This window comes from Dunckerocampus dactyliophorus, chromosome 11 (assembly GCF_027744805.1).
Source record: "Dunckerocampus dactyliophorus isolate RoL2022-P2 chromosome 11, RoL_Ddac_1.1, whole genome shotgun sequence".
In the NCBI taxonomy this organism is placed as follows: domain Eukaryota; kingdom Metazoa; phylum Chordata; class Actinopteri; order Syngnathiformes; family Syngnathidae; genus Dunckerocampus; species Dunckerocampus dactyliophorus.
The window spans coordinates 30,792,967-30,865,055 of record NC_072829.1 but is presented as its reverse complement, the minus strand read 5'-3'; the positions used below and the strand labels follow the sequence as shown (position 1 = coordinate 30,865,055).

At 45.0% G+C, this 72,089-nt stretch overlaps 1 long non-coding RNA gene across 1 annotated transcript; it reads left to right on the top strand.

Moving 5' to 3' along the window:
- Window positions 1–15,355: 15,355 nt before the first annotated feature.
- LOC129189942 (uncharacterized) lies at window positions 15,356–62,216 on the top strand. The gene is made up of 3 exons (XR_008572904.1): window positions 15,356–15,508; window positions 56,493–56,613; window positions 62,109–62,216. It is a non-coding gene; the product is annotated as an uncharacterized LOC129189942 (long non-coding RNA).
- The last annotated feature ends 9,873 nt before the right edge of the window (window positions 62,217–72,089 follow it).

Below are 72,089 nucleotides of genomic sequence, written 5' to 3'. Positions count from 1 at the left end.
CTTCTCAGCGTTTCGAGAACTTTTTTACCGTTATGATGGGCTATTGTAGTCATAGTGTTTTCCCAAATACATATTTGAACAATTTCCACATGCGAAAACAACAAATGTATGAAGTATTTTTGCTGTGATTTTACATGACTTCTCTTTGAAGCAGGGCCAACAACAACATGATCTGACGTCACGTGAAACCTAGCAAAACCATGCCAATATCCGAAACCATAATCAGCGTGCATAAAGCCCGCTCCCTGCCCGCCATGGTCTCCGTATAACCACTTGCTGCCGCTCTTCATCAATCTCTGTGCCTTCTACATGGTCGCAGCTGCTGAGTTTTGACACCCGGGGGAGGGCACTGATTAGGCGGCCCCGCAACCTCCCCCTTTTCATTTTTCAGGTCAGAGCCAATCCGAGGAAGAGTAGGGCGGGTCATTCAGAGACCACATAGTGCGCAGAGAGTGGTCTTTATGCGTGTTGATGGTTATGTGTGCGGACATTGGCACTGTATTGACGCATACATATACCACCATTGATTGACAAGACGCAAGTTTTAAAAATGCTTTAATGATGTTTTTTGCCGGCCTCTTCGTCAGTGCCGCCCTGTGCGCTCGTACGTAATGCACATGCTGGGAACCGCCACTGTTTCCTGAATTTTGAGATTGCACAAATTCTCGCAAATTCTACCAACCTCAGGTACGTCCTCTCACATTTTGGCCAATCCAATTTGTCCTTGACCGCGCACGTCAACTGTCTAACCAATCAAATGTGCCCCTGCATTGTACACTCACTTCCTCGTTTACGTTGACAGCGATGTTGGTTTCCGATGATAATCTCTCATGCTGTCTCATTGGTCTTGTTTTGCTTGGAAAACACGGTCTTTCCAACATGCTGCATGGGAGGTCCCGGAAGGATAGCTGATTGGGGACTTTCTTAATAGAAATGCATAGAAAGACTGAAAATAATCCATAACGTCAAAAACATCAATCAACCTGCAATCAAATGAATGATCGATGCCACGGGCAAGGCTCGCTGGTGGAGGAGAAGCGCAAGGAGGCATTGGCCGTCAGCGTGTAGAACCAGGGCGTCGGAGTCAACTCGCCCTGGCTGGCAAGACTCACTGGGGGATGGGGAGAGCGAGAATGAAATGTTGGCCTTCATGCCAACGGCACTGCAGTGTCATAGCAGCGTTTGTTTGTGATGCAGCTAGTTATGATACTAGTTAGAGATGCACAATATATTCTTTTTCAAACCGATACAAAGAACTTTCAGAGAACCAATCATTTTGGATGTCCACTTTTTTAAATTTAGATTTAAGTGTAGTAGGTGCACACCTGAGGTAAGGAAGACTGGAACAAATTAGCAATTATCAGATATCATGACATTACTACCACCACATCACTACTATCAGCAGAACCACAGTATAGAGCGGAGGGAGCCACCTGCTACGGCCCAGCAAGGTGCACTGTATTCAGGCACGTGCTCCGAGCAGCTGGTGTGACGCCACGGAGGTCTCTGGCAATCGTTTTGCACTTTTCAAATGCTGCGGCGCTGGCGTTTCAGGTGGCTGATAAGGTTTTTTGTGCTGTTTTTTTCCCCCCTCATCACAGAGCATTTGGTACAACTAGCACGCAAAATGTCTTCCTCGGAAAGTGAAGGTTTGTTTCCCAGTGAGCTCAGGGGACGTTATGACAGGCCGTTAACGTCACAGGCAGGAGATAAAAGGAGCGCGTGATTTGCTCACCCGAACAGTACGGGTAATCTCACCTCATTGGAGTGTTTTTTTTCTTAATTATTGGTTATCAAAGCTATTTTTAATGTTATTGGATTTATTGGTATGACGTCATAATTGCCCCATATCAGTGCGATAATTATCATACATTCCTCATCCTAATATTCCGATAACCAAACATTCTTAAGCTTTAACATCCTAAAATAATGTTCCAATGTCCCGACATTCTTACACATTGCCAGCAAAACATTCCAACATCACAATATCCAAACATCCCGACATTTATTTATGGTGAATCGTAAAAATCCTCTAATTCAAGTATCATGGCGTCTTAACATGCATTAACATGCCTTGAGCGTGAAAGACGTTTAGCTGGGATTGTGTTTAAACGTGCGATGAATGAGAGCGATAAAAGCGTGTTTGTAAAATCAGGATAAGACAAAAGCAAAGGTTGAACTTTGGTGTCCTGTCAGGAAAGCCCACAGTTGACAGAAGGTCCAACCAGGAGCATCCAGCTGTTAGCGTGAACGGAAAACAAGAACACCTGAGCTCATCTGGCAGGTTTCCATGACAGCGAGCTGTTGGGGATTTGCCTTTGGTTGGCATCCTGCTGTCTTTTGTTTTAGTGACTTCCTGTTCTCCCTTCCGTCAAGAACGTGCAGCAGGTGGAACGCCATCTCCAAATCTGGACATTTGTTATCTTTGGAGCACAGCGGCTGACAAAAGCTCAGCAGGTCAGCCTTGGCTGTGTGTGTGTGTGTGTGTGTGTGTGTGTGTGTCCTGCCTGCATGCTCATAAATGATAAGTCGGCGCTGGAGCAAAATAAAAACATCAAACGTGGAGTCAAAGCAGCCCAGAGGAGGATTGTTCTGGAAATAACCTCAAAGCGGCTCCGGAGCGCCGTCGCACTGCCCCGCCCACCCTGACCACCCAGTCTAAGTGGGTCAGCGAGGTTGGCGCAAACTAATAGCGCATCATTTTTAATTGCCCCTGCATGCAACTCCCTGACTGATGCCATCAGCGCTAATTAGTCAGCGACAGCATTATCAAGTTGTGGTCGTGTTGGCCAGCCGCGCCTTAACTCTGCTGCCAAATTGAACTTCTGTCAACTAACGAGCACGTGGAGGCGCCAATTAAAGAAGCGAGGGCCGCTCGTGCTCCTTCAACAAGGATCCATGTGAACGCGCGCCTCTGCTCTCCTCCCACGTCCTCCTGGTGACATTTGGAAACTTCTTTGGGCTCATTTTGTTGGAAATATCTCGGAAACAGGGTAGCATGTTGGCCTCACAGTCAGGAGGCTTCCAATCTGTTGGGCATCTCTGTGTGGAGTTTGCATGTTTTCTCCGTGCTTGCGTGGTTTTTGTTCAGGTACTCTGGATTCCCCATTCCAAAAACTGGAAACTTTATATAATTGGAGACTCTAAATTGCCCATAGGTAATAATAATAATAGGGAAGAATGTAATTCAGTTATTCAGAATGGCTTTACTCGTTAGAGAGTACAAGTGAAATTGTGCCTGTACATATACACACTGTACAATATTTACAGGGGGGGTAGACAGAACAGGATGACTGGGTGATAAAAGGGGGGGAAGAAAGAAGAGAACAAGAGGAGAGGGGAGGAGGAAAAAAAGCAACTCCAAACTATGCTCCTGTGGGGGAGTACAGTGTGGGACTGGAAAAAACCTTGTCAACAAAGACACAAATAAGCATATTTTACAACATAAGAACTCCAAGACTTGCACCAGGGGAGGAGCCAATGCGTGCCACGGACCCCACCTGTCAGCACTGAGGGGATGAAGCGGTGAAGGCGTGGCATGGGGGAGGGGTGTGTGTAGCACACGTGCATGAGTGTCCTTAGATGCGTGTGGGTGTATGGGCCTAGAGAGTCGCTCTGTCTAGAGAAGGGGTCCCCAACGTTTTTTCTTGTGAGAGCTACTTTTGCAAAATGAAAATGGCGCAAAGAGCTCCTCATTTTTGTAACATTTATTGTCATACTTCATTTCAACCCATATATACCAACTCCCTGGTGCCAGCGGGCACCGTGTTGGTGACCCCTGGTCTAGAGCACAATCTTGGTGCCTCAGTCCGCAGGAGGTCTTCGTGATAACACAGCAGTTGCCATGGAGACATGTTGTTGGCTGGTACCGCGCCTCTCGCCCAATCCAGCTGGGATACCCGTGACCCTAATGAGGGCCAGCGCTATAGAAGATGGATGGATGGATGCTGTATCTTGTCAACAATATAGTGTGCACACTTCCAGCCAGGATTCTTTGTTGGAACATGTCTGCACGGGGTTTGCATCTTCTCAAACTTGGTGCGGATGTGAGTGAATGGTCCAGGGTGTACCCCGCCTCCCGCCCAAAGCCAGCTGGGATACCCATGACCCGAATGAGGACGAGCGCTATGGAAAATGGATGAAAGCTGTTCTCCTCACTGACACCCGGGTCATTAATGAGGTCACTTCCTGAAGCGCTCGCCCGCTCCGGTATGCTTTCTCTTTTTCTCTGGTAGCGCTTTTCCTCACAGCGCTGCGTTATTGTGACGGAGTGCAGCACAGTGACCCAGTGACTGTGGTGGGGTTTTAAATCTGCAGAAAAACACATGACTTCATCCATAAAATCATCCCCGACTCGTCTCGGCCGCAGCCATTAGCTGTAATTCAGCTCTCAGCTTCCCATCAAGCCACTCACTAACTGCACTTCCTGCCTGGTGGCTCGCGGCTAAAACAAACACTCCAGAAAAGAATGTTCTGATAGAGAGTGCGGCTGTCAGTGGGAAGCATGGTGCATGATGCATGTGGCTGGGAGATGTCTGCACGTAGCGCACGGGGACCATAAATAATGAAGGGAAGGCTTCAAATGTTGTGTTTTCCGAGGTAGCGTTTAATCAGTGCTAACAGGAAGTGTCAAGGGACCACATTTTCCTGATGGAGAAGGACGAGCATCCAGCAGTCAGCTTCAATCTTCTTCATGCACACCACAAGCTTGAACTTCCTCTTTGGATGCCACGACCACCTGTGGGAGAAGAAGAACATCTTACAACTTGCGTTATTCACCTTTAACTTCCTCTATATGTGGAAAATGTCATTGAAAAGCAAGAAAGAGAGTTTTTATAGGCGTTTTTAGAATCTATAATCTCATTAGAAGATTATTTGGAAAAAAGGAAGCTATACATCCAGGCATCTTGTCGTGGAAGGGTGCTGATGTGTCTCCATATTTCTGACCTTCAGCCACAGCCACCATGGCCACACTATTTCGTAGTGTTCTTTCTGAAAAAGATGAGAGTTGAACACCTTCCAATTCTGTGTTGTTGTTTTTAGCCAAAATGCAGACAAAAGTCACATCTCACGTAAACATGAACCTGTCATTGAACCATCTGAAGTAGATGCACGGCTTTGGGCTCCTTTGAACGCTAAAAAGCTCATTTGTTGTCAGAATGTGTGTAAGTGTTACTGACACTGACACATTTTTATATTTAACAAATATTTTTTTTAGAAACGTGCCTTTGAAATAACTAGTTTGGACATATAGGGTTTGTTACATTCCACATTCCCGCCTGCCATCTCATCTGCAGCCTGGCATCTGCTTTTCTCTGTTTTATATGCCAGGTTTTCATGGTACATTTTGCCAACTCAAGACAAAGCTTAGTCGGTGCGTGCTGAACCCTCCTTTGTTGGCTTTGTTGTACTTTGTTGTTGACAGTAACAGGACACACACTGAGTATTTTTACACAGGGTTGTCTAAAGTTAGGCTCAGGCGTTCCAAAACTCTTTCATTTGGAAAACCTTGGTCACACCTGGTCAGTCTTCACAAACCCCGTGGCTTCCAGACACTCCATCTTATCTTGGAAGGCAGTTTTGTCATGATTGTTTGGAAAATAAAGACAAAATTTGAAAAAAATATTATTGACGCACCATTGACACATCGGCCATGTTTTTTGTTGCTCCGTTATGCAGGAGTTCCTTGCTTTTATCACAACCCCAACCCCCCACCACCACCTCCTCCATCAACCACAATCTCATAGGCTATTCAATGCATCAGTTGTCATCAAGATTGGATGAAACTGGGCTGAGCTACGCACGTTAAACACTACGCACTTCTGTTAAACACAGAATTTGATTTCCTGAGAATCAGCACCTCCTAGTCCCAAGTCCGTGGTTCTCACACGGAAAAGGGTGGGGTTGCCATCTTCGGGTCAGACTCACAAGTGAGGGAAGGATGGTACGCGAGATCGACAGGCAGATCGGTGCTGCATCTGCAGTGATGCGGACTCTGCATCGGTCTGTTGTGGTGAAGAGGGCGATGAGTCAAACGGCAAAGCTCTCAATTTACCCATCAATCTACGTTCCTACCATCACCTATGGTCATGAGCTTTGTAGAGTGACTGAAAGGCCAAATGGCAGGTACAAGGGGCCAAAATGAGTTTTCTCCATAGGGTGGCAGGGCACTCCGTTAGAGATAAGGTGAGAAGCACTGTCATCCGGGAGAAACTCGGAGTACAAGAGTAGTAGAACCGGATGAGGTGGCTCAGGCATCTGGTCGCCCGAATTCCTCCCTGGGGAAGTGTTCTGGGCATGTCCAACTGGTAGGAGGCCTCTGGGAAGACCCAGGACACGTCGGAGAGACTATGTCTTTCAACAGGCCTGGCAACACCTTGGGATCCGCCGGGAGGAGCTGGACAAAGTAGCTGAGGAGAGGGAATTCAAAGTTTTCTTGCTTAGGCTGGTGCCCCCACGACCCGACCTTGGCCAAGCAGAAGAAGATGGATAAATGGACGGATGACAGTTCAAGGAAGATGAATGAATGGATGGATGACAGTTCAAAGTTCAGATTTGTTTTGGTTGCACGGTGTGGCTAAAGCCTGCATGCAAACCAAATTTATGATCAGTAATGTTTGCAAAATATGTACACCCGTCAGAACAGCAAGGGGCTAAAAGCTGGTTGAAAACCTCATAGCCTGGTGTCGTGATAACAATCTCCTTCTCAATACAGATAAGACTAAAGAGATGATCATCGACCCAAGAACAAGGGAAAAGGAGCCGCATAGACCCCTGTTTATTGATGAGACTGAGGTGGAGAGGGTGAAAACCTTCAAGTTCCTTGGCACACACATCAGCGAGGACCTCACCTGGTCTCACAACACCCAACAAATTCTGAAGAAGTCCCAAAGGAGACTGTACTTCCTGAGAAGACTGAGGAAATTTGGCATGTCCACCACAATCCTGAGTTGCTTCTACAGATGCACTATGGAAAGTGTCCTTACCGCCTCCATCACTGTTTGGTACGGTAACTGTACAACACGTGATAGGAAGGCACTCCAGCGGGTGATCAAGACCTCACAGAACATTGTTGGGGCAGCCCTCCCCTCACTGCAAGACATTTATAAAACTAGAGTCCTACGAAGAACACACAACCTCATCAAGGACAGCACACATCCACAACACTCATTATTCACACTCCTACCGTCAGGCAGACGCTACAGGAGTTTGAAGTCCAGGACCACAAGGCTGGCAAACAGCTTTTACCCACAGGCCATCAGGCTCCTCAACGAAGCACTCGCACACGCCGCACGCAACACACACTCATAGCACTTTATTTATTTATTTATTTATCAGTATTAATGTCTCTCCTGTTGTTGTTTAATTTATTGGTATTTATGTTTCTTATGTTCTTATTAATTTTCTTGTGTTTTCTTTCTTTTTTGGGAGAATGAACAGAACAAGAATTTCATTGCATAGCAGAATTACCTGTTTTACTGTGCATATGACAATAAAACTCTTGAATGAATGAATGAAAACGGTCACCATCAGAGTGCAGCCAAAAAGCATTTTTGTGCTTTAGCGATTCCATTATCTGCCCCCATCTTGGCATGCGCCATGCAACCTCAGTGGCTCTGGTCTCACACGCCGGCCCACGGTAGAATGGTGTTCCTAGTGGATCTAAAAGCCACCGACAGCAGGCAGGTTCAACCATCATCCGGCGTCTGAGCGGAATTGCATCTGAGAGTTGAACATGACGGCGGCGTGCATGAGAGGAGAGGGAGTGGGAGGCGTGTTTGACAGGTACATGTCTCTATAGGCCAGTGCCTTTCCAATTTAAGAGGCCCTTAAGCCGGGAGCAGCAGCTTAACATTATTCTCTGTGATGAGGAAAAAAACCTTTTCTCTTCTTCCCGAGCCCCGCCGACCCTTCAAGGACACTTTGCTGCAAGTCTTTCATCATTTGCTTGAATTTTAATTATTTGGCGTGCTTGTTAAGTCCCACCGTGGCGTTGGTGAGCGTTTGCCGTGAAGGAGCAGGAAGTGAGGTGACAAAGCCATGGAAGGCAGGGCCAGCGGGAGGACAAAATATTTGATTAGCCTTCCAAACGCCGGCGCGGCAGCCTTGTGGGAAGTTTGACACAGGTTACGGAGCTCATCTCCTTTCTGTCGGAACAAATGCGGATTTCATTTCAAAGAGCAGAAAAGAAAAGGAACCTGCTTCTTTTTTGCACGTGCGTGATATTGGAGACTTCCAGGAAACATCCATGCCTTGAAAAGAACACAGGAATCGTTGGAATCTATTTTTGGTATTTTCTGTATTTGTTTGGAGGCAGTCTTGTGTTATTTAATTGAATTTCATCTTGTGTTCATGTTCATACATAATTTTATGTCACTCGGGTTCCTGAGTTCAATCTCAGTTCCTTCCAGAGCTGACCAAACCTTTTCCAGTGGGGGCCGCTTACATAAAAATGAGCTTTGATACATTTTGTACACACAGTTTGTACTAAAAGCGATCCAGTGTAGGTCAATACATGCTAAACTATTTCAACTTACCTTGGTGATATAAGCAGTGTTACACATACATTTAAAAAGAAATGTGTTGTAGATCATTCTTACTTTCTTTAATGAATGTAATTTGTGACAAGGGAAGGTAATTATTGCAAAAAAACCTTCTACTATGTCAGAGAATTGTTTTTTATCTTTGTGGTGGCATGTGCTTCTAAGAGATGTTTCATGAGAGTAGGTTTACGGCTGAGTGTGTGACTTGCAATTCTCTATCAAAACGCCAGAGGGCAGTGTGTTCCAGAGAGTGTGCAACCCCAACTCTTTTTGACCTATTTAGGTCCCCTCGTAGTGAACAATGGCGACTGATGCCACATCCCGATGGTTGATGTAGATATCAGTGCATAGTAAGGTGACACATTTCATAATCGGAACTATTAGAAATTGAATATTTTCCCTGTGCTTTGAACAACACATGTTGAAGGCCTGTTGATAGCGGTGGGAAAATATTCCATTCCTAATAGTACCGACTATGAACAACACATGTTAAAGACTTGTCAATAGCAGAGGGAAAATATCCCATTCCTTATTCATAATTTCTATCAACAAGCGTTCAACATGTCTTGTTCAAAGCACAGGAAAAATATTCCATTCCTAACAAACATGACTCACGAGCTCGAGGCCAACAAACACTCCGTTCTCATAGGTATCTTGCACACACACACACACACACACACAGACAATTTCTAGATACGTCACCATTTTAATTGCTGTCTGAGGAGCAATTAGCTGTCCAACTGGGACAGGCTGGTGCCTAATGTCCTAACAACAACAAAAGGAAGTTTACCATCAATGTACCGCCTTTCTGACAGATATCATAAAAGAAAGCAGGACCGGGTGTCTCTTTAGATATCAGTCGGACTTTGCTAAATCTTCATTGGCCGCTAACCGGTCTCTCCGGTGCTGGCATTGCAATTGTTTCTATCTATGCATGGCGAGGCCCAATGAAAAGCAAACTGCAGGTTGAAAATGGCCCCCAGGCCACATTTTGGAAAAAAATACACAAAATACACTCATCAGTCACAATATGAGGTACAGCTATGCTGTCCAAAGACATGGCAGAACCTCCACCAATAAGCTCATCTTGCATTGGATGTCATTAGAGTGTACAGGTGTGCCTGATGTGACGTCTGACTGCAAGTCATCTGCAAGGCGTATTCAGTTGCGGATGTGTTCGGTTCTTTTAGAACATGAGGTTACATTTCTGACTCCACCCAGTGACTGACCTCTTCTCAAACACCAAAAAAAATCTCACTTTTATCCTGAAGAGGAGCGCTGTGGACCCCCTGCTGAGGTCTCGCATGTCTCCAGCTGTTCAGAGTCGTCAGGCGACATCAACATCAGCGAGTTTTGAGGTAGAGAAGTACGATGTTTCCTGCTCATTATCACGCGAGAGCCGTGCCGGACCGAATGATGACTGCTTAGCACGTAAGGACGAGGAGGCTTTGTGACATCAGCCACTGTCTGCTCCGTGAGAGGCCAGCTCAGCGGCCAATCAGCATTCGGAGCACAAACGCTTATTTCATTTCTTCTTCTTAAGAGGCGAGGTCCACCATGATGGGACATCTCACCATCTCAAAGTCAATTTGGCATCATCTCCATCACAGGCGAGCCCTTAAATCTGCATCAGTGGAATGGCTTTGGCAAGCAATTACCCCCATGCAGGACAGCGGTAATTTGATGAGAATCTGCTCTGACAAGTCTGGACCAAGAGGAGGGGGAGGAGGCGTGGGGTGGGGGTGTATTATCTAGTGGTGGGCTGGGGGCCTACACGAGAAGGCATGAGGATGATTGCAGGAGGAGCCCCCAACCCCCACCCAGGTCACGGATACACGTGAACATATGAGCCTCATGTGAAAACAGACGCTCACACGCCAGCTGAGCCGCCATCCTACAAACACGTATTGCCTTTTATGGCAGCAAAGATTCAAAGTGATATATTTTCATATTTATTCTCTACATGCTCATAAAGTCAAGCTTTTGACGACGAGCCAGCTCTGATGAAGGTCGTTCCAAAGTCAAAGATAATGACATTTTTTGTGGTTTCAATTTATCCCTTAATGAATTTAGCTTCATTGTGACTGTCGTCAACACGCTGAAGCCGTCACAACCGCAAGGACACTTTGTTGACGCGTTCTCATCTTTTCCACTTTCAGTTGATTGGCTGTTGCTTTGTTACTTCTTGTCTTTATCTGATTTGAACAAAAACACGGGGCAGTCAAAGAGAAGTTCATTTCTGCTGTTGTCAGCTACATCAGCGGTGTCCAAAGTGCGGCTTGGGGGCCATTTGCGAGCTAACGTTCTTTATTGTGCCCCAGGGAATAGTCTATCCATAAAATGTATATAATTTTATGAAGCAGGATTAGGGCCACACTGAAAAAAGAAATAACAATATATATATATCTGTATATATGTCACTTTTAGAGCAGCTTTAAGCCATAAAAACGGCCACAAGGTGGCAGAAGTTTATTTGATAAGAGCTCAGCATGTGAATTTGAATGGAAAAAACACACAGGACAGACAGCAAGGAGGAAGTGGCAGAACGTGGAGGGGCGTATCGTGCAGAAGGTTACGCATTGTAGGGAAATTTTAATACATGCATGCGCACGCACAAGTCCGGAACTCATATTTTTCTGAAATGTACTTATGTTCTACTGCTGATTACTAAAAAACGCAAAAAGGTAGAAACAAACTTGTTTTTCTGATGAAAGATGTTTCTTTTGGTAGAGTCCATTCTTTTAGAGCCATACAACACAATATTCTGTGCCTTGTAAGATCAGTCAAAATGGTCTAAAATGGCTGCTACTGAAGTGGTTGTATTTAGTCATATTTATTATTGATTTTAATATATAAATTGTATTGATTTTTTTATCAATTTATTTACAAAAGGCCGCATAATTAGGCTGCACGGTGACCGAGTGGTTAGCATGTTGGCCACACAGTCAGGAGATGTGGAAGATCTAGGTTTAAATCTCCGTTGGGCATTTCTGTGTGGAGTTTGCATGTTCTCCGCGTGTGTGGGGGGGTTTTCTGGGTACTCCGGTTTCCTCCCACATTCCAAAAACATGCATGTTAGCTTCATTGGAGACTCTAAATTGTCCATAGGTATGAATGTGAGTATTTGTCTATATGTGCCCTGCCACAGGCTGGCAATCAGCCCAGGGTGTACCCCACCTCCCGCCCAAATACAGCTAGGATAGTCTCCAGCACACACCAACGATCCTAATGATGATTAAGTGGCATAGAAAATGAATAAATGGTTGTATATAAATGATGATATGTTTACAGCTTAGCATATGCATACTCTTTCATATCACAGAAGACTGTGGTCACGCTCCTTCAAAAAATAAAAGTAAAGGGCAAGGGCATAAAAGCAGCATACAAATGTGGCCGACTGTATTGCAATCATAATAGAAAACAGAAGAAAGATGTTAGGAATGGAATATTTTCATCTGCTTTGCAGAAGACATGCTGACAGCAGAAAGATGACACGTGATCACGAGGCCTTGGCTGATGCAGACACTCATGTTCACATCGTTTCTAGAACGCCATTTTAATGTCGTGTCTGAGGAGCAACAAGCTGTGCAGCTGTGACACCCTAACAAGACAAACGTTACACTCATTGTACCCCCTCCCTGACAGAAATCATAAAAGCAAGCGGAACAGGGTTCCTCTTTGGAGATGAATCGGACTTTGCAATTGCTTGCATCTACTCCTGTTTGAATTCAATTGTAAACTGTCCTTGAGACTCACTGCTGTTATAATAAAAGAACCCGGGGGAACTTTTTAAAAGGGCTGATCCCAACAAAGACAAAGTCAAAATAAAGACGTTAAATTATTTCCTTCATGATGTGACGCTGTATACTATAGGAAATAGTTTACCTAAAGTTCATCTTCTTAGGGGGAGGGCTGATATCATGGTACGGGTCGTTGAGGTGGAGGAGAGGAGGGGGGGCCAGTTAGGGTCATTAGACGATAAGTGCAAATTGAGCCTTTTAAATGTAAATGCAATCACACAGAAAGTGTCCTTTGAGGGCGCCGCAGCATCCTTACCTTCATACCGGACGCCGTCCATCACAGCTCAATGGCTCTGAGAGCGGCCGCTGAGATGTTTATGGCTCAGCGAAGACCGCCCCACCCCCTCACCTGCCAGAGGACGAGACATCGGGACCGGAATCAAACTTGAGAAGGAAAGACCTTGATTGGCTTTTTAAAGGATTTAAAGGAAAAGTGCACTTTTTTAGGAATTTTGCCCATCATCCACAATTCTTATGTGAGACATAAACACATGTCTTTCTCTTTTTTTGTGTGTTCTAAAGACATAAAAACTGCTAAAAAGAGGCGGCTAAGAATGCACGTAATGGCATGCACCTATTCCACCTACAAAGTCTTCTGAAAAAACCTCCAAAAAGCTCCAACAAGGCTCCATATATATGAACCACATTGTTATTATTATTGTTATTAACATTGCTACGCCCAAGAAATACGTACCTGGCATAGTGACACCTCACCACACCATGCCGGCTAGCAGCTAGCCGGCTAGCGACTAGCTTCACCACACACTCGCTCACAAGGCCTCAGGCTGCTAGCCAAAGGTAACGCTCAATATTGGAGCTGCCGCCAATGCTGCTGTGTTTTTGTTTTGGACGCTAGGTTTAGCGTTCCTTTCTATGTTGCTATGTGAAATCAATGCACCCAGGAAGGAAGTTCCCAAAATACTGGAAGTACTCCAAGTTAGCATGAATGTACCTGCTACTACATGCTCACAGCATGGATAGAAAACCACTAAACCTTTTCGGAGCTTTTTGGAGGTGTTCCAATAGACAGACTAGGTGTATCCCATTATGTGCATTTATTAGCTGCCTCTTTTTAGCTATTTTTATATCTTTACAGCGCACAGAAAAGAGAAAGATGTGTGTGTTTGGATTGAGGATGATGGACAAAATTCCAAAAAAAGTGCACTTTTTTTTTAAAAACAACACAACACAAAAATATCAATCTGAACCGATGCTGATACTACCCTCGGTATCGTTACTATCGATATTTGGATCGATGGCCCACGGCTAGTACTGAGGACATCTCCAAGGTGACGAGCACCAGGAGTTGTTTTTCTGAGCATCTGCTGGTTTGTCAGCACTGTCACTATTCCTCGGGACTTCATGAAGGGGGCGGAGCTTTCCTGGCCCACAGCGTGTGGACACAGTCCCGCGACGCCGTCCCTCCTGGTCTGTAAAACAAAGTTGCGGCGACAGGATTGCGGGTTGCTACACTGGAGCAGGTGGCGCTGTCCTCGTCTCTCGGCTAAGTGGCGCTTCCCCGCGCTTCCATTTTCATTTTTCCACGCTTGGGCGCCTTGACATTTAGTCGGGAGAAGTGGAGTCTTTTCAGGGCCTCTCTGGGGAGGGCTGCATTACTCTGTCCTGCAAAAAAAAAAAAAAAGTGTCATGGAAGGAAGGTGATGTCAGGTCCGCCAGGTTGTTTATTGAATTTACGGCGCCATTATTTCACCACTCAGCATGATTGTATTCATATTATACCCCATCCTGCCAAGGTCGCCGCCCAAACGCCACCCGCCTGGCGACCTTGCGCTCCGGGGCCCTTGTAGGCAGGGAGTGGGGGCAGAGTTAACCAGAGGCAGGGACCTTTCAGCTTTCAGCTTTGATGGACAGTGGCATAAAGCGTCAGCTCAATGACACACCAATCTGGCCGTGTCAGCGGCGGCTGCAAAGTGAAAAGAGTTGCCTCCTCTGCAAAGACGTGCTGACTGACTTACACCCTGACAAGCCGGCCCCTGTCGAGGTCAGGGGCATTGATCAGACGCGAGGACGCCGCCGCTGTGTTGCCTTTGGCCGTCCACCAATCACAGATGAGAGCTTTCGTCCTGGAGACACACGCCATTTTTTCAGACTGGGCTCACGGCTCGTGTTTGACACGGCAGCCATGACACAGGAAGGGGCGGGTTCTCTTTCCATTACACGGAAGACACATGTGATGTTTACATGGAGCATTCTACACGTGTATCTTTCTTTACAGGAGACTTACCTTCTCACAAATACATGATATACAGTGGATCCATGCACATTTCAGATTCTGCATTTATTATTAAAATAAAGAAATTCTCTGAAAATAGGCTGTTTTGTTTTGTTTTGTTTTTTTTTACAGAAAACACATCAATGACCATAGTTGTGTAATAATTATGAATACATAATGATATACGTAAAATGTACAGGATACACTCTTAAAAAAGCTCACAATTTGTACATGTCTTTTATGCTTCACGGATAATGTTTTTTCCTTAAGCCTTGAAATTTCACACTGTTTGGTGGTCCATGAAAGCACCGCAGTTGCTGTGAGACGCAAACGTTTGTTTGGCTACCAAAGCGCCTGCTTCCACCGTCAATCTGGCCTCAAAACACTCACTTTTGTTGCAAATTTGTTCAGAAATCGGAGGGGAACGTCAATGTCAAGCTAGCAACTCTAAAAAGTGTACTAGAGCACACAGGTTACTTTCACATAGTTTCACTTATTCAAGTGAGTGATTTTATCCAATCAGAATCCAGCTCTCTGTGTTGCCAGGTAAGATCATTGTCTTGCCTGCTTTTGGCGTTAGTGCAGTCCGTTTGAAGTTTCAAACAACTCACAGCCAATTGTTGACAGACAGCTGCATCACCCAATCAGGGTAGCCGTTGAGAGACCGGGAACGAAACAGTTTGATGACGTCTTGGCCATCGTATCATCCGATTGGACGGTGAGGGAGGTGACGCTTCTGCGCTAGTTGACATCATCTAGCTAGCTAACGGCAAAGCAGCACGACGTGAAACGCATCGAAATGTTAATAATGATATCTTTCTCACCAGAATTACAACAAGTCAGCACAAAAAACCCAAAACAACCACTTTGGAAGTGACAGACTTTTAAGCTGTATTGAGTCACCAGACGCCTTTAAAAGGAGGATGGCTTCAGTGAGTACAATGAACTTCTTTTCCTATTTTGTTGCACAGTATGTTTGTTCTACATTTAATTGTGTTGTTTTTGCTGCAGATGATGAGTTTGGTGCAGATGTGGTGTGCATACTTGTTTCTTTCCATGCGATTGTTTTAATAATGCCATTTATTGTGGTTCCATTAGGTGTCAGTGTGTAACATAGAACACCTTGTCATGCTGCCTTCCTGTGTTTTGTAAAGCTGCCGAAGAATGTTAATTAAGACGGGACATGGAGGAATGTATGAAACGCTAGGTTGAAAATAATGCAGGTGATATAAATTATGGATAAGAAGATCCGCTTTTATTAAAGGTTTAAGAAGTCTTCTGTGCAAAACAAAATAGCACATGTAAGAGTGTAATCTTCATCTATTATGTGTGCAGACACATTATCAAATGGCACCTATATAAAAGCAGCAGTTATTTAAAGCTTCTCATGTAATTACGGCCCTCAGCCGAGACCCTCCACGCTCTCAGAGCCGTGAGGGGTCAATGTGGCGCAGCGGCGGATTCTTTTAGCAGGCACTCCCGCTTTGTAATGGTGCGGGAAGCTAATGGATTTTATGGAAGAGACACACAACAGGCTGGAAGCTTCAAAGTGTTCTCCACAATGCATGCCCCCTCCCCCACTCCCGCTACCCCCTGTAAAAGGCAATTATCAGTGGCAAAATGTCATCTCCATCTGCGTCCATTAGTGGTTCACGTCACACGCTGGATAACATCTATGTTTGGTAATTAGCAGAATTAGCATTTCCCCTCGCGGGGTCTCACCGTGATGCGTTCAAAGCCCGGCTGATGCGTTGGGATTGATAACGCTGACGAAGCTCTCCCTCTTGATGTTTGACACATCACACGGCGATCGGGTTTACGGCGCCACTGCCTGAATTTTACAACACGCCTGCTAGAAGATTATGAAATATGTATTTTGTGTATTTTGGATTTTACCCTTTTAAAGCAGGGGTGTCCAAACTTTTACCACTGAGGGCCGCATACTATTCATCAAAGCATCGGGGGGCAATTTGGTATATTTTTTTAAACCAGCCCATGTACCTGTAGCTACGCTCAGATGTTTGTTTTTTTTTTATATTTAAAGAAAATAAGAGCCTGCATCTCAGCCTTTGTAATCTTTACATTACACTGTTTTGCTGTGTTTTTATTTGTACAAATAGTTTAACTTTCCTCTACATTTTTTTCATAATATTGTGACTTTATTCTCATAATATTTGTACTTTCTTGTCATACTATAACAACTTTTCCCCTACTTAAGTTTCCAAAAAGTACAAATTTTCTTTTTGTTTGTTTGTCGTACTACATTTTATACTATTTTTTCTTCTTAATATTAGATTTTCCAAATTTTTTATTTTTTTAAATTAGAAAGTGCAATAAAAAGTGCCAATAAATACACAGATGTGGGCCGTAAATGGCCCCCAGGACACACTTTGGACACCTGATTGAACTGTTATGCCTCTCACTATACGTCCTATAGCAGGGGTGTCCAAACTTTTTCCAGCGATGGCTGCAAATGCAAAAGTCAAAGGATGTGGGGGCCAATTTGGTAGTTTTTATTTTGTAGAAAGACTAAAAAAAAACAAAAGATAATTTATATGTATTTAAAGTCAGCTTTGCGTTATAGGTGACAAAGCGTGTTATTATTAACTCATTCAATACCAAAGATGTATTTATGAACCTGAATGCCCGATTAAAAAAAAAAAAGATTTATGCATCTTTTACGTATTTTTGCTTGAGAGGCAAGAAGAAGTGATGACGCAATTGCACGCTAAAAGATGTCACTGTAAGAGCAGTTTTAAGCCATGAAAACGGCCGTAAGGTGGGAGAAGTGCATTTGATAAGAGCTCGGCATGGATCTTTTGCACGTAAAAACACACTCCACAGCAAGGAGGAGGTGGAAGAGCGTGGAGGAGTGCAGCATGCAGAGGGTTGCGCAAATGGTAGGGAAATTTTAAGGCATGCGCACACGTGCACACACTGTTTAGTTACAAATGTGGAAACTGTAAATAGTTCATGGTGTTATATTTGTAAAAAAAAATGTTATTTTGATGTCCAAAATCCCTTGTTGTGGTATAGTTGTTTAGATATTTGAGCTGTCACAAAAGTAAACAAAAATTGTGTCAAAGTGGAAGTTATGCTTGAAATATATATTTTCACAAAAAGCTGTTTTTCTCCCTTTTGTAGTCGGGAAGTGATATTTTCCTGAAACGTACTCATGTTCTACTGCTGATTACTAAAGAACACAAAAAGGTAGAAACAAACTGGCGGCGTGCGACACACATGACGGGCAACGTCGTCAGACGTCTTTGTCGGCGCAGAGGGGTCCCAGTGGGGTCACGGCGATGTCAGACGTCCTGACGGCCACCAGACACGGTGAGTCGGTCGCCCCAAAGAGTCACCTTCCGTCTTGCCACCAACTCTTGCCATAACTTCCTGCCAGCGCGGATGTCGCCGTGGCGATGTGAAGACAGCGACTGTCAGCCGAGGCGAAGCTAGGGCGACACATGAAGGGAGAGAGAGTCAATTAAAAGTAATAGGAAACAAGAGGGCGCCTGGGGTTGCATGCGTGCATCTGTGTGTGTGTGTGTGTGTGTGTGTGTGCGTGCCTGTGGGGGTGTGTGTGGATGTTTTGTGTGAGTTTCACTTTCACCCTTTATTGGACCTTGTTTGGTCATATAGTAGGTGTGTTAAATGAAGCTTGTGCACCTGAGGCAGTACTACAAAGTAAAACATTGGCTTTAAAGAATAAAAATGTAAACTAAATATTATGACATCACTGTCAATTATGAAAAAAGTGCATAAAATATACTGGAAGGCATTATAATATTGTACCTCAGTGATTGTATTGAATTAGCATGTGACCACAAACACACGCATAATCACGGTTCGGTATATAGCTCGGTTTTTAGGTCCCGGTTCGGTTCATTTCTCCTATCCAGGGACTGGTTGAAACCAGGTCAGACAAATACACCAACAAACAGTTAATGGGAAGTTTCCTGATCATTGGGACCTCCTCCACAGCAGGCTTATGAGGAAGAGGAACTGAGTTCCAGATCCCTTGGCCGGTGAACTGACCATTCTCTCCAGCTCTGGCATTACAATTTCTTGTATCTCCTCCTTTTAATATGAAATTGTAAACCTTACTTGAGACGCTTAGCATTATTTCACAGCTGGTAGAACAAAAGAATCTGGGTGGACTTAGCCCTCTTAAAGGGCAGGTCCGAGCAAGACCGGACAGCACTGGATTTGTTTACCAAGAAGGTGCATGACACCATAAATACTTCCTGCCCCTCAACGCGTACCGTGAATTCGGTTTAATTCTGTACCGTACTGGAAAATCTGATTACTAAACATGTACTGTTGTATCCCTCACTACTAACATTGGGTTTATTTTTGATGTGCAGCAGATATGAAGTAAAAAAAAAATAAATATCTAACTGGTGCGAGCCAGTGTGGCTGAGTGTACGTTGGTAAACTCCATGAACCTCAAGGGAAATGCTGGGTGTCGAGTTGACAGTCTGGGTTTTTAGCTCGACGCTTAGCACTCTCGACTCCCCTTCTGAAAGACTTGCTTCAAGCCCACGGTGATGCGCAGGGCTGGCTGCAATCACTTAGTGGCTCAAGAAGATCACAACATGAATAATAAAATCAATAACAAAATCGGAATGTTACATTATTTCACGTAGCGTGGTGAATGTGCACGTCACAACTTGTCCATAAGAGTGTTTAGGAGTTGTTGGACTGTTTTTGCTGGGTTTTGATTAATTGACTTGCATGGTGATTAGGGGTGTAACTATTCATTCACTACATCGATGCATCGATTTATATTCCTACAATTCAACTACATCGATTTTGGGTTCTCAGTTTCTCTCATACCGCAGGAACGGTATCATGGAAAATTTTAGTGGTTTTGAAACTGACTTTTTCATACCTTGAAGCGCGTGCCCATGTGGCACTAAGCCCTGCGCTCATCCCAGACTTGGCTTAACACAGAGGTGTACAAAGTGCGGCCTGCACTTTTATTTGCCCTCGTGGCGTATTCTACAGTAAATAAAATCAATTCATCTTCCCATTTTCCAAGGAGCCTAACCACTTCGGGCCTGTTGCCTTGACCTCTTACCTGATGAAGACCATGGAGAGGATTATCCTGCAGCACCTGCGACCCCTGGTGGGCACTCAGCTGGACCCCCTGCAGTTTGCTTATCGGCCTCGGATCGGAGTGGACGACGCAGTGATCTACCTGCTGCACAGATCACTGCTACACCTGGAGGACAGCGGGAGCGCTGTGAGGGTCATGTTTTTTGACTTCTCCAGTGCCTTCAACACCATCCAGCCGGCACTACTCAGAGTGAAGATGGAGAGTGTGGGAGTAGACCAACACCTGACTGCATGGGTTATAGACTACCTCACCAACAGACCACAGTATGTGAGGCTCCGTCACTGTGTGTCTGACATGGTACTCTGCAGCACAGGTGCCCCTCAGGGTACGGTGCTCTCCCCTTTCCTCTTCACCCTCTACACCTCGGACTTCACACACAACTCCACACAGTGTCACATCCAGTAGTTCTCCGATGACACAGCCATTGTGGGTTGTGTTTCAGAGGGGAATGATCTGGAATACAGGACGGTCATCAGGGACTTTGTCAGCTGGAGTGAGCTTAACCAGCTGCAACTCAACACCAGCAAGACAAAGGAGATGATCATTAACTTCCAGAGGAAAACATCTCACTTTACACCGGTGAACATCCAGGGAGCGGACATAGAGTTGGTAGACAGCTACAAATTCCTGGGTGTTCACCTTACCAACAAACTGGACTGGTCCGTCAACACCCACGCCCTCTACAAGAAGGGCCAGAGTCGCCTTCACCTGCTGAGGAGACTGAGGTCCTTTGGTGTGTGCAGGACTCTTTTACGGACCTTTTATGACTCTGTGGTGGCCTCAGCCATCTTCTATGCTGTGGGCTGCTGGAGAGGGGGCAGCACGGACAGGGACAGGAGCAGGATCAATAGGCTGATCAGGAGAGCGAGCTCTGTCCTGGACGGTCCTCTGGACTCCGTGGAGGAAGTGGGGGAGAGAAGGATGTTGGCTAAGCTGACATCCATTATGGACAACACCTCTCACCCGCTACATGACACTGTGGGTTCCCTTAGCAGCTCCTTCAGCAGCAGACTGTTACACCCACGGTGTAAGAAGGAGAGGTTCCGCAGGTCCTTCATACCGACCGCTGTCAGGCTCTACAACACCTGCACCACCTGAACCATGTTGTAGTCACGATGCTTTACTTTACTTTACTTTACTGTTCTCTTTACTTGTCTTGCTTGCTTGCTGCTGTAACAAGTAAATTTCCCCGCTGTGGGATAAATAAAGTACATACATACATACATACATACATACATTTTCCAATTTTTCTGTATGCAGCAATCCACCCATTCATTTTTGTCCCGGCTCCGGGTGCTGGGGGCAGCTGACTGAGTAGTATGTATCCAGCCATAGCTGGAAAAAGTTTAGCAGGTTTGAAAATGATGTTTGTTCATTTGTCTCAAGCTTCTGCACCACCCTTGAAGTCTTATGGCACCCCCACTGTGAAAAGTAAGGTTTCAGTGGTTAAAAGTCTTGAAGGTTTGTTTTCCGAGTTTTTCTGATTCAGATGTCAGTGCCAAGTACCAGTACGCAACTCTGCAGGTCCTTGCAGCTTTACTGAGGCAGAACAGTGACTCACAGATGACCTCTGACCTGATGGATGACTCTGTCCAGTTTGCGAGAACAACCCTCAGCTTTTCACAAAGAACTTTTGCAACTTCCTGCTCTTAATCATCGTAATTGCACCATCTTCCTTGCTCATCGTCCTGAAATCTGAAGAGTCGATGTGTTATGTGATTATCAGCGGCATTTTTATTTGTTTTCTTAAATATTTGTTTTTGTTGTGGCTTCCATCCGGCCCTCCCCAAAGTGTTGTGTATGTGTGTACCTGAGGAAGCGGCAGTTTTGTTTTTATTGAACCCGCAGGGGGAGAAGGTTTGTTAACAGCAGCAGTGAGGAGGAGCGCTTATTAGCCAGCACACGGCGAATAACAAAAGGTATGAATACAAATATTAGAGTGTGTCTGTGTGACGGCAGTAAAATATTCATGAAAGGTGCTGAGAACGTGGGAGGAAAGGATAAATTATTGATCTTGACTCATGCGTCTGCTAGTTAAGGTGCCACAGGAAAGTTTGGCAACTTCTTAATGAGTCTCGTTCTAAAGTGAAATCTGAGATGCAAGGTCACTGCTGTCATGTGATGCTGAAGTGTGTATTCTGAGGTAGATGCAGTGTGAATATACACCGAAGAGAAGTATTTGATGATAGCATCTGGCCTTTGACCTGTTGTCAGATATCCATCCATTTTCTATGCTGCTTGTCCCCACTAGAGTCGCGGAGCTGGAGCCTATCCCAACTGACTTCGAGAGGCGGGGTACACCCTGGACTGGTGGCCAGCCAATGGCAGGGCACATATAGACAAACATTCACATTCATACCTATGGACAATTTAGAGTCACCAATTAACCTCACCTGCATGTTTTTGGAATGTGGGAGGAAACCGGAGGACCCGGAGAAAACTGCACAAGGAGAACATGCAAACGCTACACTGAGATGTCCAACGGAGATTCGAACCCAGATCTTCCAGATCCACTAACTGTACGGCCAACATGCTAACCACCAGGCCACCATGGACCTGTGTCAGCTATGAACTAATTTTGTTTTTCAGTCATTTTTTTAAGACGGTCCAACGGGACAGGACAGACGTAGCATTGTGACCTCTGACCCCAGCTTCTTCAAGCTTGCGCTGTGAAATATCATTCCAGCGGATACAGTTCTTAGAAATTCAAGTCATACAAATAATTCCATGAATTGATTTTCTCCGTCAAGGGAAGGCAGCTTTTTCAGTTTCCGTTATATATGGATGCTTTCGTAAACGGCTATGAAAGACTTGGATGCTGAGATTGTGACTATTTGATATTCGGAGCTTGGTGCTCGTTCTCCACGCTCGCTGGGACTCGGCATCAAGTGGAGAGGCAGTCAGGCACCATTCCGCGGCGACATCCTCTTCATGCAAAATCACCTTGGGGTAATGATGGAGGTTCTCCTGAGCGCCTCGGTGGTCAAGAGGAAGTGGAGGGATCATCACGGTCGCCATGGCAACCTGCAGAGGAGAACATCAGACGCCTCGCCTCGCTCTCGGAGCACTCGCTCGGGCTCGTTAAGAAACAATCTGCAGCGGTTTTCTTTTGAGTGGAGGAACATTGTGTCTTCAAATGACGATGGAGTGGAATATTCCAGCATGGGCTCGCTAGCAATTATTGGCAATTCCATCATCTGTGGATTCGCCAACTGCACCCAAATCTATTTGTCTCTCCGCCACAGTGCAGACCGAGTGGCGCCTAATTGGCAAAAAAAGCCCAACCCTCATTGCTTCGAACGAGGTGAGGAGGTTTCAGTGGAAAAACAAAGAAAACAAGTTACTGATTTCTCTGTGCTTTTATGATCTCAATTTGTCAGATGGCTGACGCTGGTCATGACGCTTTCGCAAACAGGCCACGCTCTATTGGGCGACAGGATGCTGCATTCCTTCACCTGAAACACGCACAAGTGTTGATGTTCCACAGTGATGCGCCTGCAGGAAATTGCAATCAGTTGACTCACAGTCGAACCTGTTTTCAAACGTCCCAGTTCTCATTCATATACAGCACTCCCTCGCCACTTAGCGGTTCAAACATTGCTCCCTCATTCTATTGTCCATCCATCCATCCATTTTCTCTGCCGCTTATCCTAATTAGGATCGCGGGGTATGCTGGAGCCTATCCCAGCCGACTTCGGGCGGGAGGCAGGGTACACCCTGGACTGGTGGCCAGCCAATGGCAGGGCACATATAGACAAACAACCATTCACACTCACATTCATACCTATGGACAATTTAGAGTCTCCAATGAAGATAACATGCATGTTTTTTTGGGGGGGGAATGTGGGAGGAAGCCGGAGTACCCGGAGAAAACCCCCACACACACGGGGAGAACATGCAAACTCCACACAGAAATGCCCAATAGAGATTTGAACCCAGGTCTTCCCATCTCCAGACTGTGTAGCCTGTGTGACTGTGTGCTAACCATTCAACCACCGTGCGGCCCTCATTCCATCGTGTTTAAAAAAATAAAAATCCAATAATGAATTGAATGATTGTTTACTATGGCCTATTATTAGTCCAACAAATATTGAAAGACAAGTAAAATTATTGTATTCTGGTCACTCGGCATCATTGATGAGACATTACATTACCTTAACACTGCATGGAGTCAGCCATGGTACATTTTTGGCTTCTTCCTTTGTCCTTCTTCTCCACCCAGTTTCAAACCCTTAAATTTAGAATAAATTGGAGACTAACTATTTAGCTTGGTAGCTTGTTGTGCTTAAAGTGGCGGCCTTCTCTTGTGTGAGATCTTGTAGCCTTCATGTAAGAGTTGCGCAATGTGGTGTAAACAAAGACAGCCATATTGTAGCAGCAGGGGTGTCGCGAGATCACGTGTGACGAGAGATTAAAGAGGTTAGGTGAGATTAAAACGTGATGAGATTTCTCCTTTGGAGAAAAGCGTGCAGGGCTTCGGACTGTGATCAAATGGTTGCATTTGCGACCAGATAAAAGTACGTGTTCCGTATTGAGTTGATAAGGGACGTCCGTAATTACTGTGAAAATGAAAAATAGTTTGTGAAATGTGGAGCCAATTGACGACAGCTTGTCACAGCCTAAAACTATCCATGCCAGTGTGTGTCACCACTCACGCATAGATGACTTGCATAGATGTTCGACTGTTCTACCATCATTTATTGCACATTTTGCCTGGCTCCACTGTCTCTGACGACAGGTAGCTAGCTAGCTAGCTTGCTAGCTATAGTTATCTGCATATTCTCTGGTCCACGGACTCTAAATGTGACTTTTCATGTGTTAGTATTACTCTAAAACAGGCATCAAACAGGCAAAGGTCATAAACAGGTTTTCTATGCTCCATGGAGATATTTCATTTATTAATATTGAAACTTGCTTTGGGGAAATTCACCTACCACAGTCGGACGAGGGACGACTTATTCCGTTTTCACCTAAAGTTTTTCTTGATATTTGTACACTGACTTGGTTATCATTCAGTATTACGCGTAATAAACTGTTGTAGTTTACCCTTTGGTATGTTGAATCTTGTGATATCAATTAAGATGTGGCAGATACTCCCAGCATTGCTTGTTTATTCAGCCATCTTGGATCACACACCCAACACCAAATCTTGGGATACTTGGCTTGCATAAAGGTAATGTACATTCAGCTGGTAATGTTACACAAACTTGCCTGTTTGTCGCATTGACTAAGTTCCATCCTGGCGACAAAGAAGAAATCAAGGAAGCTAATATGAAAGGGCAAGGTATTAAAACAGAGATCACAGGATGGAAGCTGTTGGTGTGGATCCCCACCTCTACCCTCCCCACAAGAGTCTTGTATAAATGTAAAAGTGATGTTCAAACAACAGAACCATCATTGAATCGGAATGGTGGTTTGAGGTTTAATTTGGACCCTGTGTTCAGCAGGTTACTGAGACCAAAACTCACAGCTCTTAGTCTTGCAAATGAGGTGGAGCCAGGGCCGAGCCAGAACAATAGATGCTAACGAGCCAGTATCAGAGTCGTTCATACCCAACTCAGGGAGGGACACTTCCCTTTTATCGGAGGTGTTAATAGCAGGATAGGATTATACCACTACTCCGCCCAGGCTTAGTGTAAGGAACCAATAGGAGGAGGGTGTTGACACACCAATTCCGCCCACTCTTACTGTATTTAAAGCCGAGGCTACCAGCACTTATTAGTTCGCTGACGAAGCTCTTCGGATGAGGAGCGAAACATCCGACACCTTCTTCACAGAAGTACAGATGACGTCTCAAGAAGCCTTTCCCTTCAATGTTCATATAAACATTTCATTCCTCATTTATCATTTTTTCACTTTTTTTCTACATGTAAAGCTAAAATTATTTTCAGTAAAATATATTTTTTGTCAATATATTTTGATTTTAGGGAAAACGTTGCTTTGGATTTCATACATTTTTGTTTTTGTTTGACCTTTTAGAATGAATGAATACAAAAACTGAGGTACCACTGTATTTTCATTTGTTTGTTAGAATGTGGAATTTGATCAATCAATGTTCATATCAATAGGACCTAAGTAGATAGTGTTGCTATGCCCGGGCTACTGGGAGGTCCAGGACATGTGGAAGAAGAGGCTCCCATTTCCCGAAAGTCCCAAGCATCCACTTAAACAGTTACTTTGATGCTTAAATATTTCTTTCCAAAAAAAAACAGAAAATCAATTTAACATAGAAATTACTAGCCTTCAGGGTGAGTCCTGAAAATAACAACCAAAAATGGCCAAATGGGAGGAGAGAGAGATTGGATTCCTGTTCTACCTAGAAGGTGCTTGGCCCCTCAACGCAGAAACAGGGACGTTGACCAGACCCTAATAGAAAGAAGAGAAGACAAGTACACACACACAACCTGCATGGACTTAGACCATCATTCCATTCCATTTTCTTCCACTCTGGGTTGCGGGAGCAGCAGTCTGTGTCGGGAAGTCCAGACTTCCTGGTCCCCGGCCACCTCTTCCAGTTGCACCAGGAGGACACCAAGGCGTTCAGGCCAGCTGTGAGACATAATCCCACAGGTCAGCTACGTGTCCTCCTCCTGGCTGGTTTAGACAATTAATTGTCACAAAAATAAACAAAATAGACATGTTACGAGGGCAGTTGTACACAGTATGCTTCTTAAAGTGTAGTCCTTTAGAGACACTGTCATGGTGTCAGAGGTGTTGATGAAGACCATTACTGCTGTTGATTATCATCCAGACCATCAGAGACAGGCAGCTGACACTCTGAACTTTCAATAAAAATGAAACTCTTTTTAACGGCCACCTCCTGACAGGCTGTGATCCGACAGGAGCGGGGATAGAAAATAAAAAAGAAGGTTAAAAGTGTTGCCAAGCTTCTCTAATAGGCCGAGACGACTGTTCACCTTTTGAGCTTAACGCAGCCTGAGAGCAGCTGCTTCCTCTCCCTCCATCCTTTGTTCCCCTTCTCACCCTGCCAAGGGATAATGGCCCCTCCCATTGAGGATTCATCCCTCGTTCTCTAACTTTTCCCTCTGAATGCAAATACGCACTGTCACATCTTTTTAACTACACCCCACCACCATCTCTGCTCTTTTTTCCTTGTTGAAGCATAGTGAGGATTAGCAGCAGTGTGTGACTGATGGGGAGAAGATACGCCATCAGAATAAGTTGGAAGATCTCCCCTCCTCTTCATTTCTTTGTGCACGAGAGAGGAGGAGGCCGTGCTCTCGCTCTCCTCTCTGAAGTGTCATCTTGTGCGCTCGTCTTACCAAACACTCGTAAGTGGCTGCTCCAAGCGGAAGGAGACTCTGTTGGCTGACTCTAATCCGATGCGTGTTTCAGTGGCGCAGCCTCGCCCGAGACCCTCATTACTGTCAGCCGCTGACTCGCTCTGACGGCCGCCATGCGTCTCGTGCCAACGCGTGGAAATCAAGTGCTTATGAATTCTGTCGACACCTGCTCTCTCTGAAAGCAGCCCAGGTTGAAGCCTGAGGCCCCCCTTCCACCTCTTCACCCTGGAAAAATAAAATGCAGTCACTCAGCTGTGTGCTGGCACCCAACACCACATTCACTGACTAGCAGGGTGACGCGTGCATCAACGACGCCCTGCTGCCAAGACGACTTCATTATCTTAATTCCGACAGAGGAGGAGTTTGGATATCAGCAGCATCGTGAGGCTTCCTTACTGCAAGAATGATTGGGTTGGAATGTTTTCCATGCAGGTTATGTTCGTGTAACAAATGCCAGCTGGTGTGGCTGTGCGATAAGTACGTTGGTTACAAGTCGACAGCTCGGGCTTTTAGCTCAACTTAAGTTTCATTTAGCAGGGATTTGTTCGAGCCCTGGCCAGGATAAATGGGTAAATGGGTTTTACTTCTATGGCACTTCTCTTTCTTCAAGGTACTCATAGCGCTTTGACACTGTTGCCTCATTAACCTACTGATGACGCAGCATCAGGAGCAACTGGGGGTTCAATATCTTGCCCAAGGACACTTCCATATGATCACGGTCAACCATCAGGTTGGGAGCCGACCACCACACCAACTGAGCTATGCCACCGCAGGGGTGCGGGGCTGAACCCGCAATACATTAGGCCCTTCCTACTTCAAAAATGATGCTCATGTGAAGTTGACGTTATAAATGAAAATTCTATGAGCGACATCCCAGCCTCCTTTGCTGCTGTACTCCTAGACGCCAACAAGTTATTAAAGGGATCAATAATTGACCAAGACGTCCTCTTTAAGTTGGGATGCATAGAGAATAGTGTTCATATAATGAGGTCAGTCCTGTCTCTGGAGGAGTTGTGTGTTTGTGCTGCTGACTCAGCGGGTCATGTGAAGGCGGAGCCTAATCCTCCAGCAGCCGACCAACGGCGCACCTCCTTCCTGATCTGGTTCAGTCCTGGAAGAGAGATGAAAACACATCAGCCATCAGAGAGGCAATTATTCTTGAAAAAAAAAATGGAGACCGAGAACAGGAAGTGTCCCGGGTGACAGAGGGGAATTCTGGGTAATGAGGGTGCAGCTCATTTAATTAGCGGCAGGCCTCTGGAGTGGACCGGGAGGCTGCACGGAGGAAGGGAAGCCGAATCAAGTAGTTTGTTCATCTTTGCTGCCATCAGCAGATGTAATAGTTGCAGCAGGGGGCTTGGCTATTTGGAGAGATGAGATTCCATGGCTCCGAAGGGGAGGGGATTTAGTTTTTATTTGCTCGATTGGAGGAATGATCACCATGTGACACAAGCATAAGCTCCAGAACAAGCTGAGGCGCTAGCTATGAAAGATAGCCCCGTAGTCCGCAAGGATTATAAACATTGTATTGTTTTGTAATCAACTTTTCACTTTTCATTGATCTGTTTGACTTTTATCAATATATTTTTTAAACATAAACCATTTCAGCTAGTGCCCCAGAAAGAGTGAACATAAAGCAGCAATGGAGATGACCTGCATCTGATTGTCAATAAAAGTAGCTCTTCTGCTAGCTGATGACAAGCGGGCGCGGTGTGCCACCTCCAAGAGGATCAAACCCTCAGCGGACGGAAGTTTGGCCACCGAAGCGCTGATGCCACCGGCGGACCCAGCCCCCGGGGGAAATCAGCGTCTGGAAGCAGTGGCTGTAATTACCGTCCGCTCACCGCTGATTGATGTCTCTTGATGAAGTAGCTCAGTGATTGAAGAGTAAAGACGCTTTGGGAAAATCCATAAGAGGCCTTTAACTGGTGCTGGAGCGGAGCCCTGGGATTGGCCGTTCTCCATCCTGCCGACGAATTAGACAGCGGTTGGAAGCATCGGGCTGCCTCATCAATCAGATCGATCAATCAGCTCATAGGAAATGCCAACAGGCCTCAGCGCCTGTGATCGGCTCTCTGATTACACACAATTATTCTGCAGTTAAGGCAGAAGTACTTCTGGTTCCCAGAAAGGTTCTCCGACTGCCTCACAAATTTTGGATTTCACAGTCTGTCAGTTTTCAGGAAATATGAAACATGGAGTGACAGGAACACAGTGTGCCTCATTTACCGGTCGGCTCCGGTCAAGTTTTCTCACTATGTAGATAGACTGTGGGCATGTACTGTAAATCACGGTGTATAAACCGCACCCGTGTATTAACCGCACCCCCATTTTCAGGCTCACGGCGGGGGGAAAAAAAAAAGTTTAGTTCATAAATGCTTGCCAACTCTTTCATCTCAAATCAACATGCGTAAAGGTACTAAGCAATTTCAAAAAGAAGAAGAAAGGAGTATTCTGTCGTCTATCAATTCATCTGCAATGGAATTCGTGTAAGAAAAGTTTGCCGTCAACTTGCCGATGATGTCCGCTCTCCAACGCCGGATGACTGACTCGTCCACACCGTGCTGCCGTCCTGCTGCCCGGTTCCCAAACTCTTCTGTGTACCGACAGATGGGGAGTTTGAACGCTGCAGTGAAAGATCGTCATGGCATTTTGAGAGGGTACAGGCCCGGTCACACCGCCCCAACTTTCCTGTAGCGTCCCTTGAACGGTAGAAAGACGGGGCCGAATTTCGACAACGCTTGTCACCGCGCACAAAATGGAAAAAAAAAAGAAAACACGGGCGTTGTCCTAGCGGTGCACCGCTGAAGCCAGCGTCGCTTTAGCCTTGAATGTTGGTTTAGCGGTGACGCAAGCGGTGATAGAGCGGCGTTCTGCGTATGCGCATGCGGATCAGTTATCCATGTATTGTACATAACACATAACGCTGCATTGCTTCAGTGTGAATTTGACTAAACTCCAACGTTGTATTGTATTTTACATCATCTGCAATGTTTTTTTTTCTTTCTTTTTTTTTTTTTTTACCCCTGTCCTGTCCAGCCTTTAAAGCAGATAGAATTGTACATCTAAATGCCGTCAAGTTTGGAGCGACCGGACCGGAGCAGGAAGGGACAGAGAAGAAGAGAAAATAAAACAGGGGGGTGCGGGGATGAGAGGGGGACAAAAAAGAGAGACAAGAGACAAGGACAAGAGCAGCAACAACAACAATTGTGGCAACAAGAACAGAACAACAGAAACATACAGAACTACATCAGCAAATAAATGTCTGTGACAACTATAAAGACAAACAAGGACATAAGGACAAAGGACAAAACAATATCAACAACCACAATGACAATGCTGTCAATGACAATCACACATAATAGTAGGAATGAAATGATGAACTATGATAGTGATCACAATGATAATACTGCATTGAAACAGTCACACATAATAGTAGTAATGAAATGATGAACTATGATAGTGATCACAATGATAATACTGCATTGAAACAGTCACACATAATAGTAGTAATGAAATGATGAACTATGATAGTGATCACAATGATAATACTGCATTGAAACAGTCACACATAATAGTAGTCATGAAATGATGAACTATGATAGTGATCACAATGATAATACTGCATTGAAACAGTCACACATAATAGTAGTCAAGAAATGATGAACTATGGTAGTGAACAGAGTGATAATTACTGTAATGCACATCATTGTAAAAAAAACTATAGTCATACTGCTGATATCACCGTCGCTGTAATAAAAGCAACAACATAATAACACCCTGGTTAACTCAGTGAGTAATGTGGGGAAGTACGTATGTACTGTGAGTGTGCATATGTACGTGTGTACAGGTATCTCTGTATGTGGGGAAGTCTTCATACATATAAAGGTGCAAGCATGTGTGGGCGTGTAATTGTCACTGAGAATGCATGAAAGGAAAGGGGCCGCCCTCCACCTCCCAGAGAGCCCCGCCCCAAATAGCCAGGCCGAGCCCCTGCCGCCAGAAGGCCACCAGGGCCACAGGGGCAGGCAGCACAAAGATCAGCGCACCAAGAGCCAGCCCAGGGAGCCCTCCCCCCGGGGAAGACCAGCAAGGGGCCAAAGAGAGGTAATCCCAGCCAAAGAGAGGGCGCCGGCAGGCCGGAGGACAGCCAACTCCTGAGACCAGCGAGAGATCACACCCCACAAAGGCAGACGAGTACCGGGGGCCACAAACTGGCAGGCCCAGAGACGCCCCCACAACCGGAAAGAAGCCCGCCCACGCCGGAAGCCCCCCCCCAGGGAGCGGAGCCCGGCCCGCCCCAGGCCAACCCCCGCCCGACCCCTGTACCCCCTGTATGTCCCCCCAAATAAAAAACTAAAATAAATAAATAAATATCTGCAATGTTTTAATGGAAGCTTAGGTTAGCTTCAGTGTATATAGAGATCGTTTCACTGTGTGAAAATACTGACAGCCGTCAGGTAAGTTAGAAAGAAATTGCATGCACAAGCATTTTCAGCAACTGTACAGCAGAGGGCGCTAAAGTCAAAGCAACTGTCTGACCTACAGATAGCTATTTTAAAATGGGCTTCTGGTCAATTTCTCCCCATACCGAGTCTGGTCACAGACCTGTCATGGTGTGTAAACCACACCCCGATTTTTTGCTTCTTACCGGTGGAAAAAAAATGTGGTTTATACACCGTGATTTACGGTAAACCAAGGAGTGTAGAGTTATAACAGGAGTGCCGATCGTCATCCACTTCCGTATTATGCCCTGCGTGGGGTTTGCCCCTGTGATGGTGAGCAGATTCCAGAAACTGCATTGAAAACGTGTCCTCGGTACGTTGCTCAGCTATGAATTTCTCTAATGGACGGTCCAAAAACAGTGATGGACCTATGGGGTGGTCACTCTCTGGCCACCCCATTGGCCGTCTAGACAATTCAGGTATCAACTTATTGCCACCCGTATATGAGTCATGGTGTCACCTTGGTCACCCCAATGAAAAATGTCTGGCTCCGCCACTGCTTGTGAAGTTGTAACAGCTCATGAACATATTTGTTCTTACATACGGCACACAATGCAGCTCTCCCATTTGTGTGTTTGTGCACATGGATCTCCACTGTCAAGGATTCACGCTGGAATTGGGCGTCGCCTCCTGCCTTCTCTTGACTTTCTTAATCGACAAGACAGCTGTGGTCTCGCACACACATACACGCGCACACACACATACACGCAGACTACACATTCTCCTAATCGCATGCAAGCTGCCATGACAGGTAGGAATTTGCACAAGATTACGGCTGTAATATTTTGGCATTAAGGTGAATTAATGCAGCGTTGAATATGGAAAATGCAGGTAATTACTAAATCTGTGGCACTCCTAAGATGTTTTAAGCACATGCCAGAGGATTTTCTTCCCCAAACCCCCACTCTCCCCACACCCCCGCTGTCATCTTTAGCTTCCTCTTAAATGCCACCTTGTTTTCCCATCCCTGCTTCCTCGTCCCCCCCTACATATTAGGAGCAGAGCTGGCAGAGAGTGAGAGCGGAACTGTTGGGAATCATTGATTATCACGGAGCAGTCCTTGTTGGAGCTGCCGGACTTGATGCGTGTAATTCCGCTGTAATTAAACACTGACACGGGGCTCGAACGCACCGCCTATCAAACGCTGACCTTCTCAGCGCAACTCCCAGTAAAGCCTTAAAGAGCATAGAGCAGTGTTAAGTACAGTCGGCTCGTCTCTCACACATCTTCCACTCACTTTAATGCTGCTAAGACGTCGTCTCATCACAAGGAAAGTGTGCTAAAGAAATGTCGCAATTGTGACGCATCTGTGACATCTCTTGGAAACGTCTTCATCTGATATACTGTAATGCTATTTAAATGTCAAATGGATGTGTGCAATTATACTACCCACAGACTTGACAATGTAATGACATCTGATGTGGGAGTAAAGTATTATTTACCAGGATAATACTGCTCACTTTTGAGTGACACAGTCAGACATAGGACCCACTCCCACTGGCCCATTTCAACCACGCTGGACGTCTGTGTGATTGCCCCTCTTCTTTGAGTCACCCTAGTCTTTATGTGTCGAGTGTGACCACGGTTTCCCTGTTGGCTGTCCTCCGTACGTTTGACCCTGCAGGACAAGCAAGAAATGATATCAGGTTGGGCGACATTTGATCCGTGGCCTCAGTGAGTCCACTATGAGCATGAAGGTTGAAGATGGTGCTAAAATAACCCAGACTATCAGGCCCAATGCTTCCAGGTCCGTTGTTATTTGATTTAAAGCAATATCAGCTGGCAGAGATCTGGTTTAAGTTACAGATGCTACACTTGAAACTGGATTATAGTTTACTGCTTCTGCTCTGTGCACCGAGTATCCCGCATCCCATCTCTCATCGCAGCTCATGTTCCATCTCATGTTCCACCTCCTCCTGGTCGTCAACGCCACATTCATGAATGCAGTCATCACACAAAAGGAACAGTGAAGCTCTGTTTCTTCTTTTACACCTCCCATGTCCACTCTGCCATGCTCCTTGCTCTTCCTTCTTGTGTCCTCACCTCCTTGCCTGCCATCACCCTCTCACCTCGCCCCTCCAGTCTCCAGTTGAACCCTTCGAACCTCCCAGCATCTTGTCTGAGGTGCCTGTTGTTCCTTCAAACTCCTTCCTCCCAGCCCCCACCCCTCCTCGTCTCTTGTCTCCTGTCTGGTTTGAAGGCCCTGAGGTATCTACTGGGCCCACCGGGACGTCGTGGATGAATATTAAAGTTGAGTCTCAGCAGGAGGACAGTTTCTGGCTGCAGATTCAGGGAATTTATTCCCTCCACAGCCTCTGCACTTCAATGGAAAAGTCATTCCCAGCAACAAAAGATGGCAAATATTTGTGTTGGTAAATTTTCCATGCTGGTTGTCGTTCGCTTTAAAGGCTGAGAGCAAACACGTGGTTTCACTTTGACTTTATTAACTGAAAGAGAAGAAGTTTGTGATTGGCACCACTGCTGCCTGTGTTTCGTCAGATTTACTTCAGTTGTGCTGCACCTCTGCCGCTGTTAATTCCTAAGATCTGTCCTTTTCGCTGACATTTTCACAAATGCTAAAGGGTTCGGGCTGTTTGCCTTCCCCCATGATGGAGGACGAGGAATCTGGCTTGGAGCGTTCCACATATGAAGTCGGCTCTCCCCTCGTATCTGCGATGCCGGGGGATGAAATCCATCTCCCTGTGATGAGACAATGATTTGCCGAGCTCCATTGTGGCACCATATTTGCATGTAAATGCGTCAGGAAATGATTCTGCACAGGCTGCGAGATGTTGTTGCCCCGTATTCACCTCCTGATGTGTTTGCCGTGCGGCGGCGCTCACAGTGTGCTCCCAATGAAACACATTTACATTTTAGATTTCAATTCAACCTCAGGTGATGCTCAGGCGATGGTGATGGTGATCAAGATAGGACTGAAAGGGAGAATCATATTCTAAACCTCCATGAAAGAAGAGCTGTGTGTAATGAGGTTGCTGGTTTATATTCAGGAGTTCAAAGGTTCTCTTCAGCAACTTTTAAAGCAGCTGCCGTCAAGTTTCCCTGGCTGGAGGAATTGTTTTCTGCATTTTTTTGTTTGTTTACATAGACAGAAGGTTCTGGTTAGAAGGTTGACCTAGGCTTGAGATCAACTGCTGTCAGTCTCGGAGAGCAAAGGTGAAAGTGACTTTGAGACCTTTGCAGAGGTAGGTAAGATCGGTGGATAACACTGGTTTTGTATATAAGGATATATATGCCCCAAAGTTAAGGAAATCGGTGCATGCTTTTATCTTATTGATAATAATATTCACTTTTGATTGACACTGTCAGTGGTATTTTTATAACAAGGTTTATTGTTGTTCTTGCACTGTGTCATACTGAGTGTTTTCAAGCAAAAACTGCTGAAGTGGTCCAATAATGCAACTGATAGATACATGATGCTGATATAATTAGCCTGATCAGCTCCCGTCTGCTCTGATTTGAGTTTGATCGATTGAAGAGTGGATCAATAACAAGAGCTTGTTAACCTCTGATGTGCTGATCCTCTCTTGGAAACCTTAATGATCTGATTCCAGAAGTACAGTATCTCGGGACACTTCTCGTTTACATTGTGAAGATGTTATTTGTGCATAAAGAAAAAAATACCCTCAATCTTTCTAACACATCAGCTCCCTTCAGGATGAAGTAGAATCAAATGTGTTATTTAAGGAGTAAAAAAAACAATACAATGTTATTTGTGCAATGTTATAGTGTTAACTTGTTTATGTTAGCTGATTATTCCCTCATACTACTCCCAGATGAGGCAATGTTTCAGCCATCCTTCAATCTAGCACTAAACAGTACCACTGAAATATTAGCATTCTGACACACTGACATATCTTTCAAGTTTCTATTGAATGACAGTTGAAGTTGTACAATTGGGACCGAACGTAAAGCTGACGAAACAAAGAGTCCCAGCCGAGGAACACCGGAAACTCACCTCTCCTCCTCCACTTTGTCCCCGGACTTTGCAGCAGCAGCACTTTGACTTAGGCAAAGTGTTCCTGTGGGGAAGCGGCAGCAGAGCGGGAAGACAGTAAAACCCGAGAAAGGACATTTCTATAATTCACCGGGAGGTTACGATTCCCGGCTGAGTCCGAGGGAGTTTGGTTTAAGTATTGTGTCCTCGCGAGCAGACTGGAGCTTGTTCGTTTACCGACTTGGCTTTAAATGTAACTGTGGCAAATGATCAAGTTATATGGTGGAGGCGCTGACATGAGAATTCTTCAGGTAGAAGGAGGAGAATCACAAAGAATACCACAGAAGTATACATCATAGAATACATCACAGGGAAGTAGTCCTGTGAACCTGACATTCCTGCCTGAGGGTCTCCAAGATAAACATCCAACTACGGTGCAACTTCGGCAACTTTTGGTTTTCGAAGAAAGTTATTGCCAAATATATGTCTCCGTTTTCTAACATCCTTGCATTGGTCTCTGTGAAGAATGGATAGTAGTTTTTTTACAGTTGGCCAGGGAAGCTTTTAATCACCTTTATTAAAGGTGTGTGTATACAGTATTTGTTCATACAACACACACAGAACGATGTACAACTCCGTTTGGGTCTCCGTTCCTCCTCCATTAGGAAGAAATCTGCATTCCTTTGAGCACACTGCGTACCTCTCAGTATTCTGTGTGCTTTTTACTCAAATTATGGCTGCAGAATAAAGCAGAGAAAGAAATAAGTGCCAGCACTTTGATAAAGAAGGTGAGAAACAGAATTCAAGATGGTAGTTGTAGCAAAGCACAAAGTTAGCATCTGTTACAATAGAATTGAATGTAAAGGTTCCTAGTTTGTGTAGTGACTAAAAGGGCAAGATTGTGGGTACAAGCGGCCGGGATGAGTTATCTCTGTAGGGGGGCTGGGCTCTCCCATAGGGATGAGTTGAGAAGCACTGTCCCCCGGACGAAACTTGGAGTAAAAGCGCTGCTCCTCTACATTGAGCCAGATGAGGTGGCGCTGGCAATTTGTCAGGATGCCTCTCGGACGCCTCCCTGGGGCAGTGTTCAGGGCACGCCCAACCGGTAGGAAGCCTCGGAAGACCCAGGACATGTTGGAGAGACTGTATCTCTCAACTGGCCTGGGAACGCCTCAGGATCCACTGGGAGGAGCTGGACGAAGTAGCCGGGGAGAGGGAAGCTGGCCCCGCAACCCGACCTCAGATAAGCAGAAAAAAATGGATGGATGGATGGACAAAATCTTTTTTTGTTCATATTTCTGCATGTCTGAAATTGATTAATCGGATTTACATATTTTCTTATGGGGAAAAAAATAGCTGTTTTGTTTTTTGTTAGACCTTTGGAAACAATTAATGATGAAAATGAAGGTTTTGCTGTATTATTATTAATATTATTAAATAATATTATTATTAATTATTAATAACCTCTAAGGTTGAACAAAATTCATTCCAGGACGCTGACCTTTTGATATCTTAGAGTTGAGGTTCCAAGTACCTCCATTGCTCTTTCTTTGAGTTTGTGCTTCAAGTGGCACTCGACCATTATTGACAATGAGAGCTTCATTCAATATCGCCAATTAAAGGTCTGAGTGAATTCCTGTTTTGTAAAAAAAAAAAAAAAAAAAAAGCCGAAAAAAATTCCATGTAGTGTTTCCTCACTTCCTGCAGCTGTGATGTCTTTCTCACCAGAGAAAACAGCTTTCTTTATGCTAGCGTGTGTGTGTGTGTGTGTGTGTTTGAAACTCTGCTGTGGCTTTGCAGAACGGAGGACAGCCTCGCCATCCAAACTGCGTTAGGCGTTAGGGTGCGCTCTCCGCATAGACAGACAATTAGCGCTAAATATCTTTTATTATTGTGTGCACATTAGCAGTCCAATGCAAAAGTGGCAATGTGTTGTAGAAATATGCTGCAGACGTTACTGCAGGGGTCAGACCTCTTTTACTATCATTTCATTCATTATGTGCAATTGCCTTTTAGTCCTTGCCTGGATGACTTTGTTTTGTGGACGGTGGCACTTTTCTGTCATCATGTGATAAATCATTGACTGCAGCAGTCATCAACTTGTGAGGAATGCAACACAGATCCGCAGGCAGGTGTGTGCGCCCCTCCCCAGTCACGGTCTCAACACCAGCACGCTGAAAATTCCCATTTTGGTAAATTTAGATGAATATAGATGTGCGGCACCTTCTGTCGCAGGCTGCCTCATCCATTTGTCTCCATTAGAGGTCTGCAGGGTGAATTAGACTGTGCATCTGTTGCAGGTCATGTCTGGAACCGTCAACAGCAGCATCGTCCTCCGGGGCGGGGGCATGTTGTTTACAGAGGCCCGGCTGGGACTCAACAAGTTTGACATTGATGTGTTACACCTGTCGACAGCAGCGTGTCTACAGAGGAGATGCTTTCTACTTTACTGGCTGTTCTTCTGTCAGTGTGATCTCCTGTCATGACTTCCTGTCTGTATCAGTCAGTGTAACGCAGTTCAAGTCAGTACGAGACAGTCTGAGCCTCTTGTAGACCACTTTGTTGACCACCAGTCATGCTTTGTGTTCAGAAAAACACTCATTGTAATGCCAACTTCCGGTGATCTCACTAGTAGGGGTGGGAATCTCTGGCCACCTCCTGATTCGACACAATTACGATTAAGAGGCCTGCGATGTGATGTTGAAACGATCGATATCGATGCATCTTTTTTGTGATCGATAATTTTATTTTTTCTATGTATGTATGTATGTATGTATGTATGTATGTACTTTATTTATCCCACAGCGGGGAAATTTACTTGTTACAGCAGCAAGACAAGTAAAGAGAACAGTGTAAAGAAAGCATAGTGTCTACAACATGGTTCAGGTGGTGCAGGTGTTGTAGAGCCTGACAGTGGTCGGTATGAAGGACCTGCGGAACCTCTCCTTCTTACACCGTGGGTGGAACAGTCTGCTGCTGAAGGAGCTGCTCAGGGAACCCACAGTGTCATGTAGCGGGTGAGAGGTGTTGTCCATGATGGATGTCAGCTTAGCCAACATCCTTCTCTCCCCCACTTCCTCCACGGAGTCCAGAGGACCGTCCAGGACAGAGCTAGCTCGCCTGATCAGTCTATTTATCTTGCTCCTGTCCCTGTCCGTGCTGCCCCCTCTCCAGCAGCCCACAGCATAGAAGATGGCTGAGGCCACCACAGAGTCATAAAAGGTCCGTAAAAGAGTCCTGCACACACCAAAGGACCTCAGTCTCCTCAGCAGGTGAAGGCGACTCTGGCCCTTCTTGTAGAGGGCGTGGGTGTTGACGGACCAGTCCAGTTTGTTGGTAAGGTGAACACCCAGGAATTTGTAGCTGTCTACCAACTCTATGTCCGCTCCCTGGATGTTCACCGGTGTAAAGTGAGATGTTTTCCTCTGGAAGTTAATGATCATCTCCTTTGTCTTGCTGGTGTTGAGCTGCAGCTGGTTAAGCTCACTCCAGCTGACAAAGTCCCTGATGACCGTCCTGTATTCCAGATCATTCCCCTCTGAAACACAACCAACGATGGCTGTGTCATCGGAGAACTTCTGGATGTGACACTGTGTGGAGTTGTGTGTGAAGTCCGATGTGTAGAGGATGAAGAGGAAAGGGGAGAGCACCGTACCCTGAGGGGCACCTGTGCTGCAGAGTACCATGTCAGACACACAGTGACGGAGCCTCACATACTGTGGTCTGTTGGTGAGGTAGTCTATAATCCATGCAGTCAGGTGTTGGTCTACTCCCACACTCTCCATCTTCACTCTGAGTAGTGCCGGCTGGATGGTGTTGAAGGCACTGGAGAAGTAAAAAAACATGATCCTCACAGCGCTCCCGCTGTCCTCCAGGTGTAGCAGTGATCTGTGCAGCAGGTAGATCACTGCGTCGTCCACTCCGATCCGAGGCCGGTAAGCAAACTGCAGGGGGTCCAGCTGAGTGCCCACCAGGGGTCGCAGGTGCTGCAGGATAATCCTCTCCATGGAGCGGTGATCCGCTCGTACCAGCTGGAATCCGTCCAGTGTGACGTGTGAATCCGGAGAAAGTTCACTCAGCCACGTCTCCGTGAAGCACATGAGGCTGCATTCCCGGTACTCCCTCTGCAGTTGGATCAGCGCCGTTAGCTCTTCCATTTTGTTGGGGAGAGATCTTACGTTCCCCATGATGACAGACGGTAGACATGGCTTGTACCGTCTCTTCCGCTTCTTGCACTTCACTCCCGACCTGCATCCTCTTCTGCTCCTCCGCAGCTCCTTGGGGATCTCCGGCCTCTCCGCGCAGAGAGGGGATGTGTGGCACAGGGCTAACAGCTGATCCCGGGTGTAAACAATTTAAATTTATTTATTCTATACATTTATTTTTACTCAATGTGTACTACTAAAACAAATCATATTTGTAATGATCCACATTTAAGATAAAGAAACAGATGAATTTACTTCCATGATGTTTTAATCATTGGAAGGTTCCATCAACCAACATAGTTCCCATTGCACAGAACCAGCAGGAAAAGCAAGCAGCATGTATAAAATACATACTTGAGCATATTCTGAATAACCAACATAAAAAATCTGCCATTATTCACAAATAAATAACAGACTTCTGGTTTCCAACAAAAATCACTAGCATAGAATCTCTGACAAATGATTTTTTAGCAAAGTCCAAAACAGCTTTCATACAAAATGAAGATTTCTGTACCAGCGGCTCTCATGCAAGAATAATGCTTAGTATGTAATGCTCAGTATATTCCCTTATTCACAGTTGCAGTGTCCGTGAAATAACGTAGCGATGGGACGTTGTGTCTGGGTTCCAAAGTCCGCAACAAAGCACGAAAGCCCTGCTTCTCAACAACCAAATATGGCCGCAAATCCTTTGCAGTAAAAGTTGTGATTGACTTTGTGATTCGCCTCGCTCTTTTCCGAGTTATCACTTTCTCAATGGTTCTCTGGTCGGCAGCAAGTTCAGCTGGCTGTTTTTCCTCCTTGTTTGGATAGCAACGTGCAATGTGGTTTCTCATATGTCAAGATTCAAGAGTTTTATTGTCATATGCACAGTAAAACAGGCAGTTATACTATGCAATGGAATTCTTATTCTGTTCATTCTCCCAAAAAAAGAAAGAAAACACAAGAAAAAGAATAAGAACATAAGAAACATAAATACCAATAAATTAAACAACAACAACAGAAGAGACATTAATACAGATAAATAATACAAATAAATAAGTAAGTAAATAAATAAATAAAGAAATAAATAAAGTGCTATGAGTGTGTGCTTGTGTTGCGTGCGGCGTGTGTGAGTGCTTCGTTGAGAAGCCTGATGGCCTGTGGGTAAAATCTGTTTGCCAGCCTTGTGGTCCTGGACTTCAAACTCCTGTAGCGTCTGCCTGACGGTAGGAGTGTGAATAATGAGTGTTGTGGATGTGTGCTGTCCTTGATGAGGTTGTGTGTTCTTCGTAGGACTCTAGTTTTATAAATGTCTTGCAGTGACGGGAGGGCTGCCCCAACAATGTTCTGTGAGGTCTTGATCACCCGCTGGAGTGCCTTCCTATCTCGTGTTGTACAGTTACCGTACCAAACAGTGATGGAGGCGGTAAGGACACTTTCCATAGTGCATCTGTAGAAGCAACTCAGGATTTTGGTGGACATGCCAAATTTCCTCAGTCTTCTCAGGAAGTACAGTCTCCTTTGGGACTTCTTCATAATTTGTTGGGTGTTGTGAGACCAGGTGAGGTCCTCGCTGATGTGTGTGCCAAGGAACTTGAAGGTTTTCACACTCTCCACCTCAGTCTCATCAATAAACAGGGGTCTATGCGGCTCCTTTTCCCTTGTTCTTGGGTCGATGATCATCTCTTTAGTCTTATCTGTATTGAGAAGGAGATTGTTATCACGACACCAAGCTATGAGGTCCGCCACCTCTCTTCTGTATGATGTTTCAACACCACCAGTGATCAGGCCGATGACTGTAGTGTCATCCGCAAATTTAATGATGCTGGTGTTGTTCTGGGAGGCCACGCAATCGTAGGTGAAGAGCGTGTAGAGGAGCGGACTCAGCACACACCCCTGTGGGGTCCCAGTGCTCACAATTCTTGAGCTGGATGTGTGATTGTGGACTCTGACTGACTGGGGCCTGCCTGTTAGAAAGTTAAACACCCAGTTACAGAGGGAGGGTGACAGGCCAAGTGTGAGGAGCTTATTTGTGAGTTTGTGGGGGCTGACTGTATTAAAAGCAGAGCTATAGTCTATAAATAGCATTCTGACATATGTGTCCTGGCCCTGTAGGTGAGAAAGGGCTGTGTGGATGGCAGTGTTGACTGCATCATCCGTGGACCGGTTCTGGCGATATGCAAACTGTAGAGGGTCCACAGTTGCCGGGATGCTCTTTTTGATGTGGGTCATGACTATTCTTTCAAAGCACTTCATAACAATAGGAGTGAGTGCTATAGGGCGATAGTCATTCAAGCAGGTCACGTTGCTCTTCTTGGGTACGGGCACTATGGTGGTGGACTTAAAGCAGGTCGGTACAGATGCTTGTGCAAGCGACAGGTTAAATATGTCAGCAAGCACATCAGCTAGCTCTGATGAGCAAACCCGAAGTGCACGTCCTGAGATGTTGTCTGGGCCTGCTGCTTTTCGTAGGTTTGTTTTGTTCAGAACCCTGCGCACATCAGCTGATGTCACCATGAGAGGTGAGTCCTGTGTGCTCCCCAAGTCCAGCCACCCTCTCTGCTCATCAGGAGTTTGGGTGTCAAAGCGGGCATAGAACTCGTTCAGCTCATCTGGAAGTGTGGTTTGGCTGGACGTGGCTACGCTACTCCGCTGTCGATAGTCTGTGATGTGCTGGAGCCCCGCCCACATGCGTCGAGGGTCTGAGGTGGAATAGTAGCCCTCCAGCTTCTGTCTGTACTGTCTTTTGGCCTCCCGTATGGACCTCCTCAGGTGATATCTGGCCTTTTTGTAGTCCTCAGCGGTGCCCATGACAAATGCCGTCGAACAAGCACGTAGCTTAGCCCTTACACCACAGTTCATCCACTGTTTTTGGTTAGGGTATTTTCTGTAATACTTGGTGGTGGTAACAGTCTCTATGCATGTGCTAATGTAGCCAGTAACAGCAGAAGCATATTCATCCAAATCAACAGTACAATCTTCCCTCCCCGCTGCAGTTTTAAACACATCCCAGTTTGTGCAGCCAAAGCAGTCCTGAAGTACTTGATCAGTTTCTTCATTCCACACTTTAACTGCTGTACTTACAGGGGGAGCTTGTTTAAGAAGTTGTCTGTATGTTGGATAAAGGAATATAGAGATGTGGTCGGTCTTTCCAAAGTGGGGTCTTGGAACAGCCTTCAAAGCACCTTTCATGTTGCAGTAGACTTGGTCCAGGATGTTATTTTCCCTTGTGGGAAAGCTCACATGCTAGTAATATTTAGGGAGGACAGTCCTGAGGTTACAGTGGTTGAAATCGCCAGATATAATGAATACAGCGTCCGGGTGTTTGGTCTCGTCATGCAGGTGGCCTAGTGCGTTAGCGGTGTTAGCTCGTGGTGGGATGTAAACAGCAGTTAAATACACAGCGCTAAACTCACGAGGTAAATAAAAAGGTCTGCATTTCACCATCAGCAGCTCAATGTCCTGCGAGCAGTGCTTTTCCATCGTCTGTACGTCTGCGCACCACCGTTTGTTTACGTAAACACAGACGCCGCCACCTCTGTGTTTACCAGACGCTAAAGTCCGATCTCCCCGGTAAGCAGCAAATGTTTCCAACTAGATCTCCGAGTCCGGTATATCCTCCGTCAGCCAGGTTTCTGTGAAGGTGAGGACACAGCATTCCCGGATCTCCCGTTGAGCTGTAATCCTTGCTCGTAGTTCGTCCATCTTGTTTTCAAGAGAGCGGACGTTGGCTAGCAGCAGGCTTGGTAGCGGTGGCCTCGTCGCTCTAGCTTTTAGCCTAGCATGCAGGCCGGCCCGCTTGCCTCGTTTACGCCTCGGATGCTTTGCTCGCCGGGTATTCAGCTCACCAGGCCCGCAGGCTGCTGCGTTCTCCCGGCGTAGAAGAAAGGCAAAGTCTGAGAGGCTGAATGAAAGTTCATGATGAACCCTGCCGATGTTCAAAAGTGTCTCTCTGTTGTAATGTACTGCGTGAGTGTGTTGAATGTCCAAAATGAACAATAAAATAGCAAAAAATAGAAAAAAAACGGGAGAGTGAGACAGAGACGTCTGCCACGGAGGGCGCCATCTTGGTGTGATATTTGTCGTGTTCCCGAAATGTGAAGCTCGTATGACAAAGCTTGCATATTATCTGGCTCTTGTTAGCTCATTTTTACCTTCAACTACGTGAAAGCCAAAGTGCTTCCAGGTGCTCGCTTTAAATCCAGCGGGTGCGGGTCGGGGTTTACGCTCAGACATCTTGGTCGTGTCTTACACTTGTGTTTTCCCCATTTTTGCTGATTTTTAATTGTTTAAATATTTCAACTTTCTTCTTAAATCTTCACAATTTTTGTTCTCATTATGAATGTATTCCTTTAATATTATAACATTCTCCCCAACCCAATTTTCAAAATACTACAACTTTATTTTCTTTTGTTTGTTTCTCATAAACTTACAAGTTTAAAAAAATACAATTATTTTCTTTCATATTTCAACTGAAAAATGAAAATTTTCCTCACTTTAGTACAAGTTTATTCTCGTAAAATTGTGACTATTTTTCTCATTAGAATGCATTTTTTTCCTTCAAATTTTGACTTTATTCTGGTAAATACAACTTTTTTTTTCCATTTCTGCAGTTTTTTTCCCCCCCAAATCTTTCAACTTTTTTTTGTAAATTTACTTTTTTCTAATTTTGACTTTATTCCCATTATATTTTGAAATTATTCTTGGACGATTAGAACTTTTTGCACAACAATTTTTTTTAAAAAAGTGACAATTATATTTGTTGTTTTTTTTCTCTTAATATTAAGACTTGTTAAAAGAAATGGTATACTTTTATACTTAAATAACATATTTTACTTTGTGCTACTAAATTGATGTTATATTTCCTCATATTACATTAGTCTCCTAAAATTACTTTTTCTATTTAGATTTCAAATTGTTTTCTAAATATTTTGAATTTATTGTTGTAAAATGACTACAGATTTTTCCGTTTTTGCTGTTTTTTTTAGATTTTGTTCTTTTCAAACACTGCAGCACTGGCGTTTCAGGTGGCTGATGAGGTTTTTTGTGTGCTTGATGTTTTTTTTCCCTCTAATTGCGGAGCATTTGGTACAACTAGCATGAGAAATGGCTTTCTCGGAAAGTGAATGCTTGTTTACAAGTGAGCTCAGGGGAAGTTACGACAGGCTGTTAACGTTCCAGGCAGGAGAAAAAAAGGAGCGCTTGATATGCTCACCCACATAGTGCGGGTAATCTCGCCTCATTGGGGCGTTCTTTTAAATGTTGGGTTATTGGAGCTATTTTTAAAGGTATTGGATTTATCGGTATAAATTGTCATAATTCCCTCATATCGGTCCAACAATCATCGTGCGTGGTCCCTTGGCAGTTCAAACACGCCTATCAAATATGTAGATAGGTTAGATTAGATTTTGGTGCAGCTGGTCAGGTGACCTGCGAGATGACTGCATGTGTGAAACTTGATGAGTTATGATGATGATTTAATAAGATTGTCTAGTGGGATACCCCGCCTCTTGCCCAAAGTCAGCTGGGATAGGCTCCAGCGACCGCCAACCCCCCCGGGACCCTAATTAGGATACGCGGCATAGAAAATGGATGGATGGACAAAATAGCCGAATGTTGGTGTTGCTAAGAGCAAACGATGTGATGTATTTCACTTCAACTCACGTTGTGGATGTCAAGCAGAGCTCATTAAGATCAGAGTGAAATTGGACAATTTGTTCTTGGATGGAGTGATTTCATCTTTTATTTAGATATTTTTGCTTAAAGCATTGATTGTGGGCTGCTGTTTGCTGGGAATAAAATCCTGCTGGGCTCATTTCTCTCCCACCAGCGTTACACTTTCTTTGTCTTGGTGCTGGTTCGATACTTTTGACATCAACAAGCTTCCGTATAGATTTACCAGATAGCTGAGGACGGGTATAGGGAAGCGGCGCGATGAATTCTGGGAAAGATGTCTCGTTGCTCGGCAGCTTGTCAGCGTTGGTGAGGTAGTCGTGAGTCGTTCTGCTTCAGCGAGGAGAAAATGCCACTGAGCTGCCGGCCGGCTCATAAATACTCTCAAGGACCACCGCTATACTAAGAGTCAATAGCTGCTGGTATTAACACACACACACACACACACACACACACATGCACGCTCAAGCAAATAAAAGTCACACATCAGCAGAATATGCAGATGCCTGCTGTCAAAATATAAATCACCAATCGCAGAACTACATAAACACAAGTGCCAGGCCAGCAGAAAAAGGCTGCCGGGATGCCACGGAGGACGCAAACACAATCTTCATCTGAAAGAAACACTTCCTCTCGGTGACGCCTCGGCAAAGACACTCTTCGGCTTCTTTAAAATGTCAGCACAGAAGTCACTCCATCACGACGACAAAGGAAAAGGAACATGGCCGCTATTTGCTGTGACATCCTTCTTCAGTGAGTTGTCATCCAGCGCCTGAGGAAAGGGTCAATATATGATATCCCATCAAGCTTTATGACACCGTGCGATGGTATCAGCACAGGAATAAACTTCTATTGTTAAATGAATACCTCTCTCACCAAGTGGTCTTTTTGTCTTCAGTTTTAGCTGATACAGTCCGCTGGCATTAGGGCCAAATGGGACAAGATATTATCCCCACGTGCAGTGCTGGGGTGGGGCCAGCATTATTATCCTGAATAGTTTTATGCTGGACTGGGTTGAGAAATGTGGAAAAGTGACATTCATTTCAAAAGGAATTTTTGGGCCAGAAAATGCTGATTTTGAAGAAAACTGGGAATTTCAAAAGAGATATTCTGAACGTCTTAAATGAGCTGAATGTGTTGGTGTTGGAAAAGTTTGAATCAGTTGAGAAATGATGAAATAGTAGGAATTCTCAAGATCAAGTGGAATTGAAAATGTACAATTTTGGGAAAAGTGGGAATTTTTGGTATAAGGAATCCTGAATGAACTCACTTTGCATGCTGCAATGAGTTACTAAACTAAAAATAGTCCATTCATTTTCAGTGGCAAAAGGGAGATGTGGGAACGTTTTGGAAATAGGGAGCCACCTGCTGTGGCCCAGCAAGGTGCACTGTATACGGGCACACGCTCCAAGCAGTCGGTGTGTCGCCACGGAGGTCTCTGGCAAGCCTTTCACACTTGTCAAACACTGTGGCACTGGCATTTCAAGTGGCTGATAAGGTGCGCTTGATGTGGAATTTAGGTGCAAAATAGCATGTATGTGTATACTCTGCAGTGAAGGTGTGAATGAAGGGCTGCAACACAAACCTCTTGTTGCTGCCTTCACTTGTCCCGGCAACAAGTGGGTGGAGCTGAGCTGTTTGGACCCCGAAGATGTGGAAAAAGTGGCAAACGCAGGGTTTGCTTGGAGGCTTTGGCTGGCTGTTATTTTTAGCCAAAGCCGCCATAATTACCCTGGCAACGGCTAACCAAATTGTTCAAGCTGGGCCGGCCAATTAGGCCAGGCCGAGCGGCTAATGGAGAGAGAATTACACAGACCTTCTCCCCATTAGCCCCCATTTACAGCAGGAAATTTAGTGGCAGCGTATGGACCAGCCGTGACTTCCAAATCAGATTAGCGCTCTGAAACCACTCAGCCTCCGTCGCTACGGCCCATCGTCTCAACCTCAGCCGCGTACAATAAAAGCCCTGCCTTTCAAAATAAGATGTTAGAGAACCAGATGGAGACAGCAGTGACTAAATAGTGCTTCATGAGGGAGGAGGACATTTCCTGTGTTTATCACACAGTCTGAGTGCTCAACATCCACACAAAGTAACTTTGCTACTGTGGCTAAGAACACTTATGCTGTGTCTCAGTTGGTGCACTTGCATACTTACACGTTTTGAGTGCATAAGTGAGCACTTGTGTACTTACACTTAGTACTCACTCACATAGCAAACTTCCAAACACTATCGGTACCCGGATGACCCAGATGCCATCTTGGCTAGCGGAATGGGCGGGACTATTTTTAATGGGGCGATCCGAATATTGGTGATTCATTAAAAAGGAAAGAGGAAGAAGGTAAAAAATGCCGTCATCGGGGAGTTCAAGTATCTCGGGGTCTTGTTCACAAGTGAGGGAAGGTTGGAGCGTGCGGTCGATAGCCGGATTGGCGCAGCGTCTGCAGTAATGCGGCCGTTGTACCAGACGGTCGTGATGAAGAGAGAGCTGAGCTGGAAGGCAAAGCTCTCAATTTACCCCCCCATCTATGTTCCCACCCTCACCTATGGTGATGAGCTTTGGGTTGTGACTGCAAGCACGAGATGGCGGATACAAGCGGATGAAGTGAGTTTCCTCCGTAGGGTGGCTGGACCCACCCTGAGAGACAGTGTGAGGAGCTCGGTCATCCAGGAGGGGCTCATAGTAGAGCCGCTGCTCCTTCGCATGGAGAGGAGCCAGTTGAGGGGTCTCGAGCATCTAGTACTGATGCCTCCCGAGGGCAGACCTAGGACACACTGGAGGGATTATGTCTCACAGCTGGCCTGGGGATGCCTTGGTGTCCTCCCGGTGGAACTGGAAGAAGTGGCTGGGAACCGGGAAGTCAGGACTTCCTCACTGACACTGCTGCCCCCGCGACGAGGACCCGGATGAATGAATGGAATAAAAAAGGTAAATATTACCATCACCAAGAAGATGGTGAATACTGCAGTCACCATCAAGACGTGCTGGCAGATATCGGGGGATCCAAATATTGGCAATCATGCTCTATTGAGTGGTTGCAATCCACTATTGAAAAGGAGAGAAGAAGAAGGTAACTATTGCAACAACCATCAAGAAGATACATAACAAGAAGGTACTGCGGTATACAAAAGTTTGGGCACCCCTGACAATTTCCATTCAATCGTTTTCATTTATAAGTCATTGGGTGTTTACAAATCTACAATTCCATTTGAATGTATAAAAATAACTGACGGACTAAGCAATATTTCAGGAGTGAAATGAGGTTTATTGGCTGAACAGAAGATGTGCAATATGCATCACCACAGCACTTTATTCCAAAATAAAGCTTGTCCACATGTTCTTGTGCATACCTCAGGCAACGAACTACAAGTTGATGTTGAGTTCTTTGGAAGTGGTCTGTGGGTTGTCTCTGACAGTTCTCACCATCCTTCGCCTCTCTGATATTTTTGTGGAAGGCCAACCACTTCTGGCCTTGACAGTAACTTTGTTTGTGCTCTCCCATTTCCTCGTGATGTTCCTCACAGTGGAAGCTGATAGCTGAAATGTCTGGGATAGCTTTTTTTTGCAGCCTTTGTTTAAGCCATGACGTTGAACAATCTTCATTTTCAGGTCATGTGACAGCTGTTTTAAGGACCCCATGTTGCCCGTCTTCACAGGAGATTCAAAGGAAAACCAACTTGCAAGTGGCCACCTTAAATACCTTTGATTAGAAGATTGGATGCATCTATCTATGAAATTCAAGGCTTAATGAGGTCACAAAGGCCACGTTGTGTTCCAGTTAACCAGCGCTAGGTAGACAGAGGTATTCAAATCAACAAAATGACAGGGGTGCTCAGGTTTCTGTACTTATCTAATTTTGTTTTGATGCTTATTTCACTTCTGAAACACTACTGTGTCCGTCAACTACAGTATGTAAATCAAATAGATCCAAATGTCTATTGATTTATTCATGAAATTGATGGAAATTGTCAGGGATGCCCAAACTTTTGCATATAACTGAAACTATTGAGATGATGATCATCAAGAAGAAGATAAATATTGTGATCATCATCAAAAAAATGCTGGTAGCTGTTGGTCGATCCAAATATTGGTGATAATGCTCTATCGAGTGGTTCCAATTCACTATTGAAAAGGAGAGAAGGTTAATACTGTAACTGTCATCAAGAAGAAGAAAAATATTGCAATCATCCTCAAAAAAATGCTGTCAGATATTGGTCGATCCAAATATTGGCGATAATTCTCCAAGTGGTTGCAATTCACCATTAAAAAGGAGAGAAAAATAAGGTCATTTCCGGTATGTGTGTCCTAACAGTACTGGATTTGGGACAGCACTACACGGTCACCATGCACACACTCAGGAACTAAGTACGCAGTGCACACAGTGTACTTATTGAAGTCTACTTGAAGGAGACTCAGCATTAAAGCAAATCACCTTCAAGTGTAGACCAAACATGATGCAACAAAAAGTACAAGTGCTTGAAATCCAAATCGGACGGTACTGCTGGAGACGGTACCCCTGCGTGTGTGTGTGTGTGCTTCTGTGCTGTTTGTGAATGTGTGTGAGCCACCTGTGTCTGTGCTGTGCATGCATTTGAACGGGCGTGTGAGGTACGCGCACACTCGCACAGGTGCTCCATTAATGATGAGAAAGTGTAGCGGATTAAAAATGGAGGCGAGGTGAGTAAAAGGCTTCGTCTCCACAGGTGGGGAGGGTGAATACGAAACACTGGCATGTGTAAACACACACACACACACACACACAGACACACACACATTATGGTGAAATAGGGTAACTTTGTATCAGAGTCGTAGTACAAAGTGTAAAGCAGACAAACATTGTTGATTTTTTTCATGTAGGATGAAGGCAAGCATGGTAACGTCCAACGTGAGCTGGTGGACTTCCATTAAGGCACAAGGCAAGAACCTTATACATTTTATACTTTAAATGGGTTTAATTAGCGGGTGATGCATATTTAGGGCTTAAACTTGCATTGTGCATTTAGCTTGTTGGCTTCCTCACAACAATCGAAGGAGAACGTTAATGTCAAGCTAGCAGGACGATTTGGGGGGGGGGGGGAGCTTACCAGTTGAAGGAGCATTATCGCCAAACATTTGAATTGTCCAATTAAAATGAGGGATGTCTCAATCTGATCTTCGGGATCGGCTGCTGAGCCGCTGTATTTTGAAGATTAGATAAAATCAGATTCCGCCACGAGATCGGGCCGATCCAGTTGCCATATCACATTCGTAACTCCGTGGTGAAGTTAGTTTCACATTGGCCGTTGGATATTCGACTCCGTAGATACAGCGGTATTTCCCCTGACTGTGCCTGGACTGCTGTGCCATGGTGCGGGGGGGCTCACAGTGGTTTGTTACAGAAGGCAAACAATATTGTTCGTCATTTTGTGTAATGAAAAAGTAAATTCAGCAATACTTTGGTTTTGGTTGCATTACTGTTAATGCTTTGAAGAGCTATTTTCATAACCATATTCAATTCCACAAACTCATGCACAAAAGTTTATTGTTAAAAAAAAAAAAATCGGATCAGATTGGCGAGAATATAAAAAAAAATCAGATCGGAAGCCAAAAATTGTGGATCGGGACATCCCTAATGAAAAGGGAGTCCCTCCCCTTCTGCTACATGGCCAAGATGGCGACTACTGAGGGTGCTTAGGGTGTGTAAGTAAGTAAGTATGCATGTAAGTGTGTAAATTGAGACACAGCATTGAACTTAGAGGAGCAAACAATTAAGAAGCAGAAATGGAGGTCAAAACTCAGTCTCTCTCTCTCTCTCTCTCTCTCTCTCTCTCTCTTTTTAATAAAGAACATTTGTGTCAGGTGTCAGAATTCTAATGGACTGGGCCACTAATCACTAATTGCAATTATGGAAGGTAAACCACACTCACACACACAGACACACACACACGCACTAATTAAGTGTAACAGCAGAAAATGGGGCCTTGTTAAAAGGTGGAATGAAGTCCAAGTAAAGACAGTGAAGTGAAGGCAAGTGAGTCCAAAATGACCACGAAAGACTGAGGAAGTGAACTGCGAGTAAAGAAGCAAAGCCATAGCAAGGATGCAGTGGAGGGGAGAAGGACACAAGGAAATAGGAAGGTGAGATCCTAGAGGAAGAAATGACAACATGAAACTAAAGAAGCCAGACAAGTGAAGGATGAGAGTGAGAAAATGATGAACAACAGAAAAAGGGAGAGCAAAAAGTCAACTAAATCACCCCCATCAGCTTCTCGCCACATGTTGGCCACGGTCCATTCTGCTGCCAAGTTTGCCACTTGGTGCGCCATTTGTTCAACTTTAAAAGCGTTGTGTGTCTCAAAAGTGGAATTCTTCAAGTATTGAACTTGAACATAAATGTTTTGAAGTATCGTTACGTTGGACTACACGTTCACAAATGATTTTTATTTTTGAAAACCTCATGAAAAGAATCATGACACATATCCCAGGCCGCACGGTGGTCTAGTGGTTAGCACGTTGGCCAATACAGGAACAGCCTGGAGATCGGGAAGACCTGGGTTGGATTCTCCCTTGGGCATTTCTGTGTGGAGTTTGCATGTTCTCCCCGTGCGTGTGTGGGTTTTCTCCGGGTACTCCGGCTTCCTCCCACATTCCAAAAACATTCAGGTGAGGTTAATTGACAACTCTAAATAGTCCATAAGTATGAATGTGATTGGTTGTCTGTAAGTGCCCTGCCATTGGCTGGACACCAGTCCAGGGTGTACCCCGCCTGTCGCCCGAAGTCAGCTGGGATAGGCTCCAGCATGCCCCCACGACCCTAATGAGGATGAAGCAGTATAGAAAATGGATGGATGGACACATATCCTGTTGTTTATGTGTTGGAAAGTGTCTTATGGTACAGAATAGACAAAGTGTAACTTAACCATGTTACTGAGTTCCTACTATCCTGCGTGCAGAATAAACAAGTATGGTGAATGGAGTAGCACGTAACGCGGTGTCTGATCACCTTCTTGGCGAAAGCGAGCGTTAATGTCCACTCGTTTGTCTATGAAGGCGTATGCTGGAGCCCTCCCTTCCGTCGCACACTGTCCATGGTTGAAGTGGATGAACACAAACGCTTCTTCTTTGTTGGTGTTCACCGACGACTTCTTCATTTGTGTTATGCGGCCATTTTTTCTGGTCAGCTCGATCGATCACCAAAAGTAGGAACCAAAATTTTAAATCTGAATGTAATTCCCAGTTCCCATCAATGCTCCATGCCCAACCCTACTTATAGTCAGGCCGTAGTGTCTACATGAAGATGAGAAGCGATCCACAAGGTGCTGGATATCATCAAGGGTGGCAAAGAGGAGTTCCTGCCGCAGCGCCTCCAACACTTTGGTTTGACTGAAGTGTCCGCAGGCTGAATAGTTTGCCGCTGAAAGGGAACTAGATGTACATGTAAATAACTCTATTGCAGTTTTGGAAAGCATCCAGTGGCATTGCAGAGAATAGATTGGGGGGGGCAGTGTGGGTGGTGGTGGGTGGTGTGGTGTGGTGTGGGGGGTTGGTGGCTGGAACTGGAAATGGTTCAGAAATATCACCATTCTCTTGGACCCTGGCTTGCATTCCATCGTGAAAGAAAGCAATGAGAGCGTTGAGCTTCTTTGGGCAGACAAACCTGCCAAGGATGTTCCAAAGCCCCCCTCAATTAACAGTGTCAAAGGCCTTGGTGAGGTTGACGAGTGTCAATCAGAAGTGAACATTAAGTGTACCAAAGGTATGTATCGTAGTCATTTTGCATCTATCAATGATCACAAAGTGTCTGCTTTGTGATACTGTCCATACTGCGGCATTATATGTTATGATAATATCATTTTGGGAGTTAATCTGTAATTCCCGCCTCTCAGTCTCTTTCTGAATGTTTAAAATGAGTGCCTGCTCTTTGAAGACAAATGACGGGAAGTCGCCTGAGCCTGTAGGTCTCTGCGGTACCAGCAACATGACAGAACCTTGCTGGAGGTTCTTTTGGGCTCTTTTGAGGCTTTCGACGTGCAGAAAGACAATAAGATGACTTCCTGCGGGGCCAAATTTAAAGGATCACTGAATCAAATCATTAAAGTAAAAAAGCTTCTCTGCCGAGCGTGAAGAAGAAGTTAATTACTGCGATTTACCGCTTTTGGGCCTATTTGGTGGAAGCGCAGCTCTTCTTCCGCACTGGTGGCTCCGTGGCTTGTTTGTGCTCGGATTAACTGTGAAGGCAATGCCAATAAAATGAAGTATTAATATGCAATATACATAATTGACAAGCCGTCGCTGCGAGTGCTCTTCAAGAAACTGGCAACAAGGTACGAGAATAAACAACAGAGGTCTGATTGCGTCACAAAACATTTCTACTGAATTATCTCAACGCCACCAGCGCAGATTTATCAACACTTTTGTTATCCGTTTAGAGTTCTGATTGTTGGATGAGTGTACCATTTTTTGTGAGGTGATTGATTGATTTAGACCACAACAGCCTGATCTCACACAATTTTATGCTATAACATGCACCATTTAGCGAAATAAAAACATAACAGTAGCTTAATATGCATGCTTTATTTTACTAATAGGCCGTATTAAACCACAAAACCGTGGTAGGGTGAAGCCGCAAAATTCGATCCACAATTTGGCGAGGGATGACTGTATTCAAATTTTTTGGATTTGGTACAGAGGCGTACCGATTTCCCACACGGTACATATTACGTGAGGGACAGGAAGTGTGTATGGCGTTGGGCATTTAACTGGGTGAACAAATCCAGTGCAGTCAAGCCTTTTTTCTTGCGGGAGTCATGGAGAAAACCCTCTTCAGTGATTAAAGTCTCCTGTTTGTAAAGGGTAAATGTGTGAAGGGACAAAGACAAGTGGATAAGATGAAAGCAGTGTGCCGACATTGTTGAGGAGAGATTCAAGATTCCATGGTCCATCCATCCATGATCGATGGCAACAGGCCTACAAGCTGGAACTACTTCCACCACTAAGGAATTTTAAATAGTTCAATTACCCGATGTGCAATTTTCTTTCTTTGCAGTTTTGCATTTTGATCCCTGGCTGTACCCAAATGAACCAAACCGGGACCTTAAAACCAAGGTAGGTACCGAACCGTGGTTATGACGTACTGTTACACCGTTAATATCTGCCCTCATTGGCTTGTGACTTCATCAATGCTTTTTACTGGTTTGAAGCCAGTGTGAACCCAAAGTGAAATCAAATCAAATGGACGACACAAAGCGCACCGCGTGCAAACGCAGCACCGAACTGGGTTTAGGATCAAACTGCAGCCAGCCACCACGGGGAAATGAGCTTTTTTGGCAGCAAGTTAGCAATCCTACAGTAGCAGCTAAAGTAGCAGTCAAAAAAGACCCCCCCCACATCATAACTCGCAACGCCATAAAAGTTAATCATGCAAAGCTTCCTGTTGGCGGCTCAAGTAAAGGGAAGTTCCACTGCGGAGTTTTTACTGTGACCAAGTAATGTTGCTCACAGCCTCTGTTGCAGCAGAAAAGGACACATCTACCTGTCAACTCACCCCCCGCCGCAACCCCTCCACACCCCCCACTCCCTCCCCAGTGAGGGCGGATCACTGTTGCTGCTGCCGGTGAAGCAGACGTGTTCAATTTTGCATGGAGTCCCTTTCAAGTGTCAGGAGATAAAAAGAGGAGCTGCCTTGTGTGTGTGTTTTTTTCTTTTTACGTGCTCGCGCACTAGAAGAAGAAGAAGAAGAAGAAGAAGAGGAATAAGAAGAAGCGGAAGAGGCCAGGTAAGACAAGATGATGATGTAAGTTGAGGAAGATAAGCAGAGCAATCAAACTTGATGACAACTGTCAAAGTGGGTTACATGACTGATGTCCATCCATCCATTTTCTTCCACGTATCCAAGTACAGTTTAGTAGGGCAGCAGTCTCAGTAGGGAAGCCCAGACTTCCCGGTCTCTAGCCACCTCTTCCAGTTCCACCGCGGAACCGCATCTAACTGCATCGAGGTGTTTCCAGACCAGCTGTGAGATATAATCCATCCAGCGTGTCATAGGGCTGCCACGGGTCCTCCTCCCGGCTGGGCATGCCCAGGAAGCATCCGGACTAGACGCCTGAGCCACTTAAACCGGCTCCTCTCCAGGTGACTGAATGACCAAGCTCCTCACCTTATCTCTTAGGCAGAATCCAGACACCTTACGGAGGAAACTCATTTTGGCCGCTTGTATTTACTCTTTGGGTCACAACCCAACTGATGAGCAAAGGGTAAACCCCGAGCTGTGACACGTGCGCACAGTGCATACCAAATAGGTTCCATAAAGTCAGTTGAGTCCTGAGGAAAGTCTCAACAGACTCCAAGATTTGGACTGAGGTCAGATGATGTCATGATACCAGATGATATCACTTTTACCGCCTGTCCTCTGTTGCTGTTTCAGAGATGGTTCGGATTTTAGGTTCCCAAGATTCCAGCAGGTTTTGGTTGCCCTGATCAAGGTGCCACACGGGTGCCGAGTTAGACTTGCTTTCACCAGGCTCCAAAAGCTTTGCTGGGTTGAGCGGTGACTGAGCTGAGCCTGAAAATATTTTGCACCGCCAACCACATTGTCCGTCAAAAATGTAGCGAATGATGTGGAGGATTAAAATTCAGTTTAGCTGACATATTCTCTTGGAGATGAATAAAGTATCTATCTATTTACATTCGGTAATATTCAATCGCTGCCATACCACCGAAGAAGTCTGCTTTGCCCGCATACGCACGAGAAATATAAAGTTACCGTTGATGACAAAGTTAATACAACATGCCCAACTTTACTTTTATTCTACCGTCATTTCTTTCATAGATACATATTTACATTTGGATAGTTGCTTATGGCTGCATGGTGTCCTAGTGGTTAGCATGTTGGCCACGCAGTCAGGAGATATGGAAGATTTGGGTTCGGGCATCTCTGTGTCGAGTTTGCATGTTCTCCTCGTGCTTGGGTTTTTCTCTGGGTACTGCGGCTTCCACCCACATTCCAAAAATATGCATGTTGGTTAATTGGAGACTGTAGTCCATGGATGTAAATGGTCTGTATTTGCAAATAGGCTTGTCACGATAATCAATAAATCAATTAACCCCATGATGAATAAAAACAAACTTGATCATTTTGCCGGCCTCGATATATTGAGATGTGCGTGTTTCATTTCCTCCCCTCTCGCTCTACCAAACAGGTCACCGTGACGAAGAAGATCATTTGTGCGGGGAAGTTTTTCTCTGGCGGACTGCAGGCAGAATGTCATCAAAACCCCCCCTCCCAAACGAAACATGTTGATACGGCGGCCTGAAACACAGGTGAGAGTTTGTAGAAAAAAATCCTCATACAGAGGGTCAATGGAAGCTAGCTGGGTTAGCTTAGTTTAGCAGAGCATGCTTATGCAGGTGTGTGTGTGTGTGTGTGTGTGTGTGTGTGTGTGTGTGTGTGTGTGTGTGTGTGTGTGTGAGACACTCTATGAGTGTATTTTCACCGTGTTGCCTTTTCCTGCCTGTTTAATGCAAGCGAGCGTTTTACGATGCCCGAGGAGGATGTGCAAGTTTTCAGTGAAATAAGGACGAAGTGACCATTTATTCTTGCTCTCAGCTCGTCTTAACTGTTAACAGACATTCTCAACACACACAATACACTTCTGGCCTTCAAAATAAGAGTGCCACATCCTGTCTAATTGTGCAAACAAAATAAGGGTGTCATAAAAAAATATCCTGCCATTGCATTGGTGACTACTCGGTCTTCCAGGCATTACAATTTGTTGAGGATTTTGTAGAAACGTTTGCAGTGGCTGACATGCTAAGCCATGCCATTAGAAAAGTTAGCCAGGCTATATACAGTATGCTTCTCAATTGCTGGGCAAAACTGTGCAATGCTCTAAGGAAGTGTATATGCACATTTTTGGTCAATATTCAGACAATAAGGAAAGTGACACCGATTCAAAATCAGAAATCTTGTGATTCTTATTTAATTGCAAGTTTTGTCCCTTTCATTTTATTTGTTTTTTGTCTTGTTTTGTTTGTTGTATTTATTTTATTTAAAAGCCAGAGCTTCTTTAAAAGCTCTTATTCTTGAGAAATTCAAGTTTATTGCTTTTGATACTAGCATTATTATGCCATATATTATCATTACATTCATTAAAAAAATGTGGTAATATCGTCATTTGTAGGACAATTATTGTCCAGCAAAAGAATTGTTATGGTGACTGGCCTATTTGTCTATATGTGCCCTGCAATAGGGCATGAAAACAAAAGCGAGTCCGTTCTGGGCAAGAACCATCTGATGTTCAGTAGAAAGTCTCTTCCTGGTCTTTGATGGCTCTGAGGTATTTTGTCAGGAAGAGGAAGCGACAACAGTGACAAAGACCCTCCAGTATCATGACACCCATGAACAAGAAGAATGAGCTCCTCCCGCTCCCGCGGCCATGCTCCCCACCTGAACCCTCGGAGGGTTTGCCTTCCTGTTGCTGGATCGTTAGCGGCACCGAGCGCCCCTCTTGCCTGGCGCTTGCATCATCGCCTCAAAGTTTGCTGCTGCCATCTTTTCCTCTCCAGCATGCAGATCACCCTCTGTTTGTGAGCGAGCGAGAGAGAGAATGAAGGATGAACGCACGGCCGTCGGCGTGCGAGGTGACCCTGACCAATCATACCGGGCCCTTGACCTCCTCGCCTCCTTGATGAAGTCAGAGAGGATTATGGGAGACTTAGATGAAAGCCGTGAAAAGGAAAAGCTATTATTGTGTTCCACACACAATAAAAGAAACAATGTCAGTGTTTCAAGGTCACAAACAAACATCAAGGGGATGCTTTCACCACTCATCCCATCACAGCCTCTTCCGGAATGGGCGGGGCCTTAAGGGACAGCCTCACATAATACAAAAACTCTTACGTCTTCTATCTGCAACTTTATTGTTTAAGCCTTTTGTGATCACAACCAGCACATATTACTTCAATAGTGCGTCATTAAAGTCAGCTAAAGGGTGGATTGCACCCACTGGGTTGGGAGTGAGGTCTTGCCTTAGGTGGATGAGGGTCTTGGTCTTGGCTGGCGCGTATGTAAGTTGCTGTACTGGATTTTTGTGGTGAAAACAAAGCTGAGTCAGAAGCCAAAGCTCTCAAGTTACCACTCCGTCTATGTTCCTACCCTCACCTCAAGTCACAGTCACAGTTTCCTTCGTAAGCGGCTGGACTCACCCTGAGAGAGAGAGAGAGAGAGAGAAAGTGAGCGTAAGGAGCTCAGAGATGAGCCACTGCTGCTGAATGCCAAGAAGGACCAAGTTGAGGTGGTTGACACATCCACTTGATGTCGGCATGTCCAACTGAGAGGAGGTCCTGATGTTGTTTTTTGGTGGGTTTGTGCATGTATCTGCAGGTAGTCACTGATGGTCTAGTGATGGTTGATTCGCCCTGACTTGAATTGCAGGCAGCATAGGTTCTATGATTGACAGGTGAACAGCCCAGGGTGTAGTCTGATACGAAGGCTCTAGCTTCCCGCGACTCTGAACAGTATACAGTACACAGTAGACACTGGATGAATCAATGCATCGGCAGTTCATGGGTCAGTTTGACATATTTTGTCAATAATGAGCAGCTCGGAGGCAGGTTGGTCTGAGGAAGTTGTCGTTCTTCATGAGGTGACTGACAGAAGTCAACAGAGGCAGCAGGTCCAAATCCACCAGGACTTAGCCTGACAGGCTACCTGTCAATCACATGTTATGACACGCCCCACTCCAATCTTGCACTTTCTTCCAGGGTGGCTGATGGACACGCTTCACGAGCAACGCTCCTCCATTTTTAAAAAGGTTTCAGTTGAGTGTTCTCGTGAGGATCTGAAAACGATTTAAAAAAGGAGTCGGTACTGTTTTCAGATAGTCAGGACTGTGATCATCACTGGGAGTCTCCACAGCACCTGCAAGTCCACGCTTGCTTGTTTCCTTGTTTATTTCCTACCTTGTTCTCTGGTGTTCGCTTTCTGATGAACTTGGTGACTTGCTAGCAGACAAAGCAGGTTTGAGCCACAATATGGGAATATGGGAATATGGGAATATGGAAAAGCTCTTCATCAATAAATGGATCAATGAGAGGCTGGACAAGAGTCGTTAGTTCTTCCTGATAACAAGACATTTTGGATCATCATATGCTTCCAACTTGGCAGGAACACATCTTTCCTTTCCCGGCGCACAAGGGAAAAAGTACAACTGGTCCAACATTGGTCACCTCTGACCTCACGAACGGACGAAAGTTCCCACAGACATGCTCCAAAATGTTGGAGCCAGTGTGGGTGTGATGTCTTTTTGGTCATATGTCCTCCAGAGGACAAGGAGAAGGAGCGAACAAACAAAAGAAGAAGCGAGACAGATCACAGACGACACGAGCAAAGCCAAAGCAAGACCACGGGCTGGTGGAGATCGCTGCAACTTCTTCAAAGGCGGCTGATGAAAAATGGATGTTAAATGGTGTGGAGTGCCGTTGGGAACTCAAACAGTAGAATTAACATCAAACACCTCTGCTGTATCTGCGTCTTTGAAAAGTGCTGGCAAATTCTTTTGAGGGGAACCACACAGACGCATTAAAACCACTTTGAACTGCTAAATTGTTCCCAGCAACGTGGCCGAGGCAAATTTTCTGCATTTGAAAGCGGCGCGAGCCTCGGCCGAGATAAACAGCGGCGATGTTAAATTCATGTCTTGTTTTACTCTGAAAGGCAGCAGCATCAAAGGCAGAGCATTCCACAGCAGGAAGCAAATGAATGGAGAAGAATGTCTCGCTAAGCGTTTGGCTCCAGAATAAATCGCTGTGCAGACACTTTGGATCTGGCACCAGAGAATCTTCATTTAACCCGTTCCTGGAGCTAAAAAAGATGGTCAAAATTTGAGCTAATGTTTAATATGATACAAAATGGTAGTACAAGCATAATAATAATAAACATACAGTCATCCCCCGCAATATTTGCGCTTCGAGTATCGGTCCCTCGCTATATCACGTTTTATCAGAAATTAATTCATGAATAAATGATGACTGTTAGGTGGTAGACTATGCATTTTTGATGAGTACAAGCATCAAACAAGTACAGCTCGTCATTATCTGTAATCGTGATAAAAGAAAAATCCTCATTGGGTAACTACTTACGTATTCACTCTTCACGCTGATTGGCCAGTCACACACAGCTACCACCCCTCCCAAGGAGGAGCCACGCCTCCACACACAGCAACAATACAGACAGTGGCTCTCTGCTTGCTTGGCTCGACTCCAGCTCACGTTCTCTATTTTGCTGTATTTGGGTTTGTATGATGTTTAAAGTTAGTTGGTAGACTTGTTTGGTTATGTACGCGATGTATTTGCTGTGAACAGCTCGTGTTGCGTCGGCGGCTGCCTGTGGTTTTTTTGTTTTGTTTTGTTTTGTTTCGTCTGCTTGTCATCACTGGATGTTTGCATGAATCACTAGCTTCACACAGATTATTTAAAAATAATTCAACAAAGTCTTACGGATCACTTACTTCACACATACACAGTACAGGTATAGCTGAATAATAAACCGTACAGTAATAAAGTATACACAACAAACACAATGGACAGCAAGTAGACATTGGTCAGGTAAACTGTCCATCACTCAAATATCATTGTCTTCAAGCAAATAATCTCACAAGTATCATTGTGACTAACATTACAAATAAAGGTTTATCAACCAAATGAAGTGTTGGAAAAATAAATATTAACTACTTAGAAAAAACGGCGTGATGAAGAAGAGTCAGTAGCCTAGTTTACAGAAGTACTACTGCTTATACTTCACTTCCAAACAATCTTTTACACACACTTTATCACACTTGTCTTAGTCTGGCCACTTCAACCACGTGGATGTATGACGCTGGGTCTTTCAACATGCAGCTTTTATTCTGTCATCTTAAACAAAGACAGTAGTTCAAGCACAAACGCTAATAAATAACAATAACGCTAATAAATTCCCAGTAGCTGTCCTCGTCTATGCCTGCCGGTAACTAGCAGTTGATAACCCAAATTTTAGCTCGCAGTTTAAAGCAAAAAAATCACTCGCATCTAAAAAAACGCTCTTTAGTTGGGACACTTGTATGCCAAGGTACCACTGTATAAATGACAATAAAAAATACCAGCAGTGCTCCAGTACCTTCTCTCTGGCGGTGGACGTACTCTGTGCCAACACAACTCACAGCAACAGTAAATACAAATAATGTTGGTCTTGTGGAGAGAGACATCTGCCAGGGCTTTGAAGCGCACCATTCAAAATACCCTTTTCTTTCTGCATTTCTGCTCAATATTTGTTTCTGCTTGTGGCTCCACAAGGACTGCCACACCGGTCAAGCAGTACGTGCCCTAATCGCCCTAAAAATCCTAATCGCACGTAAAAAAAAAAAAGTGCCATAAAGGGAAATTTCCGTTAACGCGTCAACTTTGACAGCCCTAATTTTTATATTTTACTCTTCGAAAATACCAAAAAGCCTTTTAACAATTGGACAACAGGCAGAATAAAATGAGCTTCTGGCTCGTCTCTCTTTGATTAGCTTTGCAAACAGCAGATATGTTCCAGACTTTTCTCCAATGATCACGTCGCGGCGGCTCTGAGGGTCTGCAGATAGCAAGGACAGGCTGGTGCTGTGAAAGCCCTCTGGGTCGCAGCATCCCAACTTAGCCGAGAGAGAAAGGAGGCTGCCTAAAAGCGTCTAATCTCATAAGAAGTCGGTCGCATGCTGACTCGGGAGAGCTGCAACTCCAAATGAAACTTTGAGAATTTTTCCTTTTTTTGCTTCTCTTTCCCCGTGTCTTTATCACAGACGGGCCACGCGCTGCAGGCTGAGAGTTTCCTGGCAGGAGAGCCCAGTGGAATCATGGGAAGGAGGAAGAAAGCATGTGTGTGTGTGTGTGTGTGCATTTGTGTCAAATAAAACAACACTAAATATTTCATGTGCTGAATTTTCTCTGGAATAAAGCAGCTTTTGTTTCCATACGCTTTCCCCCGCCATTGTTAATATTAAAAGGGGCAGCGACGAAGCTTCCAAATGGATGTAGCGCGTGGGCCGAAAGCGCACGGGCAATGACTCACGCCGCTAACATGGCAGCCAGGCTTAAAAATGGCCTCGGCTTCTTTTTACTGCTGTGATGCAGCATAATTCTATTCCACCGACGTCACAAATGTGTCGAGTGCAGCTCTCACTTTATGAAAATATGAACAAACGAGATTTTAAGGACGGACAGTGCTGCTTTTTTAGTGTTTTAGAACAATATGTTATTAAAAAGAACCTTCCAAACTCATCAGATTTTTACTTTCCCTCACGGCTTCCACCTGTGTCACATTTCCGTGTACGACTCAGTGTCAAATCAACTTTGCATGCACGGTCAAAAGGTCTGCTGTTTTTATCGCAATTTATCTGACTGCAATTTATCTCCAATCGTATGTATGAGTCGTTCTGATTTTTTTCATTTGTGGCCACTGTCAATGACTTTCAAGAGGAGCAACAGCATTCATTCAATGCCATGTCTGTACTCACGTGTAGCAAGCCTATTGTGGGTTTGACTTTTGCATCATTTTCATCCATCCATCATCTCGGGAGGTGTCCAGCTGCAGTTTTTTGCTTCTCACCTTATCTCGAAGGGAGAGCCCAGCCACCCTACAGAGAAAACTCATTTCTGCCACTTGTTCCTGTGATCTTTGTGTCATTTCGGTCACTACTCAACGCTCGTGACTCTTGGTGAGGGTAGGAACATAGATTGACTGGTAAATTGAGAGTTTTGCCTGCTGGCTCAGCTCCCTCTTCACCACAACGAACCGATGCAGAGTCCGCATCACAGCAGACATCGCACCAATTCGCCTGTCCATCTCGCGTTCCATCCTTCCCTCACTCGTCAAGGAGATGGCACGCCACCCTTTTCAGGGCGGGAACCATGGACGAACCATGGACTCGGACTTGAAGTTTCTGACTCTCATCTCAGCCGCTGTCTTTGTATTTTGTGTTGGTCGTCATGAATGACCTGCGAGGAACAATCGTACTGCAGTCATTCGATGACGCGCGTGTGTGTGCAGAGAATCGTGGCAGCCCCACCTCATTGTGCCACAGGAGGGGGCGTGTGCTGTGCTGTGCTTGGCCATGAATCCGTGTGCTCACACTTGCCAAACGTGCAGGACGTTAGGTTTGAAGTGGGTGCAGGCACGCTACGATTGGTCTTGTGTGAGTACACTCTCAGTCCTCTCCTTTTAAAAGTATTTATTTATCGTGATGTTGAGTTTAAGTAGATCATCCTCTTCTTCTTCTGCCCTCTTGGCTGGTTGCTCATCTGCTTCTTGCCCCACTTGACTCAGATGGTATGAGATTTGGGTTCCCATGGCAACCAGCAGGACTTGTAACCATCTTCACTTTGTCGTCTCTAATTCCGGCCGCGCTCATTTGCATAGAAATAACATTTGGGGATGAATGAGCGATCCCCTCCGGTCCCAACATGTGTCTGCCGGAGCATCTTATTTGTGTTCCCACCCCCCTCCATCACCACCGACATTTAGCTTGTGATGGGAATGATGAAGATGACAACATGGGGGATGTGATCCCATCTCTGCCGGCGTCTCATTTTAATATCATCTGTGTGCTTTTATTGTGCTCATATTTCACTAAACTTCGACAACAAGCTGTTGATGGCGTAGTTAGCCTGCAGGGGGAGGGGTTTGAGTCTGGGAAGTATAATTGGGGACACTTGAAAACCGAACCTGACAGCCCGAGAGGCCCGGAAGTGAGCACACTCAAGAATGCCATCATGGTCAGCATTCTGCTTCTGACCCAATAGATTCATTGTTACGTCATGACCAGTTGTGGTTTTCAACGTTCACCTTCAGGGATCCATCATGGCCGAGGACTGAGGAGGTGCCAGTATAAACACGACGTTATCATCATCACATCGAGTGTTTGCGCGGCGTTATTACAACATAAAAGATGAATGATGTTTCGAGCGATTACATCCTCGCATGGCCGCAGGCTTTCTCTCATTCATTATGCATCTGTTGCTCCTCCCCCTACGCCTCCCCGGCCTCCGCCTCGACATCCTGCTTTTAAACGGCGGGGCAGGTTAGATCTGCCATTAAGAGAATTAAATCCAGCTAAGAGGGCCTCTCAGAGAGAACATAAATTGTCCATTATCTCTCCTTCTTGGTGGCCCCTTCCATCGCTCTTCTTCTTTTCACCGCCATGTTGTCATTTAGCCTCACGACTGGTCTGCAGGAGGCGCTTTAACGCCCCGCTGGAATAAAAAAAAAACATCATCTGGAGTGCCTGACTGCTCCACTTTGTCCCTTTTACTCCTCATTCTTCTCATGTTTTGTTTGTGGCAGGCTTCCCCAAAGAAGCACCGGCATGAAAGCGTGCGTGACCTCGGGGGCGGCGATGCGCCGATGCTCGGTGAGGCTTCTTGCTCGCTGTTTACGGCTCTTTGTGCTCAACGTGACAGCGAGGCTTTGAAATGTCACTACGTGATGCCAAGGTGATCACATGACACACGCAATCAGCAAAGTACAATCATCTTCCAGAAGCTTCTCTTCTCGCCGGCTGTCAGCACGGTTTGACTTGCTTTGCAGGTAAATCATTGAAGCGGCAGACGCACGAGCTCATTTGAACAGAAGCCGTGATGGACGCAGATTTAAGTGTCGTCACAGTCGACAGTAAATCGTAGGCGTGTCCCGAGGGACCCTCGCCACGAGATGAGACGATGCACGAGGTTGGGTCCACGAGACGAGAAAAGATGTTAACATTAAAAATATGGCAGGACAAGCAGACTTTTTTATTTAACCGAGTCACAAAACAACGCAGGTGTGTTTTGAAATTTATTGTCCCACAAATTGACGCTCAAAGATATTATTGTCATCATTTTTTGAAACCAAATAAACCATTAGTCCAGGGTGTACCCCCCTCTCACCTGTAGTCAGCTGGGATAGGCTCCAGCATACCTCCGCGACCCTAATGAGAATTAAGCAGCAAAGAAGATGGATGGATGGATAATACCGCTCATTTTTTTTCTTATCTTCTTATGTTTGTCACTTTATGTCAAGCCTGTGCCGCTGTCCTGTGATGTTTATAGTTTTTTAGAAAAAACTATTTGTAGGTAAAAAAACATTATACATATATTTTACACAAATATTTGTTGTTTTATTCGTTATTATTATCAACATTCTAGGTTTTGCTAGTTACATTATGCTTTTTTTGCTGTTTTTCCACTTTTTGTTTGTGTTTATTTTATTTCTGCAATGAGCCACGTTCCACAGATGTCCCTGTCATCACACTTTGGACACCCATCCGTGTTTCAACCACGGAGGTGAGGTGCTGCGAGGCGACGGAGGAGTGTCTCCTTCTTGGCTCTGTTGGGCAGGGTCTGGGTTGCATTGTGGAGGGATTTTTACAGCTTTCAGATGTGCATTGCACGGCATTACAAAGGGGGAGCTCACTCCTGTGTGCCTACTTGGCGGATACTTCACCATTGTTGATGGCTTGTATTTAATTACAGGCATCATTCATCTTTTTTTCATCGCATATCAATTCCACACCTGCCAACATGTACGCATTTTTCCTACTGTGCATGCATTTTGACCCTTGAATACATTTTTTATGCTTTGCATTTCACCAGTTTCAGTTTCGAGTTCAGTCTCTGAAATCTGGATAATGTGCATAGCGTGATGTGCACTTCCGGACTATAAAGGCTGAGATTGGTCGGCTTGTAGAACATTACAGTACTTCCTGTGTGTAGTCGACTCATTCAGTGGGTAGGGTTGGGGTTAGAGACACTTGCAGTAAACATGATTGTTGCAACACTTCGATTGGTTCCAGCTGCAATAACACTCGCCTTCTCTCTTTAATTGCCGAAGGACGCTAACACGCTAAAGAGTCGGCAAGATTGAATGGACGTGACGTGATGCTGTAATCTCGCGAGAGTGTGCGTGACGCGCGGAATACAGACAAGCGGAACATAGCGCTCGGAAAAAAAAAAGACAAACAATCAACTATTAAAACATCCGCAAAGTATCTCGACACAAAACCAGCAAATTAAACACCTTAGACGCCTAACCAACCCAAACTGGAAGATCTGGAGGAGTACATCGACGGGTGCTTCGAACGTGTAGTTATGGGAAAATCACCGAAGACACCAAACCCCAAACGGAGCCGTCCAGAAGACTCACCTGGAGGAATATCTCCGCCAGGCACTGACATCAAAGACATCCTTGAGTCCATCGACAAGAGGCTGATTTGCCTGGACGGCCGCCTCGCTCTCGTCGAGGTACTTCACAAAGAATTCCAGGCCATCCGTGAATCTCTGGAATTCAGCCAAAACCAGATCGTCTCCTTGGTTACGGAGAACGCCACCCTCCGCGAGTCGGTGAAGTCCCTCACCGACGGAGTTTCACAACTCGTCCAGGAAAACAAGACCATGAAGGAGACGATTCTAGACCTCCAGGCCCGGAGCATGAGGGACAATCTGGTCTTCGCGGGAATTCCCGAAAAATCTGAGGAGGACCCGGAAGAAGCGGTGAGGGCCTTCATGGCGCAACAACTCAAACTCCCAGCGGACGCCATCCAAAACATCACTTTTCACCGCGTTCACCGCTTGGGAGCCAAGAAGCCAGAGAACCGTAGGCCGAGACCCATCGTGGCGAAATTTGAACATTTCAAGCAGAAGGAACAGGTGAAGGGCCGAGGTCGGGAGCTGAAGGGGACGGACTTCAGCGTCAACGATCAATTCCCCCGAGAAATCCTCGACAGGCGCCGACGCCTATTCCCTGTTCGGAGGAAGTTCATCAACGAGGGATGCCGAGCTGTCATCACGGTGGATAAACTCTTCGTTAATGGACAACTTTACCGCGACCGGGAAGTAACACCGTGGCTGTATTGATATGGTAGCTAATGATCTATCTCAAACAGGTAATTTTTCTTTCTATCTCGCAGCGCGCACACTTGTAGCGTTTACAATGTTACTGTCTGCTTCCACTTTACCCCCCCCCCCTTTTTTTTTTCTCTCTCTATCCCACTGTATAAATGCACAGCCTTTCTTCTTTTTTTGTCCTTTTTTTTCTTCTTCTATTTCTTCCTCTTCTATTCCCCCCTCTGTCTCACGTTTTCTCCCCTCCTCATATTGTCACATATCCTCTTGTCTGCCAGCTGTCTCCTTCAATCAGCATCTCCTCACAGTGACATCATACACCCTCAAAGTCCAATCCCAACCAAATTCAAGCTATTCACACAAATACACACACGTGCACGCATTCTTCTACACATACACATCATATTCCACTATTGATACGGATATCACAACTACTCACAAGCACGCTCATCTCACTTATGCATAAACCCACATCACGTCCTCACTTTAGTTGTCTTAGTTCATTCAGGATTACTATGTTACACTTTGCCTATGTACAAATTAAGCATACATTATGTACTGTATATACTCCCATTAATTTTACTTCCAGGTACACATACTTTGCATTTGATCTTGTTTACACACACATCACCAAAAGCTAGTGTAGGATGAACTCACTGCAGTTCGTCACTTGGAATGTCAGGGGAGTTGGGTCGATAGAAAAAAGACAAAAAATTTTTTATCATTTGAAGAACACCCAAGCAGACATTGTCTTATTACAAGAGACTCACATGTCCAAGTCAGCTGTCCATACACTTCACTCACCACAGTTCCCACACACATATTTAGCAAGTTACAACTCCAAACAGAGAGGGGTAGCTATTTTAATTAACAGGAGGGTGAATTTTACACTCCACAACACTATTACAGACACAGAAGGGAGATATATAATAATGAACATATCTGTTGATAATGTACATTTCTGCATTGCCAACATATATGGTCCGAATGTTGACGACCCCTCCTTCTTTCATGCCTTCTTTTCTTCTCTCTCTGCACATTTGGATACAAATATGATCTTGGGAGGGGACCTCAACTTAGTATTTAACCCAGAAGTGGACAGGTCTAGCCCAGCTGGGAGACATCGTGAGTCTCAATCAACATCGATACTGAAGAAATACATGAATGATTTTGGTCTTTGTGATGCTTGGCGCTCTTATCACCCTACTCACAGGGAATATACCTATTTCTCACCAGTGCACCACACCTACTCTCGTATTGACTACTTTTTGACAAGCAACTCAGTCATATCAGACATCTCAAACATTCACATACACCCTATCACCATTAGTGACCACGCCCCAGTCTCTCTTTTTCTCACTAACCAAACAATGAGCACTCCTACTAGATGCTGGAGATTAAATACATCATTACTAAAAGACTCAGACTTCCTAAAATACTTTGAAAGAGAGTGGACAATGTTTTTAGACTTCAATGACCAACCCGGTGTTTCGGCTAGTATTCTGTGGGAGGCAGCAAAAGCAGTAATGCGCGGAAAAACCATTTCATATTCATCATATAAGAAAAAGAAAGAGAGATTACTAGAATCAGAGTTGGAGAAAAAAATCCAACTCCTCGAAACCGCTCATGCTGACTCAAAGGATGAGCATATCCTAAGTAACCTAAGGAAACTGAAACTAGACTTAAAAGAAATTACTGACAAGAAAATTCAGTTCCAACTGCAGAGACTACGTTTGGAAAAGTTTGAGCATGGCAATAAACACGGAAAATACTTAGCTAACCAGCTAAAAGTCAATAAAGAAAAAAGCTCTATCTCCTCCATTAGAAACTCAGGAGGTCACATCACTCACCTCCCGGAAGAAATTAATTACATCTTTAGGAGCTTTTATCAAAATCCATATACACCTCAGATTAAACCATCTCTCCCAGATATCAAAACATTTCTCAACAACATAGAATTACCAAAATTAAATGACGAACAGGTGACCAACTTAGATGTACCCATTTCATTAATAGAACTCCATAACGCTCTACACCGGTTGCCGAATAATAAAGCACCAGGACCTGACGGTTTCCCTGCCGAGTTTTATAAAACATTCTGGCCATTACTATCTCCAATATTTCTTAGAATGGTTTTGGAAATTAAAGACAGTTCATGCTTGCCTCCAACCATGAACTCAGCTACAATCAGTCTCCTGCTGAAACCGGATAAGGACCCAACACTACCTTCCAGTTATCGTCCAATTTCACTGATTAATGCAGATCTTAAAATAATATGCAAAGCGTTAGCTATAAGGCTGGAAAAAGTTACCCCTCATATAATACACCCTGATCAATCAGGATTTATTAAGGGGAGAAACTCAACTAGCAATGTACGCCGTCTAATCAATCTGATTGATTACTCTATCATCCATAATTTAGAAACCACAATTGTCTCATTGGATGCTGAAAAAGCATTTGACAGAGTAAACTGGAAATTTCTCTTTGCAACACTACATAAATTTGGCTTTGGAGACTCATTCAGAACATGGATTAAAATACTATACAACACCCCGAAGGCCTCTGTTCGGACCAACAATCACATCTCTCCAGAATTTACTTTACAAAGAGGTACTAGGCAAGGGTGTCCACTCTCTCCCTCACTATTTGCTATCTTTATCGAACCTCTTGCAGCTGCAATTCGACAACATATAAATATTAAAGGGATCCACACCACAAATGTTCATCATAAGATAAGCCTTTATGCTGATGATGTATTACTCTTCCTGGATAATTCACATTCTTCACTTCACGAATCTATCTCACTCATTAACAATTATAGCACCTTCTCAGATTACTCCATTAACTGGTCTAAATCCACAGTACTGCCCATTAACTTTGGTTTCCAGAGCACCCCCTCTATACCACTGTGTTCAGGGAACATTAAGTATTTGGGTATTAACATTTCCTCCAACCTGTCAGACCTGATCCGCTTGAATTATACTCCACTATTGAAGTCAATAGAAGATGATCTTGCACGTTGGAGAACCTTGCCCATCTCACTTACAGGCAGAGTATCCACCGTGAAAATGATGATTTTACCCAAGGTTAATTATCTATTTTCCATGATCCCCACTAAACCATCTATAATTTGGTTCAAGTCATTAGACTCATATATAAATAAATTTCTTTGGAAAAATAAGCCAGCACGAATAAGTCTCAAAACATTACAAAAATCTAAAGAATATGGGGGCTTAGAACTCCCAAACTTCTCCAACTACTTCCTTGCAAACAGGTTACAGTATATCTTAAAATGGATCAACCCTAACCCATTGGATTATTTATGGCTAGACATAGAACAATCACTTAGCCACGAAATCCCAATTTGTAACCTGCCCTTCATTAGCCAAATCCTCCGAAAAAATAATTGTTTTAAAAGTATAAATATAAGCAACACTCTGACAGCTTGGTGGGAATTTTTTAAAATAACAAAATTCTCGCTCACTCCTTGCCAATACACTCCCGTCTGGAATAATCCTGACATCTTGCTTAAAAAGAAACCATTAAATTTCCCAACATGGCACGAAAAAGGAATAAGTTGTATGAAAAATATAATTATAGGAAACAACTTTATCTCATTTAACGACCTTGTTACACAGTATGGAATAAATCATAACAAATTTCTTGAATACATACAAATTAAATCCATAATTAAAGCAAGTTTCAGGACCATATCATGGGAAAGCAATACCACTATTGACCAATTTTTAAAAATATCTGCCCCTAAAACATTATCTAAATTATATATTCTACTTTCAAAAAATGACAACACAATTGGAGTACCAATCTCCAAATGGAGCTCAGATTTATCTACAAGCTGTGACCCTGAATTTTGGAAGCAAATATGTCTTAATGCTTCCCGGTTAATCAATAATCCCAACCTACAGCTGATTCAGTTTAAAATCCTTCATAGAGTACACTACACAGGACATAGAATGTTTAGAATGGGCTTAACTGACTCTAACATCTGTACACACTGCTCAGACCATAGAATAGATGACTACTTACACTCCATGTGGACCTGTGCTCCCATTAAAAATTTTTGGCACGGAGTGTGTGAGTACCTATCTTTGGCACTTGGGTTCTCCATTCCTACCTCTCCTTTACTATGCCTGCTGGGCGATCTCTCCACAATTGATGTAGAAACAAATCAAACACAGCTTCTCATCACTGCATTAAGCATCGCCAAGAAAACCATTCTCATCAATTGGAAATCAAGGAAGAAACTGAACATAGCTCTTTACAAAAATCTTTTGTTAGATCATATAGCTATGGAGAGAATGTCTGCTGAATCTAAAGAACAAATGTCAGAATTTCAGTCTATATGGGCACCAATAATTAATTCCCTGACCTGACTCTCAGGGGGGTGAGGGCATCTGTCTCTGCCCCTGGGGGTCTCGTTCATCTGGCGTGGGGTGTGGTCCTGGTCGCTGGGTGGGCCTGGTACCTCGGGGGCGGGCGGTGGCGGGCTTGGTGTCCCGGGTCTTCTTTGCTGGGCTGCCTGCCTGGGGGGGCTGGTGGGTGGGGGTGGGGAGGGGTCCGGGTTGGGTGATGGGGCGGGGGCGGGGTCGGGGGGGTCGCCCAGGGGGCGGCGTTGGTTGGCCTCCGGGGTGGTGGGTGGATGGGGTGCTGCATCCTGCTGGTGCCGGGCGCCTACTGCTGCTGGGGGGGCCCGTGTGCGGCTGGTGGCGCTGGCTCTCCCTCGCCTCCTTTGCCTCTGGGGGTGGGGCGGGTACTGCCCTGGGCCCTCCTGCTCGGCTGCCGCGTGGGGCCGTCCGGTGTGGGGTGTGGGGGCCGGCCTCTCCCCCTGGTGGGGGCGCGGGTGCCTGAGCCCAGCTGCCCCCGCGGAGCCATCTCCCCTGGGTGGG